Source organism: Dipteris shenzhenensis, chromosome 10, assembly GCF_047967505.1.
Source record: "Dipteris shenzhenensis isolate YYH24624 ecotype China chromosome 10, Dip_SZ_1.0, whole genome shotgun sequence".
In the NCBI taxonomy this organism is placed as follows: domain Eukaryota; kingdom Viridiplantae; phylum Streptophyta; class Polypodiopsida; order Gleicheniales; family Dipteridaceae; genus Dipteris; species Dipteris shenzhenensis.
This window is the reverse complement of record NC_141605.1, coordinates 24215162-24287250: the sequence shown is the minus strand read 5'-3', so window position 1 is coordinate 24287250 and position 72089 is coordinate 24215162. Positions and strand designations below refer to the sequence as shown.

The 72089-nt window shown below is 42.0% G+C and overlaps 2 protein-coding genes across 2 annotated transcripts; both read right to left on the bottom strand.

Annotated features, from left to right (window-relative positions):
- Window positions 1-47183: 47183 nt before the first annotated feature.
- LOC147897595 (uncharacterized) lies at window positions 47184-48530 on the bottom strand. Its single transcript, XM_087380057.1, has one exon. It carries the CDS (start codon window positions 48528-48530, stop codon window positions 47184-47186), a length of 1347 nt encoding a protein of 448 aa, XP_087236183.1.
- Window positions 48531-66989: 18459 nt separating this feature from the next.
- LOC147897594 (protein NRT1/ PTR FAMILY 6.2-like) lies at window positions 66990-69815 on the bottom strand. Its single transcript, XM_087380247.1, has 4 exons — window positions 69601-69815; window positions 69194-69411; window positions 68548-69110; window positions 66990-67909 (listed from the first exon to the last, which is right to left on the bottom strand). Exons 1-4 carry the CDS (start codon window positions 69758-69760, stop codon window positions 67051-67053), a joined length of 1800 nt encoding a protein of 599 aa, XP_087236373.1. The 5' UTR covers window positions 69761-69815; the 3' UTR covers window positions 66990-67050.
- Window positions 69816-72089: the final 2274 nt, after the last annotated feature.

Here is a 72089-nt window from a genome sequence, read left to right as displayed (position 1 = left end):
TGGCTACACCATGTAAATTTCCTCATGCAAATCCCCATGCAAGAAATTTGTCTTGACATCCATTTGCATAAGCTCCATATCCTCTGATGCCACTAGTCCAAGCATGCATCTAAGTGTGGTCATCTTCACAACCGGAGAGAATATCTCATCAAAGTCCACACCCTTCTCTTGCTTGAACCCTTTAGCAACCAAACGGGCCTTGTACCTAGGCACATCATCACCTGTGACCTTAATTTTGTAGACCCATTTACATGGCAATGCTTTCTTTCCATGTGGCAAAGAAACCAAGTCCCAAGTCTTATTCTTCATAAGTGAACTCATCTCTAATTAACACACTATTCAAAATTTTTGGACTTGTGTAAAGTCCAATTTGAGAAATGGACTAAAAAACAGTCCAAAAATTTTGAATATACTAGTAATGTTGTTTTTTGAACTAGATTTGCCAACTCAAAACAAAAGATTTAATGATTTTGAACTAGATTTGCCAACTCAAAACAAAAGATTTAATGATTAAGTACTAAGAACATCAATGCATAACCAAATCTCTTACATTTAAGGTGGTCTACATAAACATCTTCATAACTTCACAAAAATCTCTTACAAAGTGGTCTACATAAACATCTTCATAACTTCTTGTGAATTGAGCAACTATCACCTAAGAACATCAATACATGACCAATAATAGATGACCAATTCTCTTACAAAGTGGTCTACATAAACATCTTCATAATCACCTAAGAACATCAATAGATGACCAATAATAGATGACCAATTCTCTTAGAAAGGTGGTGTAAATAAACACCTTTATGTATAAGTGGTGTGCACACACCTTTATGACCATTTCTTTTAGAAAGGTGGTGTACATAAAGCCCTTAGAAAGGTAGTGTAGATAAATCCTTTTATGTGTAAGTAGTGTACATATACACCACACTTGGTATTAAAAAACACCGTTAAGTATAAAATGGCCCTCATAAACAATCTTTATACACAATAATGAGAGCAAAGAAATCAAAAAAGTAGTAAACTTTTTATTAGATATTAGCTTTACATAGAAGTTCAAAACTTGTGATTACAAAGCCGTTAGCCATCATGTTACTCAGTACCAATGTCCTCAATGCCAGGCCCTTGACTACCAGGGTCCTGACTAATAGGCTGCTCTAAGACTGGAGTCTCAGTAGCAAGGTCCTTAGTAGTTTGCTCTTCAGTTCCAAGCACCTGACTAGTAGGCTGCTCTAGAGTCTCATGACCAAGTTCTTGGTAAGTAGGGACCTGGCTACTAGGTTCATGACTAGTAGGCTGCTCTGGAGTCTGTAAGGTCATGGTTGAAGAACCATCTATGCCTCCTAGTAACTCCTCCTAGTCATGCTTTGCCTCGTCCATACCTTCTTTGAGTAAGGCTTCCTTGCTTGATCCACTTGCCTGTCCTTCACCCAAGATCGATCCACTTGCCTGTCCTTCATCCAAGATCAAGGGTGCCTTCCTCACTTTTAATTTTAAGGGAAGTGCTTCCACCTCTTTAGCCTTACCTTTACCTGTGACGTGCTATACTACTGTAACTTCTTGCTGTCGCGAACCTTCCCGTATGATGAGTGGAACCTCCTTGACTCTAGTTGACAATTGATCACCCTTATTCTTTGTGCAGATTTCTTCTTGCCGTAAGTCATCGGATGCAGAGCTTTCATCCTCATCATCACCTGAGCTAGAATCATCACCCTTAGACGCACTACCCTCTTCTTTGACATTTTCCTCCTCAAAGAAAGTAGTGCAACTGTAATATGTGTCAAAGAACTCAATTTGATGGGGGGTATCAATGACATTTACATTTCTACCTTGGCGTAGCAATTTCTCAGCAGCAAAACCCATTCGATACAATGCTACTTCCCACCCATCATCATTCAATAAATTCTTTGTCATCTCTAGTATCACATCAGGATCCATCGGCTTTCTGTAATCCACCATTGCTGCATCAAGCTTAACCTTATTGTCCTCAAAGTAATGAAGCTCGAGAGTCCTTAAAGGAGTTTGGATTAGATTACCACCACCCCTCGATAAGAAGCACATCAAGAAAGGCTGCAAGACTTGAATGGCAGTGCCTTCCAAGACAGTCATATGATTACGCAGGACTATACCATGGTATACTTTTGAAAGTAAATACCCAAATGAAGATGTCAAACTCGCATATAGGGCATCCCTTTGTGATTCTGTCATGAACAGGACCAACGCTGATCTTTTCTTATTTGCCATAGGACCTTCAACAATAAACCACACAAGTTCAACTATCCATGACACTGCAAGGTCTTGCAATTCATCTATGAAAAATACGCATGGCTTCTCCCAAGCATGACCGCTCATTGTTATGAATGCTCTGTATCAATGCCATTGATGTGTGCAAATTTTGTATCATTCTCTGATAGCAGGATATCATAAGAGAAGTTGAATGGAGAACCATCATCTAAACCACCAATTGCTCTACCTTGGGTACTGGACTGCAAGGCCTTTTTCTTGATGTCCATATATTCTGTCTCAACAACCTTTGGCATTTTAGCTCTTAGATCCTTTGTTGGTGTGGCATCTGCATCCATTGAAGCCAACCACTTTCTAGCCCATGTCTTATCAAGGAGTTGACCTAGGCTAAGTGCTTTCTTCTTATCCACATCAATTGACTTGCCAGCTAACTCATCATCAGATTTCAATAAAAATAATAGTGCCGAGAGAGAAGCCTCACTTTGAATCATTCGGGTGACCACTTCATCTAAGTTGCTATGCTTGCTCTTCTTTCCAAAGAAGCAGTCACCACTTAGGATCTTCTTGCATACTTCTTCTGTTATTGCATCTGGAACAAACCTTAAAGCTCTCCACCAAACAATAGACATCGGTTTCTTTATTTCTTTCCTCTGAGTTGCAATGTGCTCTGGTGCCTCAAAGGATATCTTTCCTGTTTCATATGCTTGGCAGACATCCACGATGCTCTGAAACCTTGAGTCCTCATGGAAGACAATGCAGGTAACATCCCTGTATCTTGCAACGGCGGTGTTCAAATCCTTTGCCTCAACCTTATTACCTGGTATGCCTTGCGTATTGCTTACAACACCTTTCAAGCATCTATAGAACCGAGTCCTCTTTGCCATGTACTCCGATGTAGGTCTCCTGCCCTTCATTGTTTGTGGCTTTCCACAGCCCATCCATAACTCCCTTGCCTTTATCAAGATCTCAGAAAGACAAGAGCTTTTTTTCAACCTAAATGGAGCAAAATTCAGCCTCTCTGATTCTAGAATGTACTTTGAGTCATCATTAAATATGCATATATGACAAATGACCCGTTGAAACTTTTCCATCCACTCAATCTGTGGCAAGTTTCCTTTTCTTCCCTCATCAAGGGCGATCCTGCAAGCTTCACAAAAGTGTTGCCCATCAATGGGCTCAAACCTGCATCTTTCTAAGAATCTATTCTTTGCCAGCATGTATCTCTTCTCGATGTCACTCCCATATCGGCTTTGGTACAAAGCCTCTCCACGAACAAAGTCACTCCTTCTAAAGTTCTCAAAAGCATCAAGAAAGTCCACGCGCTTTTGAAATGTGACATCAGGCAATGTAGGATCATCTTCTTGAAGTCTCTTAAATGCCATAGGATGAAGAGTGATATTAGTGGCAATGGGAGTTCTTGTTTTCCTTGTATCTTCATACAATTTGCGTGCAAATATCTTATCGAGCTTTCTTTGATTTGTGAACAATGAAGCTCGATCAATAAGCATTGTGGCCACGCTGAATTGTGAAAATCCCCAAATGTATCCCTCATCCTCTGGAGGATGTAAGTCCGCCACACTTATAGAAAAGTCTTCGAGACTTGTATCTTCTTCTTGCTGATCTTCCTCTTCATCGCTATCCAATTTTTCGCCTGGTTTTAAATAGCCTACACTTGAGCGATCTGCACATGGAGTAGGAGTTATTTTTGCTCTCTTTCTGGGAATAGCTATAGCACTTGAGTCTGCTCCACGATCACTCCTTCTTGTTCCTGTAGTTGCAGCAGTTGATGGCGTAGGTACAGTTGGAGATAATGTAGTTACACTTGCTGGAGTTACCGGAGTTACCGCCACAGATATTGACGGTACTTGAGGGTTATATGTTATAGATGGCATACTTAGTGCTGCTGAAGGTTCAACACCACCACTTGGAAATGCATCCCACATTTTATTCAATGCTTCTAAGGCATTAAGTAATTCTTGGGATCCCTCAATTGAATCTGGTAATGGCTTCAAGAAGTGCTTCGGAGTAACTCGTAACTTGTAAACCACCTCGTCATTCTTTCCTTGGCACACAATTTCTATCAAATTGTTTTCTTTAATATTGATGTTTGATACCATGCCACCATTTCTTATTGCCTCTGCAGAATATTTCGGGCTTGATATGTTCTCTGAAGTGATCACCAAAAAATACTTTGATTTGCGCTCCATAAAATACCAAGCATGTTCAAGGTATTTGAAAGACACCTTAGAACCAAAACTGGAAGCCATGGAAGCCATAGTTTTCTGAAAAACAATCAAAAATAAAAAATGAGAAATACAATGATTTTCAAACTCAAAATATTAAATAAATTTTTAATTAAATATTCTTTTAAGTTTTATTTATTTTTAATTTTTAAAATAAAATATTTTTTTTCCTTTTTAATTATTTTATTTTAATTAATTAGTTTATTTTTATATTTAAAATTTAATTTGATTTTTTGATTTTTTTTAAGTTTTATTTATTTTAACTTTTTTGATTTTGATGGGACAGGGCGCATGGAAAGCGCGAGGAAGGGGGAGCGAGAAGGGACAGGGCGGGAGGGGGCGAGGGCGGGGACGGGGAGGGGGCATGGGGCAAGGGGGAGGCAGAGGGGGCTCGGGCGGGGAGGGGGAGGCGGAGGGGCATTGCCGCCCCCGCAACAGGTGAGCCCCTCCCCCTCCCCACCCGCGCCCCCTCCCCCTTGCCCCACGCCCCCTTACCCTCCCCGCGCCGCCCCACCTCTCCCTTTGCTCTGGGGGGCGATGCCCCCCTCCCCACCCGCGCCCCCTTCCCCTTGCCCGCACCCGTCCTCTTTGCCCCACCACACCTGTTGCGGGCCATGCCCCCCTCCCCGCCCCTCGCCCGCCCCCTTGCCCTCCCCACGCCTCCTTTCCCGCCCCTCGCTCACCCCCTTACCCTCCCCGCACCGCGCCCGCCCCCTTGCCCTCCCCACGCCCCCCCTTCCCTCTGCCCACCCCCTTGCCCTCCCCACGCCCCCCCCTTCCCTTCCCCCTTGCCCCTCCCCTTGCCCTGTTGCGTGCGCAACAGGTGGGGGCGCACGCAACAGGTGAGGGGGGCGATGTCCCCCTCCCCGCCCCTCGCCCGCCCCCTTGCCCTCCCCACGCCCACCCCTTCCCTCCGCCCGCCCCCTTGCCCTCCCCACGCCCCCCCTTCCCTTCCCCCTTGCCCCTCCCCTTGCACCCGCCCCGCACCTATTGCGCACGCAACAGGTGGGGGGCTCCCCCACCTGTTGCGCACGCAACAGGTGCCCCCCCGCCCCTCGCCCGCCCCCTCGCCCTCCCTGCCCCCCGCCCCGCCCCCCGCCCCGCCCCTCGCCCTCCCCCTTGCCCTCCCCACCCCTCGCCCGCCCCATGCCCCCCCTTCCATCCGCCCGCCCCCTTGCTCTCCCCACGCCCCCCCTTCCCTTCCCCTTGCCCCTCCCCTTGCCCCCTGTTGCGTGCGCAACAGGTGAGGGGGACGATGCCCCCCTCCCCGCCCCCCTCGCCCGCCCCTCGCCTGCTTGCCCTCCCCACGCCCCCCCTCCCCTTGCCCCCTGTGCCCACGCCCCCCCCTTCCCTCCGCCCGCCCCCTTGCCCCTCCCCTCGCCCTCCCCTCGCCCGCCCCCCCTCCCCTCGCCCTTGCCCGCCCCCTCGCCCCCCCTCCCCCTTGCCCCTCCTCCCCTCGCCCGCCCCCCCTTCCCTCCACCCGCCCCCTCGCCCCCCCCCTTCGCCCCCTCGCCCCCGCCCCCTCGCCTGTTCCCTGCCCCTCCCCTCGCCCTCCCCTCGACCGCCCCCCCTCCCCTCGCCCTCGCCCGCCCCCTCGCCCCCCCTCCCCTTGCCCCTCCTCCCCTCGCCCTCCCCTCACCCGCCCCCCCCTTCCCTCTGCCCGCCCCCTCGCCCCCCCTTCCCTTGCCCCTCCCCTTGCCCCCTGTGCGGAGGGGCAAGGGAAGGGGGGGGCGAGGGGAGGGGCGAGGGGGCGGGCGGAGGGAAGGGGGGGGCTGTAAAGAATAAGGGAGAGAGATAGGAGACTCAAGTTCACCTTTATTCACAACACACAAGCGAGAGAGGACACAAGGTTGGAGGGTGAAGCCTTTCTTCACTTTTGCACACACAACAACAATACAATAGAAGAGGGAAATACCCTATATGTCAAAACCTAGAATACGTGGTTCATATGTGAACCCAAACCAAAACATACGTGGTAGTCTAACTACAGCACAAGTACAACTAACATAGGCGGTGACATAAATGATAGTCATCCAGGAGATATGTCGGGGATAGAGCTTGATATCTCAACACTCCCCCTCAAGCTCAAATCCATCTCACGTACACCAAGCAAGCTCCTAAATCTGCGAAGCTTCTCGGTACCCAATGCCTTCGTAAAAATATCAGCCACCTGCTCCTCAGTGCTGACATAGACAAGATCAATCTCACCAGCTAGAACCTTCTCTCTCACAAAGTGATAATGCACCTCAATGTGCTTCGTTCTAGCATGATAAACTGGGTTATTAGCAAGCATGATGCTGCTAATGTTGTCACAATGAATGACAACTACTGCATGAACTGACTGTCCCATATCTGCAAGTAGCTTCCGTAACCAAGCTACCTCACATGCAGCCATTGCTGCACCCCTGTACTCAGCCTCTGTGCTCGACAAGGCAACTGTTGGCTGCTTCTTGCTGCTCCAACTGATGGCAGCACTCCCAAGAGAAAACATAAAACCACTAGTAGATCTCCTGTTTGAGACACTACCAGCCCAGTCAGCATCTGTGTATCCATGTACCTGTAATGCACACCCAGCTTCATAAAACAGTCCATAATGCAATGTGGACTTCACATACCGCAGTATGCACCTAGCCGCATCCAAATGTGGCTTCCTCGGTGCCTGCATAAACTGACTCACCAGCCCCACAGCATAGCTCAAATGCATAGCTCAAATCTGGTCTGGTTATAGTCATGTAAATCAAGCTACCTACTATGCACCTGTACATAGTAATATCTTCAAGAAGCTCACCTGTCTCTGCATTGAGCTTCACATTTTGCTCCAATGGAACAGAAATAGGCTTACAGCCTGTCATCCCATATTTGGACAGCATGTCCAAACCGTATTGCCTTTGCAACAGCCATATCCCACTCGGGGATCTAATAACCTCAATGCCCAAGAAGTAACGCAGCTCTCCCAAATCCTTCATCTCAAATTTCTGCTTCAACAGCAGCTTCACTTCATTAATGTCTGCATCACTATCACCTGTAATAATCAAGTCATCAACATAGATGACTATAAGCACAATCCCTCTGTTTTTCCTTTTCACATAAAGTGAAAAATCTGAATTGGAAATCTGAAATCCAATAGTGACAAGATATTATCCTATCTTGTCTGACCATGCCCTCGGCGCCTGTTTTAAGCCATACAAGGCTTTGCGCAACCTGCATACAAAATCGGGGTGTGACTTATCCTCATAACCTTCTGGCTGCATCATATAAACCTCTTCCTGCAAATCACCATGCAAGAAGGCATTTTTCACATCCATCTGATGCAAAGACCATCCCTTTGCAGCAGCCATAGCAATTACTGCTCTCACAGTTGCCATCCTTGCAACTGCTGGGCTGAAAGTTTCCTCATTGTCAATTCCATATGTCTGTGCAAAACCTTTGGCAACCAATCTTGCCTTGTACCTGCTAACAGACCCATCATCATTGTGCTTTACTTTGTAAACCCACTTGCAGCCAATAGCCTTCTTATCATGAGGCAAAGGCATCGAATCCCAAGTGTGGTTTGCATCCAAGGCAGCCATCTCTTCATCCATAGCTGCTTCCCAATTTTTATGCCCTGCTGCATCCTCAAAACATGTGGGCTCTAGCTCCTCTAGAACCTTGACCATATAAGCATAGTGATGTGCTGTATACCCATCATATCTCAGCCTGTCAACTGGATACTTAATACGAGTGGACCTCCGTACAACTGGATCAATTGCAGGAGTCTTTAAATCATGCCTGCTTTTCCTTGCACCAGGTGTAACAACAGAAGGAATCCCAAGTTCCTCATCAAGGCTCATTTCAGAGCCGCTTGACTCTCCATCAACATGAGAGCTACCAACAAACACATCAAACACTGGAGTATGGTCCACTTTTTCTTTTCCCTTATGTGATACCTACACAACACTATCAGGACTGCCATGTGACGATTCACTAGATCTCAATCTCCCTGTCCATGCATTAGATCCACTAGTAGAGGACTCTCTGGGTCCACTCAAGGCTTGAGATTGCTGCTCTGCATTTATTGCAGCATTCCCATTTCCTGCATCTGCATCTCCTACCATAATAGTTGGTGCATACCAGCTGCTCATTTCATCAAAAACAACATCTCTGCTCACTTGCATTTTGCGAGTGGAAGGGTTATAACAGCGATACCCTTTCTGGTGCTGAGCATATCCAATAAAGATGCATTTTTCTGCCTTTGGATCCAGCTTGGTTCTCTTCTCATCAGGAACATGAACATACGCTATGCAACCAAATACCTTCAAGTGAGAAATATCTGGTTTTTGGCCTGTATACATTTCTTCAGGCGTCATGCCATGGACAGCTGCAGTGGGAGTTCTGTTCATAATATAAACAGCAGTTGCTACTGCTTCAGCCCAAAAATAATCAGGCATGTTTTTCTCATTTAGGATCGCCCGTCCTACTTCTGCAATATGCCTGTTCTTCCTTTCTGCAACCCCATTCTGCTGAGGGGTAGACCTGCATGAGTACTTCCTTTGAATTCCTTGTTCTTTCAGATATTCACAAAATTCTTCTAAAAAGTACTCTCCCCCTCCATCAGATCTTAGCACTTTAATATGCACACCTTTCTCTTTTTCAACCATGGCCTTAAAAGCCTTGAAATGGCTGAACACTTCACTTTTGTGCTTCATAAAATAAATCCACACCTTCCTAGTGTAGTCATCAATAAACGTCACATAATAATGGCATCCACCAATAGAAGCAGCTTTGGTTGTCCAAACATCTGAATGGACTTCCAAAGGTCTTCTGCTCACCTTAGCATTTTTGGGAAATGCATGTCTGGCCTGCTTACCCATTTGGCATGCTTCACATACCTTTTGCATTCCCTCAACTCTGAATTTAGGCAAACCTGCAACAATGTTTTTCGTTTGCATAGATTTCAGCCTTTGTATATTCACATGCCCAATGCGCTTGTGCCATATCTCAATATCTGCAATGACACCTCTCCCATGCGCAAACATAGCAGCTTTCACCTCAGGCATATCAACATCCAAGGTGAACATTTTTTGTTGCCTTTCGCAACCAAGCGGCACTTATTTTTCAAGTCCTCAACGAAGCATCCATCAGGATTAAATCTAACCTGCAGACCTTGCTCAACCATCTGGCCAACTGAAACCAGGTTCTTAGTGATTTTTGGAACATGAAGTACATCTGCCAAGTACTTCGTTTTGCCATCCTGCATAGCCAATGGCACTTTACCAACCTGCGTAATTGGGTGCGCAGTATCATCACCTGTTTCAACATAACCTGGCTTATCCAAATTTCTAACATCATGAAACCACTCACCATGACTGGTCATGTGGTTAGAGGCACCTGAATCAACATACCAAACATCATTGCAAGCTGCAGCATCTCCTGACATGGAGTTAACCATATGCTGCATCACAAAAAGGTGCTCATTTCTGTCGTCACCATGCCCACTTGATGATGCATAGTTGCTTTGCTGCAACTTCCCACTTTTAATGTCATTCTGCTTTTTATAGCATGTATACTCCTTGTGTCCAGGCTTTCCACAATAATAGCATTCTGTGCTGCTATTTACTTGCTGGTTCCTTTGCCATGAACCACGGCCTCTTTGGCTCCCCCTGCCTCTAGAACTACCACGTCCTCCTCCATAGGACTGGTTTTCCTGTTGTTGCTGCTGATTCTGATTTCCTGCACGGCCACCAAAACGGCCTCTTCCTCTACCCCTGCCTCTACCTGTATTCGAGTAGAAAGCAGTCTCTTGAGAAGTTGAGGTGGCTGAACCACCATTCCTTTGCTCTTCACTCAGCAAGAGAGCAATAAGTTCCTGAAAATCAGGAAATGTTTCACGGACTCCAATGGATGTCTGAAATTGTGCATAATCTTTCCCAAGACCATTCAAGGTCACGGACACTAAGTCCTCATCATCAACAGGTGCTCCAATGGAGGCAAGAGAATCTGCAAGGCCTTTCACCTTCAAGGAATACTCATTTATATTCAGATTTTTCCTTTGCACATTGTGCAACTCCTGCTTTAGCTGCATCTTTCGTGCTTTGGTATTTGTGCTATACAGCTTCACCAATGTATCCCATGCCTCCTTAGGCGTCTCTAGATCCTGTATATGCACAATCATAGAATCTGAAATGCTAACGGACAGCCAATACAGGCATTTTCTGGCTTTTTCATGCCATTCTTTAAAGGCCTTCAATTCAGCAGGAGTGGGAGCAGCACCCAAAATTGGTTCTGCAGTTTCACCACTGATGTAATCCCAAACTCCCTTTCCCATAAAGAAGTTTGTCATCCTGAACTTCCATGCTTGGAAGTTGTTCTTGTCAAGCTTCTCACTGACAATGGTAGACAGATTCTCAGACATTTTACAAATCACGAATTGCAACAGCAACCTGTAAACACAGCAAATGCCTCAGAAGGGCAAATAGCAAAACTTCTGCAAAGAGCCTCACAGGGGCAGATCTGCAACACTGACGAAAGTGGTATTTCACCACACAGTCACTTCCTAGTGACGATTTTGCATCAACAGGCAATAGGCATGAATCTGCAACTCCCAATATCTCTGCACATAGGCATACGATGCAATCTCTGTGGCACCTTTCCACCGACTGGCCGCGCGCAGTGGTTGCACAGCAAAAACAGGGCCTTTTTCTGAGTGCCTGCGAAGGACTTCCGCCTTCAAAACGGGCCTCGAAACGGCCTCAAATCAAAAAAATAAAGTCACCGAGGGCATCGCCCACTCCCGCAGCATATACTGCACTCTCGCCACACCGCGAAGGGCCTCTCAATCTGAAGCAGTGCACTCCTGCACTTCTGGCTGTGCTACCTGCAAAGATTTGCTCCCAAACTCGAAGTAGGAAAGCAACACTGGTCCTCTTACCAGGACACCACAAACTTGGCTTTCTTTCTTGAGCTCCTTACCACGAACAAGGCTCTGATACCATGTAAAGAATAAGAAAGAGAGATAGGAGACTCAAGTTCACCTTTATTCACAACACACAAGCGAGAGAGGACACAAGGTTGGAGGGTGAACACTTTTGCACACAACAACAATACAATAGAAGAGGGAAATACCCTATATGTCAAAACCTAGAATACGTGGTTCATATGTGAACCCAAACCAAAACATACGTGGTAGTCTAACTACAGCACAAGTACAACTAACATAGGCGGTGACATAAATGATAGTCATCCAGGAGATATGTCGGGGATAGAGCTTGATATCTCAACAGGGGCATGGGGGGGCGGGCGAGGGGAGGGCGAGGGGAGGAGGGCGAGGGCAAGGGGGCGGGCGAGGGGCGGGGAGGGGGGCATCGCCCCCCTCACCTGTTGCGTGGGCAACATGTGGGGGGATCCGGGAGGGGCTGGCAGCGAGGCGAGTCAAAAACGGAGCGGAGAGGCTGACGAGAGGGGGCCTAAGTTCTAACTTAGGTAAATTAATTAACTATGTGTTATTAGTCAAGATAGAGATCATAGCAATACATGGTGGATTATGGCCTGTTATGATGTTTTAAGGAGTTTTTTGGGATACATGATTGCCTCCTTGTAAGTCATGTAAGTCATTCTAGCAAAACAACAAATGAAATGGTGTTTATGATGGGAAGGTAGCTCACTTTTTTTTTCTCTCCAACCATGTTGTAGTTTGATTACAAGAGTGCGAGCTGGTGAGGGGTGCGATGCCCCCCTCCCCGCCCCCTTGCCCTCCCCGCCCCCCTTGCCCTCCCCACACCCCCCCCTTCCCTCTGCCCTCCCCACGCCCCCCCCTCCCCTCCCCACGCCCCCCCCTTCCCTTCCCCTTGTCCCCCCCCGCGCCCGCCCCCTGCCCCTGCGCCCGCCCCCCGCCCCCTTCCGTCGACGAAAGGGGGCGGGGGGCGGGCGCAGGGGCAGGGGGCGGCGGGCGCGGGGGGGGACAAGGGGAAGGGAAGGGGGGGGCGTGGGGAGGGGGGAGCGACGACAGGGAGGGGGAAAGGGGCAGCGACAGGGGGCGGGCGCGGGGGGCAAGGGGAAAGGAAAGGGGGCAGGAGGAGGGAAGGGGGCGGGGGCAGGCAAGGGGGAGGGGACGGCAACACAGGGCGGGGGACAAGGGGAGGGGAAGGGGAACGGGGCGGGACGGGCAGAGGAAAGGGAGCAGGGCAAGGGGGAGGGGAAGGCAGCAGGACAGGGAGGGAAAGGAGAGGAGGGAAAGGGGCCTTGGGGAGGGAGGAGAGGGGAAGGGGGAAGGGAAGGGAAGGGAAGGGAGGGAAGAAGCGGGAGGAGAGGGAAAGGGAGGGGAAGGGGAGGGGAGAGAGGAAGTTGGAGAAGAGGGAGGGAGGGAGTACCTGAGTGGAGAGGTGGTGGAGCTCCAGGAAAGTTGTGAGAGAGAATAAGAGAGTTGTGAGACAGAATGAGGAGAAGTAGAGTTTTATAGGAAATGGATAGCTTTTAGGTCAAGTCAGCTTTTTTTAGTTCTTTTACATTCACTATAAGTAGAACATTCTTCATTCTCTCTTTCATTCAAAGATCATTCGTTTACACTCCACGCTTCTCTCCTCTCATCAACCTGTTGCAGAATTCGCAAAAATTTTCAAAATGTTGCAAGAGGTGAGTTCATTTCTAACCTATTGTGTACGCAAGAACTTCTAAGAATCAAGTTTTTATAAATTTGAATTTTTTTTCAAATCCGATCTTTTTCTCAAAAACTTGTGTGTACGCAACAACTTAAAAAACCATTTTAGCATTAAATCTTTTTTTCCACAAATTTTCCTCTTTAACTCAAACTCTCACAACCCCTCCCTACCTATTGCGTACGCAACAACTTCAAAACAAAATTTAACACTCAAACCCTACCTATTGCGTACGCAACAACTTCAAAACAAAATTTAATCATAAATCTCTCAAAAAAACTCATCAATCAAAAAAAACAATCTATTACAAATTTCTCTCTCAACCTCAAAGCCACTCAAACCTCCCTATCTATTGCGTACGCAACAACTTCAAAACAAAATTTAATCATAAATCTCTCCAAAAGACTCCTTTTTTTTTTAAAAAAATCTATTATACATTTCTCTCTCAACCTCAAAACCACTCAAACCTCCCTACCTATTGCGTATGCAACAACTTCAAAACAAAATTTTATCATAAATCTCTCAAAAAAACTCCTTTTTAAAAAAAAACAATCTATTACACATTTCTCTCTCAACCTCAAAACCACTAAAACCTCCCTACCTATTGTGTACGCAACAACTTCAAAACAAAATTTTATCACAAATCCTCCAAAAAACTCTTCTCATGACACTTTATTACAAATATCTCTATCAACCTCAAAACCACTCAAATGTCCCTACCTATTGTGTACGCAACAACTTCAAAACAAAATTTAATCATAAATCTTTTCAAAAAACTCTTCTCACTACACTTTATTAATATAAGAAATCCATTTATAATATTTTTACTCCATAATATAATAAATTTTTATTAACTAATGTTAAAATATAATTTTGCTAAAAATATATATTATTAATCTATAAATTAATATAATTATTATATAAATAAATATATAAATACATTAATTTAAGAAAAAAGTTGAAAGGAGGTCTTCTAGCATATGTGCTTTATATAATACTTACTCTTAAAACAATGAAGAATTAGTGAATATATTGCTCTTCTATACATTATTAACTTAAAAACTAATAAATATAAATTAATTATTATATAAATTTAAATAAATATATAAATAATTAATATTATACATTAATAACATTTAAAATTATGTAGATTATATACTAATAATCTTTCAATTTTAAAAAGTAGTCAATAAAAGAATTAAATTAATTTTAAAAATAAAAAAATATTAAAATTTACACACTTACTTTTAGCATGTATGCTTTTATTCCATGTGTATAATACTTGTTAGTTAGTCGAAAAATGAAAAATTAGATAATGTATTTGTAAGGTAGGTATTTAAAACCATAGAATCTAGAAGACTACAGTATCATTGCATCCATATCATTTTTTTACTTTAGTAACCATCAGATATCCATGATTCCATGTGTATAATACTTGTTAGTTAGTCGAAGAATGCAAAATTAGATAATGTATTTGTAAGGTAGGTATTTAAAACCATAGAATCTAGAAGACTACAATATCATTGCATCCATATCATTTTTTTACTTTAGTAACCATCAGATATCCATGATTCCATGTGTATAATACTTGTTAGTTAGTCGAAGAATGCAAAATTAGATAATGTATTTGTAAGGTAGGTATTTAAAACCATAGAATCTAGAAGACTATAGTATCATTGCATCCATATCATTTTTTTACTTTAGCAACCACCAGATATCCATGGTATCCATGATATGGAATACATATTTCTTAGAATGTCCATGATATGGAATACATATTTCTTCGAATATTTCTTATCACATACTTTTTCATTTCTTCTCATACACCATGCAGCATGAATGTAAGAAAATATGAATCGGTGTGCTTTTAGCCTATGTACTTGTTCCTAATCAGTAGGATACTTTGACTAGGTAGGCTTGTAACTACTTAAAGTAAAGCCTTTGCAAAGGATCGTACCTTCTGATACACCATGTAGCATGAATGTAAAAAAATATGAATCGGTGTGCTTTTAGCCTATGTGCTTGTCCCTAATCAGTAGGATACTTTGACTAGGTAGACTTATAGTTACTTAAATTAAAGCCTTTGCAATGTATTGTACCTATAAACAAAACACTTTGGAAAGCATATAACATATAGTCTATATATATCTAAACTAAATACTTTAGAATGCATATTTTATATAGTCTATATATCTTAAATCTTACACCCTAAATCTTAAATCCTAAAGTTCCCTAAATCTTAGGTTATATAATCTAAGCTCTTAAACTTATATAATAGTTATAATCCCTAAACCTTAAATCCTAATCCCTATAACTTAAATTCTAAAACCTAATTTTCAATTCTAAACCCTAGATTCTACACTCCAAGCTCATGATCTTATATACTAAACCTTAAAACCTAAATCCTAAACCCTAAAACAATAATCATAAACCCTAAAAGCTAAACCCTAAACCCTATATTTTTAACCCTAAACCCTAAAAATATAATCATAAACACTAAACCCTAAACACTAAATCTTAAATCCTAAGCCCTAAATCCTTAACCCTAAATACTAAACCCTAAACCCTAACCCTAAAATACAATCAAAATTTTATGATTTTTCTCGATTTGTGCAACATGTTGGATATACCCCCCAACCTGTTGCTTGAGCAACAGGTTGGGGGGTATATCCAACATGTTGCACAAATCAAGAAAATTCTCGATTTGTGCAACATGTTGGATATACTCCTCAACCTGTTGCTTGAGCAACAGGTTGGTATAATATACTCCTCAACCAGTTGCTTGAGCAACAGGTTGGGGGATATACCCCCAACCTGTTGCTCAAGCATATACACTCCTCAACCAGTTGCTTGAGCAACAGGTTGGGGGATATACCCCCAACCTGTTGCTCAAGCATATACCCCCAACCTGTTGCTCAAGCAACAGGTTGAGGAGTATATCCAACATGTTGCACAAATCGAGAATTTTCTTGATTTGTGCAACAGATTGGATATTATACCCCCAACCTGTTCTTGATTGCACAAATCAAGAAAATTCTCGATTTGTGCAACATGTTGGATATACTCCTCAACCTGTTGCTTGAGCAATAGGTTGGGGGTATATCCAACCTGTTGCACAAATCAAGAAAATTCTCGATTTGTGCAACATGTTGGATATACCCCCAAGGTTGGGGGTATATCCAACATGTTGCACAAATCGCCTTGGGGGTATATCCAACATGTTGCACAAATTGAGAATTTTCTTGATTTGTGCAATCAAGCAACAGGTTGGGGGTATATCCAATCTGTTGCACAAATCAAGAAAATTCTCAATTTGTGCAACAGGTTGGGGGTATATCCAACCTGTTGGACAAATCTAGAATTTTTGAGCAACAATAGAATTTTTGAGCAACAGGTTGGGGGTATATCCAACCTGTTGCACAAATCTAGAAAATTCTAGATTTGTGCAACATGTTGGATATACCCCCAACCTGTTGCTCAAGTAACATGTTGGGAGATATATCCAACAACAGGTTTCCAACCTGTTGCTTGGGGGATATATCCAACAACAGGCCTCCAGGTTGGGGGGTATATCCAACCTGTTGCACAAATCGAGAATTTTCTTGATTTGTGTAACAAATTGGATATACCACCCAACTTGTTGCTCAAGCAACAGGTTGGGGGATATATCCAACAATAGGCCTCCAACCTGTTGCTTGGGGGATATATCCAACTACTGCTCAACCTTGCACAAATCAAGATTTTTCAGTTGTAGGTTGGATATATTCCCCAATTGTATATCAAATTGTTGCACAAACAAGAAAAATTCTTGATTTGTGCAATAAGTTGGATATATCCCCCAACCTCTTGCTTGATATATCCAACCGGTTGCTCAAGCAACACGTTGGGGGATATATCCAACCTATTGCACAAATTAAAAAAATTCATTAAATTTTGGTTGTATTTTGGGGTTAAGGTTTAGGGTTTAAGATTTAAGATTTAGGGTTTAGGATTTAAGATTTAGGGTTTAGGATTTAGAGTTTAGGGTTTAAGGTTTAGGATTTATTGTTTAGGAGTTTAGGATTTAGGGTTTAGGAATTAAATGTTTAAAGTTTAGGATTTACGGTGGTTAAGATGTTTTGGTATTAATTATTTAAAGTTTAGGATGTAGGGTTTAGGTTAATGCCTTCTCTGCTAGTTTTGATATAGAAGTTATTAAGTAATAATAAGCTCAATGATTATTTATTAAATGTTCATTTTGAGTTGCTAATCTACTTTTATACATAAAATAGGTATTCACCCTAACAGAGGGTATGGATGTGGTGTTATATAAGAAGAATGAAGTGGTGGCTTTTGGACGAATTCATAGTCTTGATCCTATGAATGTGTGTCATTTTCAACGTTGTGGTGAGAGAAGATGTGTAGTGATAATCACCAACGTTGTAAATCCTGAAGTACATTTAAAATATCCACATGGAGACTTTGAAACATTGGGAGATATCTTACAATAATGTGACATATTTGATATGCAAGCACACAGAACACTCTGGGACCAAGACGAAATTGTTCCAAAGACATACTTTCAAGATATCAAGAAAACTTATATCCAGGGGGAAAAAGTACAGATGTTATCTTGCTCCGGAGAAGTTTTAGCAATTGGCAACTTTAAGGGCTATGCTCAGAGTTTTCTCTGTATAGTGGAGATAATTAAGTTGACTAGTGCAAGTGTCATTCAAAATGCAATGGATAGTACTTCACAATTAGACGTCCATAATACTACGTCTCAACTACAAGTTCATAGTACTTGTAAATGGGGGTTAGCTTTCTTGAAATCAAGTTTGCCCAAGACAGTTTCCTTCAATGTCATGGAAGACACAACAGAATATTATCAGAAGAAAAAGACTATAACACAAATGGGATCCAAATTGATAAGAAGCTATAGTAGTAATCAAGAGTATCATAGTGGCATGCTCACAGGTATCGAGGACATTATAGTAACAGATGTTGATGTAGAAAAGGTTTCTTGTGTTGCAAGTGACTCAAATATACTCACCGGTATAGAAGACTTGTCTTGTGTTGCAAGTGACTCTAACAGGCTCACTGGTATAGAAGACTTGTCATGTGTTGCAAGTGACTCGAACAAGCTCACTGGTATAGAAGATTTATCCTGTGTTGCAAGTGACTCGAACAGGCTCACTGGTATAGAAGACTTGTCTTCTTGTGCTGCAAGTGACTCAAACATGCTTATTGATATAAAAGACAGAAGATGTTTTGAGAATAATAAGATGGGACCACAAAGAAAAATACACACAAAGATCAATGGGATAAGTGATGCAATAACAAGAATTGATGATATTAGTGACAATGATCATGATGTTACCACTCGAATACAAGGCAAAAGGGGCAGAGAATCTGAGACTTGTCATGTTGTTCGTAATATTGTTGCTAGCATGCCAAAGAATATAGATGGGAGAATCTTGAGTTACGAAGGAGAAACAGTTCAACCACAAAATTCAAGAGGCATTGGCAACAAATTGACATCAATGAACATGTCGACCAGATTGCCATTTCCAAGATATTATAAGGTATCAAATAATTCTCAAGCCTACACAGCATTTGATTATAAAGATGAAGATTCAAGGGAAATGGATTCAAGGTTTGATGGTCTTACAACTAGAAAACGCAAGACACTATTTACAAAAAGAAAGTATGTGAGTGTGAAGAGGCGAAGAATCATGGCATCAATTCCAGAACCAAAGAGACATGTGATGCTATCCGAGGAGAATATGGAAAGGATGCTTATGCGAGTTTGTTGCAAGAGACTTTGCATTAGAAAAGTTGGGAAAGATGATTGTGCAGCCATACGCCTTGGTATTTGGAGTAAGACAGCGCCTAATAGACATAACTATCTTCTTCAAGAGTTTTCATGCTTTCTTCATCAAGGCACTAATCAAGATTTGAGCACAGGACACTGTAAACCTAGATTGTAACCCATGGTTAATGGGAGACCCATTTGCAATCGAGGATATCAATGGTTAACTGGACTATCACATGGCACATACTGGACCATCTGGGCAGAGGTGAAAGAAAAAGTTATTCATACAATTCATGGAAATACCTACAAGCTTAAATGCCATGGAAGCACTATAAATGCAACCGTAACATTAAAGCAAGTTCTCGAAGACCATGCATTACCGCAGCCTCATCTTCAACAAACAATGCTAGATGGACGTGTCGAATGCCAACAACATCTTCCTTTGGGAATGACAAAGAAGGTCGTCCTAGAAACTGTCAATAAAACTTTACAAGACAGAGACGAGAGCATGATTTCACGATCAACCTTGTACAAAATTTGGCGTAGAGATTTTTGCCATGTCAAGACACCATCAAAGCAAAGGATGTCAAAATGTAAGACATGTGATGAATTAAAAAATGCCATTGAACATAGTAAATGTGAGCAGCAGCGAGGAAGATATATTAAATGGCGATCAATCCATTTACGTCATGTGCAGGATGCTCGAAAGTTGTATGCTTCTTGGAGAGAGGAAGCTATTTCACATGTCGATAAGTCCATGTGCATCACCATTAATGGCATGGACCAGAATACAACCACTTTGCCATGATATAGACGTATCCCACCGGCATTGGAGGGCAAACGTGGACTAAAAACACACTTGTGTGGAGTATTAGTACATGGATACCGAATCTTTTGTGATGTATGGATTGATAGTTTGCATGACCATGATAGTAACCAGGTTGTTAGATCAATCATGAAAGCAATAAGAAAGGTCAGAGATGCTCGCGGATGTTTGCCTAACACATTGCGAATACAAGCTGATAATTGTTGGAGAGAGAACAAGAATAAATATATATTTTCTTTATGCTCTATGTTGGTTGGTTTGAAAATATTTGAAGAAGTGGAAGTTGGCTTTCTTCTTGTCGGCCATACACATGAAGACATAGATCAAATCTTCAGTGTTATCTCTGGTGAGTTGAAGGCAATGGATGTTTTGAAAATGGAGGATATGCTATTTCGAATTGTGAAAAAAATTGGAGGTTCTCGCAAGGAAGAATCAGAAGTGGCTATCTTAGAGAGGATGGTAGAGTGGAGAGCATTCATAGAGCCACATTTACAAACAGGAGATGATGCCCTAATAGGACACACAAATCCACACTACTTTCGGTTTCACATGCATAACAATATTCCAGTGATGCAATGGAAGCACTACTCAGTAGATGGAGATCATTTATGGAGTGAGTCATATGCTTTATTACAACGAATAATTCCATTGGAGGAAACTAGATTTGTTCTTGCAAAAAACAAATCACTTGACATAGATGAAATGAAAGGCTTGAAAGCCTTCATTAAACATCTTCAAAGTATGATGCAGAAATATCCTGAGCAATCAACTAAGAATTTGGAGACAATTAAATCAACTGAAGCACTTATCCAATCTTTAGAAAGACAAGAAAACTGAGCATTGAATACTCTGAATCCTTTTGGCCAGAACAAGCTAGGTCACCAAGTTTTCCTTTGGATATAAATATGTTAGTAGATATGGAGGAAGCAGAGGAATGCCTTTTACCTCGAAAATATTGTGGCAGGAAGGGAGACAAACCCTTAACAGAGTTTATACCATGTAATGAGATTGAAGAGGGTCTATTTGTTGCAGTTTGCCGGGTTCAGAGTTGGATGACCAAGGTGGCCCAATTTGGGTTGCAAAGGTTACTAAGATAGAAAGGGATGACAAGGGAACTCCTATAACATTTACAGCTTTATGGTATGAACCAAAGCCATTAAAAAATCTCCCGAGAAGATATACAATAAAACAACTCTATGAGGGATGCTTGCAAAAGAAACGTGAATGGGTTCCAAATAATGAGGGATTAACAGAGGTGGAAGTCAGTAGCATTATTCATTGCTGGAAATCGAGGACACGAAGTTTTAAAAAGAAGCATGGATACAATGTTGAAAAATGTATCACAATCCCTGATCCAAGTCGTGTCCATATTAAACATCATTTGGCAAGACTTGACCCATCAAGCTCAAATACATTACATGAATCTGATGACTCTAAACGACATTCAGATGCATAAGATAATGTTTTGTATGCTTTTTTCCATACAAATGGTGTATCTATACACCACCAATAAGATAATTTATTAAGATAATTTATTGTATGGTTTGTTTTTAAAAAAAGGGAGTATCTATACACCACTTATGTATTGAATTCAACAAACTCTTTTTTTTCAAAAAAATGATGTATCTATACACCACTCATACACCACTTATATGTTGAATTCAACAAACTCTTTTCATATGGTGTCATATTTCCACTTCATAGTGTTAAAATTGAACTTGAGTTAGGAGACTACTATTATTATTATTATAGTTATTGGATGGGGGCACCATGCATGAGTTTGGGAATTATAGCTTCAGTGAGCCATTTTTTTTAAAATTAGAGGTTACCACTTGAATTTTTACTAGCTTAATAAGGCCATATTTGTATATAAGTGACCCATTTAGTGCTCAAAAAAACCCAATTTTTTAGCTCACTAAGTGAAGTTGAGTGGAGAGGATATGCTCCAAAAAAAAGTCCAAACCAAGAGAGAAAGTCCAAAAATTTTGAATAGTATGTTGATTGCATAGCATACTCCCACTTGCATTGATCCTCGTGCATCATAGCCCCTTTGCAGCAAGAAGGCTCCCCGTAATCAGTAAGCATCACATAGTCTACCCCTGGAACAAACCTATCAGGTGGTCTAGACACTCTAGAAGATCTTCTCAAGGGCATTTCAGCTTGCTGTCCCACCTGCATATCAGCCACATTTGGCTCATCATTTCCACCAATAGATGATCCATCATCTACCCTTGATTGTATACCTATGGGAGTACTTAGTGGTACCATTTCTTGCACATTTGGTGCATGGACAGCTTGCTATCTATCAACATATGCAGGTGGATTCACATCTTGGAAAGTGATTCTCCTCATTTCCACATCCCTCATGGGTGCCTTATGCATCTTCTTCTCATTGAAGACCACATCACGGCTGCGTATGATCTTCTTTGCTTCTGGATCCCAGAGACGATAGCCCATCTCTCCACTTTCACCATAACCCAGAAAGATGCATTTCCTAGACTTAGGATCTAGCTTCTTTCGAAGCTCTTTTGGCACATGTGCATATGCCTCACACCCAAATATACACAAATGAGAGTAAGAGGGCTTCTTGCCACTCCATGTGTCTTCTGGAATACCACCATCCAATCTCTTACTAGGTGATCTATTGATCACATGCACTACAGTCTTCATTGCCTCAGCCCGAAAACCACAAGAAAGACTTGCATTGGAAAGCATGCATTGCAACCTTTCTTGAATGGTACGATTCATCTTTTCTGCAACTGGATTTTGCTCTGGAGTATGAGGGGATGTGATCTCCCTCTTAATCCCATGTGTATCATAGAAATGTTGAAAGTCATGAGAGAGATACTCTCCACCATTGTCAGTCCATAGGCATTTAAGCGTTCTACCTGACTGATTCTCAACCAAGGCCAGCCATTTCTGAAATACTTGGAACACATCACTCTTCCGAGCTATAGCATAAGCCCACACTTTCCTAGTTGCATCATCAATGAATGTCACATAGTATTCAGCCCCGCCTAATGACTGTGTAGGCATGGGACCACATACGTCTGAATGCACCAAATCAAGCTTTTCAAACTCAGTGCTCACAAAATTCAAAATCGGAGAAACTCAAATGCGGTACATAACCCAAACGACATAAGAGTTTCATTCCATTCTGGCTCATGTGCCCCAACCTGCAATGCCACAAAGAAGTGCTTGGCTGCTTGGTTATTGCAACAACATGATCAAATACCCGTGATACATGTAAGGGATACAAAGTCCCACACTTGGCACCCCTGGCCAAAACCATAGAGCCCTTCTGAATTTTCCAACTCTGAAAGCCAAAAGTGGTGTGAAAACCAGCATCATCTAACTGACCCATTGAAATAAGACTCTTGGTCAGCTTAGGCACATGTCTCACATGTTTCAAAACAAATGCAAACCCATTTGCAAAAGAAAACTTTATGTCACCTGCTCCCACTATGTCACATGCATAGTCATTTCCAAGATGCACACAATCTGTCTTTCCGCTGTCATAAGTGAAGAACCATTCCCTATGGGGAGTAACATGGAATGAAGCACCAGAATTCAAAATCCAATCTTGGGAATATGCATCATCTGAAGTGGTAATCAACTCTGCAGATAAACTAGACATGAAGAGAACGTCATTGTCACTATCATGTGTGACTGCATTGATCTCCTCAATCTTCACTTTTCCTTTGTCCTCCCTTGGACTCTCTTCCTTTTGATTTGCACCCCAATTTGCATTCTTTTTCTTATCCTTTTGCTCTCTTTTCATCTTGTAGCAATCCTTTTTCATATGGCCCTTCTTGCCACAGTGGTAACACTCAATGTTCCATGCCCTGGATTTGCTACGCGAGACTTCCCTCTTTCTTGGGACTTCCCCTTGAACTGTGATCTGCCCCTTTGCACATTTAAGGCTGCATCCTGCTTGTTGCCATCCATAGACTTCCGTCTAATCTCCTCGGCCAACAAGCTACCCACAACATCATCAAATTTCAGTACTCCACCAGGTGCAGAGTTACTAACAGCTGTACGGAAGGTATCCCATGAGGATGGCAATGAACATAAGAGAAATATTGCCTTCGTCTCCGCATCAAAGTTCATTTTCTGAGCCTGAAGCTGGCTGAAAATAATATTGAATTCATTCAAGTGAGAAGCAATGGAGACCCCTTCCTTCATCTGCAGCTCAAACAACCTCTTCATGAGGTAAACTTTATTAGAGGCAGTTTCCTTCTCATAAGTGGCACACAGTTTCTTCCACAAATCTTCTGTAGTCTGCTCATTTACTACTGTGAAATAAACTGACTCTGCAAGATGAAGTCTAATAGTAGACTTTGCTAATGCATCCAACTCATTCCAATCATCGTCAGACATATTTGTAGGCTTAGCTTCAATCCCTGCCTAATCTGCTTCTTTTGAATAAGCACATCCCTTATTTGTTCTTTCCACAAAGAAAAGTTTGTCCCATCAAACTTTTTAATGTTGAAAAACTCCTTTTCAGACATGGAAGAGGATGCCATCATGCAAATAAAGCAAAATCCCAAGTGCTAGTGCCTCAAGAGAGAATCACACCCAATACCAGGTGCACCCAAATATGTATGCCACAATAGATTGAAATATCACCAAAACTCATGTCTCAAAGCATCAAAAGATGCATCTGACTCATGTGCATATACTATGCATCCATATGAGCAAATCTGGCCCAAAAGAAAATGCCAATAAGTGCCAAATGACTCAAGCATAAACACCGTCCACTGGCATATGCATCAATAATATCTCATCCAAGAGAGCATAGCACTATCAGTGCATCACCTGCAATATGTCAAAGCTGTCCCTCAGCATAAAATAGCATCCATGTATAAAGCGTCCATAAAAATAGCATCCCACAAGGCAATTTGGGCCTATCAATGCATCCAATAAGGACCGCAATGCGCCTAAATGGCCTATAAATCATCCACTGCAACCCAATGCACACCACGAATGAGCGCACACTACTCAAACTGCAACCAGAGTGATCTGCATAAGGTATGCTCAAGAAATCATGGTCCCACAGTAATGACCGCTACTAAAAAATAGAACCTGAGATGCCTCAAAACATGGGCGCCATTGCATAATCGAACTCAGCAAGAAAATCTACAAATATCTCTTCTTCCAGAACTCCAAAATCCCAACCGATGAGTGAGAAATGGGAGTCAACAGTTATCCACTGCCATGTGGCATAAATCTAAGGTTTCAAAACCTTAGAATGAAAAATGCATAACAGAGAGACGAAATCGAATACACAGAGATCTATAACTCTGAAAATCCTCCACCGAATTGCGCAAGAACTGATAGGTAGGGATTTCTGGGCGTTGGAACGCAATGGGACAGACGGTTTTGGAAACCGTGGTCTCAATCACTAGGTCCAACACACGGACTGAAAAACGTTTTTGGAAATAGAGATGTTTGTAAACTCCACCAGAGTGCGAATGATGAGCAACATAGAAGTTTTAGGACCTCCTGAGTCCACCGAAACTAACAGATCTGCAAATGGTTACTCCAAACTTGAGTTCCAACACCCGGGCAAAAAACGTAGAAACTGACACAGTGAGTCAGAAATCCAATGAAATGATCCCAGATTCAAGAATGAAGGTGTTTCCAAGCTCCTGAAGTGAAGTGGACACCAAAAGTAAGCAATAGTTGCCTCTACAAGTCAATATGGAGTCTCTGTCATCGAACGGAACATGGAAAAGCTCAAAAAACGACTTTTTTCTTTGAAAACACTTAACAGGCTCTCAAAACCACTTTGCAAAACCAAAGTGACTTTTCCAAAGGTTCCTTCAAGGTCTCTACACACTCAGATGCGAGTAAAGTCACCCACAAAGCTTCCCACATAGCTTCTCCTTCCTCCCACAGAGCTGCTGAGCTTCCAAGCATTCACGCACACTCAGCTAGATCACCCGAGCTCTGATACCAGTTGAGAGTGCTCGCAACAGAAGCAAGAACGGAAGAAGGAGAGAGAGAGAGAGAGAGAGACAGAGAGCCACAAGTTTTGGTGGGTGCAAAACCACCCTAATCTTCTTTTTCATTCATTTATATATGTGTTTGAGTATTGTACATAACTGGGGTAAAAGAACAGTGACCTTTAACCCCCACATGGTGCTGGTAGACCAGATGTTTGAAGAACATCCATTACCTCATCTTCTATACATGAGGTAGGATCTCACATCACTTTGTAGCATGTATCTTCATCGGCACCATTTGGTACTAGTGCAAACATTGACTCATCACATGTGATTGGAGTGACTGTTGCCTGACCGTTTCTCCTTCCACGGTATGTTCCATGTATTCATTTTCATGCGATAGAAAACTTTAGGTGCATTAAGGTGGATTTAGACTTATAGCATGTGCACATGATATCTATGTAGGCACTGGCACCATCTAGTAGTGGCGCAGATATTCGCTCATCACATGTGACTGTAGTGCCTGCTGCTCCTATCATGGTATGTTCCACTTATTTGTTTTCATGTTTCATATTTGATCTCATGGCCAATACTTAGGTCCCCTACTGCACCCTTTTGGGTCACTTCCCCCACTTTTCACTTAAAGGTATAAATAAAATATATATTATTTATTTCACACACACATACACATGAAGAATTTTTATTTGAACATTAAAATGACTTTAATGAAAGTCAAGTCCTAAAATTGAAGAAATGCAATTTTGGAGAAGCTTGTTTTTAAAGAAGAGGTGTGTGTATGATGATAATGTTTGTATGTTTGCTTAGGAGTGTGTAAGTTTTTTTGTGCATTGTGGATGATTGCATGTGTGTCTATATGTAGGCCAATGCAAGTGGATGTATGCATCTATATGTCCATGTGCACTCCAATATGATTGTGTACTCATGTACATGTGTGCTTGTGTCCCTATAAGTGTCTGTATATGTTCATGTGATGTATGTGCACCTTTGAATGCACATGGCTAGAATATCTGCACCCACGCACATAAGTGTGTCAATTCCATCGATCTTGCACCATGTCTCTATCTGTATAAACATACATATATACACACATACGTACATACATACGTATGTACATTTGCATGTATGTATAAATGTACATACATGTGTGTGTGCACGTGCACGTGTGCGGGTATGGCTAGAGGCTTGAAGGTGGTAGCTTGTTGCACAAAGGCCACATGTGTCATTTCATGGCAATAACTCACCACATGCCCACTCCACACACATGGTTGTCAAGCTTGTGTCTTAGCCTCTCTTGTTACATGTGGAATCGTTTGAGCCTATCTTCTAGAGCCCTCACAATGTGCCACATATTTGAAATTAAAGCATAAACCCACCCTATTGCCTTGTTGCGCACAAGAGTGTGTGTGTGTGTGTGTGTTTGTGTGCGCGTATGTTTACTCTCTCTCCCTCTCTCTCTCTCTCTCTCTCTCTCTCTCTCTCTCTCTTTCTCTCTCTCTCTCTCTTTCTCTCTCTCTCTTTAAACATGAAATGTATAAATATAAATAAATATCATATATATAATATTCTCTCTCTCTCTCTCTCTCTCTCGCCTCCAAAAAGTGATAAAAATTAAATGAAAAGCATTTAAAAAAGGATTAATTTAAAAGGCAATTTATATATGTGTATATATATATAAATTAAACATGAAATGCAAATATTGTATACATAATACAAAGTCTCTCTCTCTCTCTCTCTCTCTCTCTCTCTCTCTCTCTCTCTCTCTCTCTCTCTCTCTCTCACCTTCAAAAAGAAATAAAAATTAAATGAAAAGCATTTGACAAAGGATTATTAAAAGGTTTTAAAAATGTTGTGTGTGTGTGTGTGTGTGTGTGTGTGTGTGAATATATAAACTAAGCACAAAATTTTGAAAAAAAAAAAAATCATTTAAAGCGCTGGCATCGCACGTCAGTAACTCGCCTCGTGGCTATCTAACAAACAATGTGCATCCATGTGGACTGACACGTGCGTACCTCACAACCCCTCATCTAGACTATGCTTCCCCTTCTACTGTTGATAAAACAACAAAAGAGGTCAATCACTGTGCTCTATCTATTGTGTTGCCAACCATGCTCTTCTGCGTTGCCATCCACTCTACCAGTGTCTAGCCAATCCTTCATCTCGACTGTTCCAATCTGCGTGATTGTTCTTTGCTATAAACACTCTCCACTCCACTCCGTCACTCGTTAGCCATGAAGACCAGTCACCATGACACAAATCTATTCTCACATCTCTGGTCAATCCCATTGCTAAAGTTCCCAACTCATATCTGCTTGTTGTCTACAGTCATGACTTGCCGCCTCTGAGTCCTCACTCATGTTAGTAGATGGCTTCTCTCTTCTGCCTTTCTCCTACACAGTGATGCCCAAGTGTCTCTGCTATGGTGTGTCAAGATGGAAAGGGCACCATAACAACACATGGCAAATCTCCTAGCTCTCCCTCCACTCCACCTCTTATTGCTAAAGATATTTTTGTCCAACCATAGAAGGAGACAATACAAAAGAGAGGCTTAGAGTCCCACAAATACATGGTCCTTTGACCTTAACAAAATGTTGTACTACTATCTTGCTGTCACCTCCAGATCCCTAATAGTGCATGCTCCACTGAGCTTATGTCGACTCTCTATCAGTGATCCCTTCTACCTTGCTATCCAGGTAGCCAGCCTAGGTGGGCAACACCTTGAGCTAAGACTACAGCCCTTGTACGTCTCCTTCAGCTCCTATGTATAGGCCCAAGGATGGACCTATTAATGCTGCTCCTTGCTATTGCATTGCCGCTCCTTCCTACTCCTGGATTGCTACTCCAAGTGATGCCTTATGAGCACTAGAAGGGGCCCTTTTATAAGGCCCAAAACCAACCGACCCAGTAGCCCCCCTTATTGGTCGACTTGCCTACTGGGCTGAGCCAGTAGAGCTCTATTTAAGGCCCCATGGCCAACCCTTTTATTGCTGCTCCCGACCACCTGGGTGCCTTGCATATCTGCCCTATCCCAAGGCCCAAACCATGGTCCAATGCAAGCCCTAAGGGTTTGCCAGACACCTATAGATCTGCACCATAGCTGCACCTCCTTCCTGCCGCCTTTTGCCAGGCCACGTGGATCTCTGTATAGTCTGCTCCAAGCATCCGTAGCAAGCTGTACACATGCTGACAACATCGTGGTCTTTCTCAATCTCTTTACGCAGCCTGTTGTTGTCCATCTTGGTGCCAGGTACTCATTTCTTGTGTTGCACACATGGCTACACATGTGCTGCCCATGTGGTAGTCCCCTTGCTCTGCTGTGAGGTGCTTGCCCATGTGGCAACCCCCTCTCTTTCTTTTTCCCTCGGGGCATGCTGCCCACAAAGGCATCCAATCAAATGCTCATGTGGTAGCCCTGGCCCTAGGTCCACCTCCCCCACGCTCTCCTCATTTGGGAACTTACAGATGGGGAGGTGACCTGCCCATTGCCAACATAAATGTATTCCCAATAGGGCTGAATACAACTCAAAGAATAAGTACTATATGGAGGGATGAACCCTCACTGTAGATAAGCAGAAGAGGGATGCTTTGATGCAGACCCTAATGCTGCTACTGCTGTCCAAAATGAAGGGGCCTGGAAGATGTCCTATAGACACCAAGGATGAACCAGATTCGTTGCTCCTAATCCTAGCCTGACCTTAGCTACAAAATACTACTGTTGGCTGCACTCTTCAACCCTGGAAGTGAATGATGAAAGAGGCCAAGGTGGCTACCTTTTATAGGCTCCCTTGGGCCTTAGAAATGACTGACCAAGGCAGGCAACTCCTTGGCCAAATCTGTCCTGAGCAAGCTAGTCGGGCTGCATCTGCTCCAATCACCATCTGCCACATTGTTGATGTGGCTATTGTGCACTAATGTGGTGCTGTCTGTATGATTGTGTGTCATTGACTACTTATGTGACAGCCGACTTGGCTACCTATGTGGCAGCTAATGTGGTTGCTTGCATGGCAATGTGTGCTGGCTGTAGCCAGCATGGCCACGAGCTCTGCAGATGCTTCCATCACTATTTGTCTCTCTCCTTTCCTCACTACTTCCATCACTCTCTCCTTCTCTCTTTCTCTCTACATCTCCCACTCTTTCAAGGCACACCCACAGATCACTGCATCCAAAGGGCCACCCTCATGCATGCATTCGAAATAGGCTGAGAGAGAGAGAGAGAGAGAGAGAGAGAGAGAGAGAGAGAGAGAGAGAGAGGCGCTTTCAATGCATTCCAAGAGAGAGAAATTTCGCGAAGGCAGCTCCTTAAGCATACGTAATATTTTGCAGACAGCTCTCTCTCGCAACTACCACAGGCTTTAGAGATGCAAGCATAGGTCATTGCATTTGGAGGGATGCCTTCATGCTGAATGCTTTCAAAACAATCTAGTGCTTGCTTACCTTGACCTTGTCAATGCATTTCAAGAGAGAACATTCTGAGCTGGAAGCTCCTCAAGCACACTATTAGCATACATGTCCAAAAGATCATTGCCAAAAGACCATGGGCTTGGTCCTATTGTGTTGTTCCTATGAGATCGATGCATTCCAAGACAGCAATATTGTTGACATGACCACTTCGATTTAAGCTGATTAATTTGTAGACTGATTATGAAAATATCTTACATGGACATGTGAAATAGGTGGATATCTCAAAAAGAGATCTCTATATCAAGCATCGAGAAGGCTAGGGTGGAATCCATCGAAGCCGTATGCTTGCTTGAGAAGCACTTTCCCTTGAGCATTATGACAACTCAAGTCCACTTGCTTGTGCACATAGTTGATGAGGTGGCTATAGCAGGTACCGTTCATAGTCGATGGATGTTTTTTCTCGAGCAGTTTATGAACACTTTAAAGGGATTTGTAAGACAAAGAGCAAGACTAGAAGCAAGCATGGCAGAGGGATGGCTTGTGCAAGAGTCATTAGTATATACCACAGAGTTTCTTGCATCCACGGATCCCGATATGCCGCAAGCTTGGCATAACAAGAATGATGATCGCATCGTTGGCGAGGTTTCCCAAGGAAAACAGATTGAAAGAAAGATGAGCGAAGAGCAAATGGAGAGATTCAATAAGTTTTGTATCCTCAATAGCCATGAGATGCAGAAGTGGATTGAGAGATATGAAGTGGCCAAAGCAGAAAGAATAAATGCAAGGACGAGATTCAAAGTAATGTACAGGCGACCACAACCATAGACATGGGATCTGGCTCTTCTCCCTACTCACATGTCACTTGATTGGCTACAATAGGCTCTACATAAAGCCGAACGTGATGGAGAGACAATAAACGAGCGCGAGCGAGAGTTATCATCTGGATGTATGGTGCATGTAAGTTTCTTACCTCTTGACGTAATTAAGTAATTATTTGTGGCAATATATGCTATAAAATAGATGCATCTTCATTATTTTAATGATGCTCTTTTACAGTACAAAAAGTACAATGCATTATGGTCATATGGATGACATTTTCACGTGGAACGCATCAATTCAAAGAGAGTCACGTATGATTATGGAGTCATGGCTAACTTCACACAAGATAGCCAAGCAAGTGCTTCAGATATCAATCTTCTCTCCTCACAGTTGGATTATTGTGGAACCATACACGACATCTATGAAATTGATTTCAGACGATTTAGTATTTTCATTCTTGATGTAAAATGGTTTAGAACTATTTACAACAGTCCCCATGCGATAGTGAGAAAAGATAGTAGCGGTCTCTTTGCAATAGACTCCACCAAACATTGGACCGATGAAAGTGATACTTTTGTTCTTCCCGAGCACTTTGAGCAGGTGCAAACTAATGATTTAATTAATCGAATCTTTCGTTTTCAAAGTCCATTAATACATGTACTTGAGCATAATTTCATATATATAATTGACGACATTTGGCACCCATCTTCAATATAGGTGGTTTTTCATCCGGATCGTTTTGATCCAAGATGGTGGTACGTGATCCAAGTTGCACCACGAAGTAAGCAAATTTTTGAAGATCAAGATGTGGATATGGAGATGCCACTACCAATGCCAGATCCAATTGATGAATCTAGCGAAGAAGATGTAGATCACCATATGAGCCAAGAGGAAGATGCGCATAATGACATCGCATGGGAGGAAGATGGAGATCACAGGAAGAAGACAACAATCATCAAGAATCACCACACTTTATTGAAGAAGATGATCAAATACTTTTAGGTGAACGTACGATGCTAGAGTATGATGATGATATAGGAGATCAACTCGGTATAGAGTTGGAGATAGACTTGTTTGGCGCCTTAGACTTGGCTCAAGATGAAACAGTTGATGTAAATGCTCTTAATTGATTTTTCTCATCTCAAACTTGGACATGAATATATGAGCTTCAAAGGCTTGATGTACATGCTCTCATTTTTTTATTCTCTATGAGCTCAAACATGTATGAAAATTTAAAAAATTTTGTCATTGAAAAAAACTAAGTTTTAAGGCCTATATTAAAAAAAAACCTCTTTGGAAAAACGTCGCTATAAAATAGTATATCAATGTCGCTATATAGCGACACTTAAAAGTTGCTATATAGTGACCTTTATAATAGTCGCTATATAGCGACTTTTAGCAAGAGTCGCTATATAGCGATGCTTTACGAAACCCGCTTTTCATACTAACGATTAACGCTAAGCGAGCGCTAAACGTCGGTACGTAAACATCGCAATAGGATACGTGTGTAGTAGTGTAGGTAGAAGGAGAGGGTGGGGAGAATTCAATACTTGATCAAGACGTTCAGTGCCAAATAAACTTACAATCCTTTGTTGATAGTATATCTTTCGACCAAAAAGAATTACAACTTGAAGCTCAAAATGTGGCACAAAGGGTTGATTAGGTACAAAGGGATTCCTTGGTCGAAACATCACCAACCATAGCCGAACCCTAGAAACCTTTGTAGTGATGTCGAGAAGAAATCATTCAAGATGAGCTTATCCACAGGAATCAACAAGAAAATGTGCAAAATCTCACCCCAAGCTTGTGGATCATCCCACCCTTGGAAGAATGTCACCCTTTTAATTACCTCTGATGTAGCAAGTAGCTCGATCACCACACAATGAGTAGAATTGGAGTCAAAGCCCTTCCAGTGTATCACTAGTTCTTCACCTTGAACCATCCACGGTATATCATCCCACCCGTCATCTTCTCGAGCAATGCCTTGTACAATCAGTTGTTGAAGATCGACATAAAGATCAAGAAAGAGATCTCACCAATTGGTAGCCATAATGAGCGGAGGACCAAGCATCAAATCCTTGAACCCATTGAGAAGTGACATAAATATCCACCCTCCTCGTGTGACATGCGCACTTGAAAAAAATTCAGAATTTGCAATCTAGTATGAGATATGGATGGAGCACATGAAGTGAAGTACTTTTGCTTTTTACAGCACGAGGAAACTCTCTACGGTTAGAGAGTTATAGTTCACTTTAATCACTTTCTATTTGGTGACCCATTGGTAAGTCTTCCTTTTGTGAATGGGGAGGACTTGGATTCAATCCCGACTCCTTAATAAGAGGAGAGGAGAGGAGAAGAGAAGGGAAGAGAAAGAGAAGAAGAAGAAGACTAAGACTAAGAGTGTAGAGGAGCGTGAGGTCCATTACAGGAAAAAAAAATTTAAAGCCCACAGAGTCCACGACTAGAAGGTGCATTTCAAGGCACTGAAATGCACAGCACAGGAGACGCAGCACGTGTTCACATAGAGACTGCATCCAGAATGTTGCGCGGGCGCATTCGCGTAGAGACCGCGTCGCAGGATCCAGAGGACGTGCAACTGTGCCTACAACCAGAAGATGCGTAGGAGCTGCAAACAGAAGACACGCAGAGTGAAGGCACAGAAGCGGAGAAGTTTTGCAACCGCAGAGATGGGAAACTGCAAGTAGATGTCACCGATTGGAAGTGCAGAAACAGAGAACCACGCACAGTAGATGTCGCAGAATCGCACACAGTCGTAGGAATGATAGATGTCGATGGACGGATTGTATGCCACAAGCCATGGAGACTTCGTATCCTAGCAGCCACACCATTACTATTAACTAGAAAAGAAATCAAGGCATGAGGCTTGATGCTAAGCATGGCGATGCTCGAGGGCCATAAAGGAAAAGGGAACGTGAGGGGAGAAGCGTTAACATGGGTCGGGAAAAGGGATTAAGAGGGGTGGGAATGAAGAGGGGGACTATGGCACAAGGGGGAAGGGAGAGGGGGAAGAGGAGCATGTACATGATGGGAGGTAGAATGTAGAGATGAAGACATCAAGGGAAGAGAGTCATGCTTTATTTGAAAGGAAGGATGGGGGGGGGGGGGAAATCAAAGTACTAGCTAGGTGGCTTTACAAGAATGAGCATGTCCCATCAAGGAATAGCCCCCTCTTCCCAATTTTACAATACGTTCAAACTAGGAGGACAAGTGGAGGGTTGGCACAAGGAGTCTTGCCACCTGATCCTACTTTCCCCATTATTTAACTTGCACCTTGGACTATCTACACCCCCCCCACATGGGTCTATCCTACATGGAGGGAATAATCCAATATAATATCGATCTCCACCTATTTTATATTACTTCTCCCATGGTCCTTGGGCCATGTCTCACTAAATGCAAGCATGGGACCACCTAGGTAGAGGGGTGGCACATGGAGGAACCATGCCACATTAACATTTTATAATATTACTGCCATGGATTATGTACAACACACCTTATGGGTCCTCTTACCTGGAAGGGTGGCACATGGTCATGCCCTGCCACCTCAACCCTAGGCCCTATGCAAACCATATTGTATTATACTATCGCCATGCATACAAGCATACACACATATTTATGCCTTTTACCTTGGTCAAATTTATCCATAACAGTGTGTGTGTGTGTGTGTGTGTGATTCCACATTGTGTCTGTGTCTGTGTCTGTGTCTGTGCCTGTGCCTGTGCCTGTGCCTGTGCATGTGGCTGTATGTGTATATTATATGTATATGTATGTATGTATGTATGTATGTATATATGTTCTTATAGATATTTATATAAATTTGGATTACATAGGCAAAAGCCATTTGTGTCTATATTCGTTATTTTTATTACATATTTTGTGAGACCAAAATTATTGTATGATACAAAATTGATCGTGTGTATATAAAATTGATTGTATCCATAGAAAAGTATCCCTAGCTACTTCCTAGCCCTCTAATCATCCTCATTGTCGTCGTCTAAGTGCTCATTACCTCCATAGCCACTACTACCCTCATCATCGTGATCGCCCTCTCCCTGTGCTATGCCTCATGCAATGCTTCATCCATATCTTTGGGTTGTTCAAGAATCACACATATTAGAGGTCAGTACATCATGTAGTTGTTTGATTTAAGCATTTGATGAAAAAGAAAATGTTTATTTTTCATGGTGTACTTCCTCCCATCGTCAATCCTCTTGAACAACATTTCCATACCATGTCAGTACACATAATTGTATTCATCATTCACACAACCTTCCCATTTCTATAGAATTAAATTTACAAGTTCAGAGATCATTAGATCAAATGACAAACATACCAAACGGAAGAAAAAATTAGTGAACTTAGAAATTATTTAAGGGAAGTTATCTCTTCCTCCCAAGCCCTAAGTTGCATTAATTCGTCTATTTTTCTTAATTCAAAAAACATATAAATTCAAGTTTTTCTTCATGTAAAACAAATTGGATGTTCTATCCTAATTTATTCGTACAAATGAACCTATATCATATGAATAAACCACTTTCATATGAATAAAATAGTATTTGTAAGTTCATACATCGATCATAAAAAAGCACATTTTCTTTTTTTTCTCTTTCTTATTCAGACTAATGCAGAGCTACCTACCTACCTACTTGCCACCTACCTACCTGCCTGCTTGCATGTCTGCATAGGTAAAGTTTTAAAGTTTTCATTTTTTCCCCTCAATCTGGAGCTCATCCCTTTGATGAAAGTTATATGATGCAGTCTAAGTTTCATGTTTAGATATGCTTGCATTGAAATGCACTGAAACACATGCAGGTCCACAAACATTGGTTTTAGATCATCATGGGGATCTTAGACATTGATGATCAAAACTGGACCAAAATTGGTAGGTCTCTAAATCATGATGGTATAAATATTCATGCTAGGTGGTATTGCATTTGGATTGGCACAAGGCCTTGTTTTAGGTTGCATCTATAATTTTTTACCTCACCTAGGCTAATTAATTTTCAATAAGATAAGGAGAAACCCATGGCTCCATGCATTGTAATGCACCAAGACTTGGTGTGACTCTAGGCCACTATGGGCCCAAGCACCATGTCAAATCTTGGGCCATAATAGGTATGTGCTTGCACAATTTTTAGGAAAACCCTAATGGCATCCACTAGGACACGTGTGTTAACATTGCATGGGTAATTTGGGCATGGATTGTTGAAATGGGATCAAAATTGGTAGGACTCTAAACAATGATATTACAAAGATCATGGTAGGTGTTGTTCCATTTCAAGGAGCACAAGTCCTTATTTTAGGGTGCATATGTCTCTTTTTATTGCACCCTAAGTTAATAAATTTTCAATAGGGTAAGGCCAAATCTATGGCTCTATGTCTTGAGCTCCCTCCCTTCATATCCTCTATTGGTCTATAGTCCTCTCCATATTTTATTCAACCCCTTTCTCTCCATCCCCTAATTGAGCCGCCCCCTAATCCAATACACTTCCATTCCCTCTCACCCCTCTCTTTTTCCTCTTCATCCTCTCCTTTCCTTATCCAACCCTTACATCCTCTATCTCCCATTCCCTTCTTTCTCATGTACCAAGAACCCCTTTTCTTCTATGCCTATTTACTTAGTCTTGTCCCTTCTCTTTTCTTCTCCATCTCCATTCAGAAATGCATGGCAATTGGCCAATGTGCCTTTGCATGATGGATGGCAAGCAGCCCATTGAAGCGAAGGGGGAAGAAAGAGACCCTCAGATACCACCTCAAGGTAGTAGTAAGGAGAAGATGCATATACTCACATGTTTAGATCGCATAAAGCATAGTACCTCTTGCATGAATTTGCCAAGCAAAGTGAGCAGAGCTCATATACACAACTTGCCTCCATGTCTATCTCTCAAAATACTTTAGGGGTAGGGACATATATCAGTATTCACATTGGTATCTACATAAGTATGTTGTGTAGATTGGCACATCTATTGGTATTTACATTGCTATGTTATATCTATTGACACATCTATCGGTATTACATTGCTATGTTATATCTATTGGCACATCTATCGGAGTGTTATCTCAATTGGAACATCTATTGATATTTCCAATTGTTAACTACCAACATATCCATCAATATATTGGATACTATTTGAAATGCAAATACTGATGTAACACATTTAACAGCAACCTCACTCACAACAATTTTGAAAAACGAGTAGGCAGATCTAAATCGGAGGGAGTCAGTCCACAAATATAGTCCTCCACCTAGGCAGATCACAAGTTCATCACCACCCTTGTCCTAAAAATCCACACATCACCGACCTTAGCCCTACTTGATTCAAATAGTTCATTCTCATCCATTAGTTCCACATTAGTGAAAGCACACAATTTCAACACACAGCATGCACCACCGATCGAGGTTTTCTTTGGAGACCATATCCAAGCTTATAAGTCCAACACAATCGCCATAGTTCTGTTCATTTTAGATTACACCACATACACACACCCACTTTACATATTACCACAAAAATTGTTCTCATTAACCATGTGATTGGCTAGACATGTACAGAGCACAAATAGATTTCCCATCATAGAAAGTCACATTGAACAACCAAACAATCATTCAATGGTCTAAATTCCTGTTACACTTGCAAAATGCATAACTTATCTCACCACCACCAAAGTTCCCCCTAGCACCTAAGCTCAGTAAGCCAAATCCCTCATAGCCAAATGCCTTGATGTCATAGCATATCCACAAACTCAATCATGAACCACTACTCCAATTTTGCATTCCATCAGGAACAAGAGACAGCACCCCATTAGAATGGCATTGAGGCATCGGTCACCCAAAGAAACCAAAGCAATCAACAAAGTTGTAAAAGATACGTTACATAAGAAAGTGATCAAACCATCCAAGAGCCCTCGGGCATGTGATCCTCATCCTCGGGGGGGTCACTATGTATAAACCCTCTATATCACATGCGTTCAAGGCCTATATTTAAAATCCCTTATCTGTAAATTTTTTCATTAATAAAATGTACCCCTTTTCTATACAAATCTGTAAATTTTTTCCAAAACTATTTTAAATAGTCCCTTATGTATGTTTATTTCTGTAAATTTTAGGAATAAAAAATATCCTTCTGTTGAACTCACGTGATAGGGTTACATATGATGAGTGACCCCCCCGAGTCCTCATCAATCAAAGAAAGCTTCAGGAGACCTACATTTCGGCATTGATTTCTCTCCATGGAGCGCAGTCACCCGAACACAATGTATATCCTCTTCCCCAATCTGAATCAAAGATCTACTGGGCCAACTGGGCAACTTGACTTACTTCACATCACTATATCCAGTAGCAGGTTACTGGTGGTAGATACCATTCATTCCGAAGGACACTCATAAAATCAACTTTGAGAACACCAAGAGGCCTCTACAAAATCATAGTAATGTTGTTTGGGAACTTAGTAGATGCAGGAAGCACTTTCCAATGAATGGTAAATTTCATTTTCCATCACAACAACACAAAGCAACTATAGACGCGCTTGGTAGACACGCAAAATAGCGGGCGCGTCTATAGGCATTGCTTTAGTAGAGAAATTACGGGCGCATCTAAAAGCTCGTCTATTTGCGCGTAAATCACCGCGTCTATTTGCGCGTCTGACCTGAGAAAATACGGGCCCGTCTAACATCCCGTTTATTAGTGCGTCTATTTGTGCGTGTATTTGCGCGTTTATTTGCGCGTTTACACTGAGAATCACACGCGCATTTAGATGCGTAAATAGACGCACTCTAGAGAATACAGAAAGTGAGATTTTGGTGTACATCATTGCTTTCCAAACATTGCCCATGATTACCAAAGCACATAATTTTTTGCAAGCCCACATATACAAGAATTAAGTGAGATGAGGAGAATGAGACAATATGTAAAATAGTTTTGCCAATATCAATTGTGGGGCTACGGTTCAATCTCATCCTCAATGAGATCAACCCTTGCCAAACTATCTACTTCAAAATCCAAACAAGTGTTTAGATCTACAAATACATTCAACCCACTACTACTTGTGCACTCATGTGCTCATCGAAATCAGCATCTCCAATGGTAGGCTTGTCCTCACGGGTAATGGCCTCAATATCTATATCTCCTATCTCATGATCATCCTCCTCTCTTGTATCACGGTCATCATCACGTCCATGGCCATGATCATCCTCCATACGCTCCATATTAGTAAATGTACTATACATCACTTTGGAACGTGACATAATAGGTATGACATGCCACCATCTATTATTATCCACCATTGGTTGATAGACAACCTAATTCAAACACAAATACAATCATGTTACTTTTCTTGCATCAAATATTTAAAAGCGAGTATTTTTATGTGTGTGCACAGTACCTGTTCACATTGTTGCGGTAGTACTAGTGTGTCCTTCCTACTTTGCCAAAACTTTGTGGAGTCAATAGTTACAAAGCCACTTGCATGGCGTTTGATTGTTGCATTAGGGCCTCTTTCCACCACATCCTTAAAGCACTTTACATCCAAAACATACACAAAGAAGCGTCGAAAGTCAAGCATAATGATATCTTGGATTATGCCACAATAATCATCCATGGCTCCATTGGCTCCCTCAAAGCTAGCAATGACGCCGCAATCTTGTGTGTTTCTCTTATCATCAATCCGTTGTGTTTGAAAATGCTTGCCCTCACACCATATAGCATTGAACATAGTGCACTACACCAAGAAAAAATCAATTAAATAAGCAATCTAAATTATAAAAAGCTCCTAACTTATGCATAACATTCTATATACCGACCTTGCTCATGCATCCCCTAGCATACTCCCATTCTTCCATTGTGATATGCATCCCCTCGTATTTCTCTGCTTTCTCCATTTCATCAAGTAGCCAATCCACATGAATATCCTTTGGAAGTGCTCTTAGATGCTGAGGGTATGGCACACGAGATCCGTGGTGTGTACGAAAGAGGGCCCTTTCTTCTTGTCTTCTTGCCTTTGCATCCTCGTATCTTGTCACCCATCTTTTCATCACATCACTATTAAGCACGCAAAAGAGGTTGATACTATTATGCAACTCCGTGTCTATTACTTTGTTGCGTCCTTTTCCTTGAGGCACAATAGAGGTCATCCTTAGGTCTTCATCATCTCTCCATAGTCGTGGGAGAGAGCTATCCACATCAACAAGAAACTCAGAAATATATACAAGTGACTCTTGTACCAACCAACCCTCGGCCATGCTACCTTCGGGTCTTGCATTTTGTCGCACGAAGCCCTTCAAGGTCTTCATGAAGCGCTCGAGGAAGAACAACCATCGTGCATGTATAGTACCGCATATAGCAATCTCATCCACCAAATATACTATGAGATGTAGTTGGCTTGTGAGAATAGAACGTGGAAATGTCTCCTCCACTAAACAAACCGCCTCCACTGACATAACTCGAGCATTCTCAAGCGTGGTGGGATCTATTTCCTTTGAGCTCACATACCTCACAAGCTCGCCCATCTTGTAAATACAATCTTTCACGTCCTTCGATGCACTACGTGAAATGCTAGTAGGTAGTATGAACTGAACCCGCGAGGAGGTGGTTGATTAGTTGCTTATAGCTATTCACTCACAAATTTGAAAGGAAAAAGATATTATGCATATAAAATACTTACTTGGAGCATCTTGTGCCAATCATGAGATTTCAAGCCATATAATTGCTCTACACCTCTTTTCTTGCTCTTTGTAAAGGCTCCCTTCAAACACCTCATGCATCCAGTGGGAGTACGAATTGTAGTAATAGCGCGCTTCACCGTCGCCATCTCTAGCTTTGATAACATCCACGGTGCACGAGGTAAAAAAACACGCCCATTTGGTCTCTCTTGAGGCCAAGCTTCACGCATCCTCCCTATGGTACGTAGATCCTCCCTTATGCCTGCCAAATCTCGTGTCCCATTCAAATGCTCCCAAATGGTAGATGCCACATTCTTGAAGATATGCATGGGATCAAGCAGGTGATTGATCTTGAGGTGGGACCAATATGGTAAACGATAAAAGATGGAGTATCTAAACAAAATAAAGTGTTAGCGTGCAATCTTTACTTTCAACCAATATAGCCAATCTTTACTTCCAGCCAATAGTTACAAACCCTTACCGGCTCATGCCAAGTGGTGGAGGAGTCGTGGAACCATCCCAAATTCTCATCCAATCTCCCGCGGTGAGTGATTGTGGGAGGACTTCATTCCAAGGGGCAACATATATAGGATGATCAGGTGGGAGAAATCGATGGTGATTCTCATAGATGACCTTATTCAATGCGTCTGCCCGTGAGGCAACTAGCGAAGGACCACAAACAGGACATGCATGGTAACCCGATGTAGTGAGACCTGAACAATAGATGCAATTAAGAGTGGAAGGTGGGTTTAGGTTGCCACATCCTTTGCCTATTCATAATTTAAAAATGCAATGCTTACCTCAACACTCGCCATAGCCTGGGAAGTCATGCATCGTCCACATCAAGACTGCTTTGCAGTTGAAGTCTCATGACGAGGGAGGCCTGCTCACATCATGCACCTCGATACCTCTCCAAAGTATCTCTAGCTCATCAATCAAAGGCTCCAAATAAACATCAGGGTTTTTGACTTTATGTTTCCCTGGAATTAGAAGGGACAGCATGACATGTCCTTTCCTAATAGCCATAGAGGGTGGAAGATTGTAATTCACCAATACCACTGCCATACACTATAAGACGTGCTTTTGAGACCAAATGGGTTCACACCGTCCATACCCAATCCAAGTCTCAAGCTCCTAGGTTCTTCCTTGAAGCTTGGCCATGTGTCTTCAATATGCTTCCACGCAGGAGAGTCCGCGGGAGTTCTCCTTGCCATCGGTTGATCGATGGGAGGAATGCCATGACATGAGCTCTGCAATAGATTTGCACTTGAACATATGTTGGATGCGAGGGATTATGGGAAAATGTCGCAATACCTTACGAGGCACGTCCAAGGTTTTGAGATCTGCTCTATATCTTGCCTCTCCACAAGTAGGACACTCTCTTGCATCCTTATGTAGTCCACGAAACAAAACGCAATCGTTGACACATGCATGGATGCGTTTGTAATCTAATCCTCCAAGAGAGGTCACATGTTGCCTTGCCATATCTCTTGAGGTCGGTAGTTTATTCTCCCTTGGAAGCATTTTACACAATAGCCTGCACGTGAAGACCATAAATGAGGAAAAGCATTCGAGTAATTGACCACGCGCATAATTCACCATGTTTGCAAAATCGACTTTAAAGCTTACTTGAGTAATGCATTCAAACTTGCATTGCTCCATCCATAGATGGTTTGCAAGTTTAGTAACTCAAGGGAGGCACGTAGAATAGAGAATGTGCACCCCTCAAACAGTGGAGTCGATGCTGCGGTAAAAAGATCATCCTGCTCCATGCTATTATCCCTCCCTTGATGGACATATAAATCCTGCACCATATCATCAAACACCTCCTCCTCCACGGCTTCATGAGGTAATGGTGGAGGGCTACTATCACCATCACTCCATGCATCGGTAACGGTCCCTCCTGAAGATCCCACCTCATATCGCCGACGCTTCGCCTCCTCACGACGGGCATAGGGTAACATATGCGGGTGTGGCACTGCATCCTGTATCAAATTAAAACGGGATCATAACTCAAACATATGAACACCCATAGGTATCTCAATCAACCTTAACTTACAAACCCTTACCCTGTTTATGGTCACATCCCATTCTCCATACTTTGAGATAGGATTGAGTGTAATCCTGCGTGCACGATACATGTTTCCTCGACATCGATCACACAGACATTTGATTTTTTGCTCCAACCACATTTCGCGATGGTGGATACGGAGTTATTCATCCTCATTGGAGCTACTTGTTGAAGATGGAGACATCCTACAAACAAACAACCCACCAAATTTGCTCTTCTTCAAATGTTTAATTTAAACTCTGTGTTGCGTCTATCGCCGCGTCTATAGTCGCGTCTAACATCGCGTCTAACGGCGCGTCTAAACGCGCGTCTACTCTGTGTATTTAGACACGCTAGTAGATGCGACTATAGACGCGGCTTTTAAACCTGCTTTTCGACGCGCCGCTCGCTTTGCTTTTCTTCATATTACTTAAACTTCGCGCGGCTTCCTTCCTTCTTTATTAGCAGATCCATAGTTTCGAAGCTTAAGAGAGAGCCTCCCATACTTACTTCCAAGCTTTCACTCAAGAGAAAGGGACCGTACCTACACTTACTTCTAAGCTTAAAGGAGAGGAGGACGAACAAGGAGAAGAAGCAAGTTTGAAAAAGAAAGAAGAACCTTCCATACCTTTATCCAAGTAAGTCTTTTTGCAGTTGATCTTGTTTAGAAGTTTGCTCTCTCCAGTTTTGTACTTTCTCGTATCCAAGAAGCGCATGATCTCGTATGAGTGTCACGTTTTTGTGTCGGGCGCAATGTCCTTTTCGACTTTTTAGAAATCTCGCCTGTCGGAGCGCGTCTATAGGCGCGTCTCAGGGCACGTCTAAAAGCGCATCTACAGGCGCGTCTAACCGCGCGTCTGGCTTGTTGCAGACACACACAGACACGTCTATAGACGCTCTATTAGATGCTCTATTAGACGCTCTGTTAGACGCTCTGCTAGACGCTCTGTTAGACGTTCTGTTAAACGCTCTGTTAGACGCTCTGTTAAACGCTTTGTTAGACGCTCTGTTAGATGATCTGTTAGACGGCCATGTGGCGGTGAGGAGGATGATGATTCAGATGATTTAGACGTGCCTCTGGGTGATGGTACGATTTAATATGACATCACTCAAACAGGAGGCATCTTGATGGATGCGCGGGGGAAGGACATCATGGCCTTCATGCGCTCTGTAATTGCTAACAATTACAGAGATTGCTTTATCCACTACAAAGACCACCCAAAGAGGTTGGCTGATGAGACCCTCGCTACTGTTCGCGCTCTAGGTATCCTAACCCCCCGAATCGCCAGTTCACAGATAAATGGGGGAAGTCAAAGATTGTTACGATACTTAGCAATAAAAGATCTTCGCTTAAGAGGCAGGCACTAGCGGATCTTGCCAGGCTTAAGGCAGGTCAACCATCAAGGGGCCCGCCCCACACCGCTCACAAGCGTGAGTGGAAGAAGGCAATGAAGTCAGCGAGGAAGGACCCCAGTCTGCAGCACGTGAAGGCACGGAGGATCCAGATGGAGGAATATGGAAGCGCGCATTTTGAAGCAAGGGGTGTTGAATCATGGGAGGCCCAATTTGTAAGTATCGATCTCAAATTATATTGCTTATGTAGTTTATTAGGAGGTTGGTTGTTTCTTTGTACTAATCCCTCCACAAAGTGTGTCGCGGTCATGCAGCTTGAGATTGTGGGCAAATACCCTACTCCAGTGGAGATAGCCTACCACCGCCACCATCGCAGAGGAGATACATGGAGGCACTTCTATGATGACGGGTTGATTACTAAGGAGCAGTATACCCGAGCTACTGGAGCGGCCCCCCAGGTATTTGAAAGTAATTAAATAATGCCAAAATTATAAGTAAAGATTTGATTTTTCATACATTGATATATGTTGTCCCTTGTTTACAGGCCCATGCACAAGACGACGAGGAAGATGAGGAAGGAGGCGCAGAAGGGAGCGCAGAAGGGAGCGTGGAAGGCAGCGAGGATTAGTCGTAGAAGTAGTGCTAGCTACTCTTTTTTGTACTTAAAGCCACTGGCTTGGCTTCGTGCCTCTTGTATATAGACTCCTCTTATTTTTTGTACTTGAAGCCACATGACGTGGCTTAGCTTCCTTATTTTTTGTACTTGAAGCCACATGACGTGGCTTAGCTTCGTGCTATATGTATATACAAGCACTTTTTGAGCTTTCAATTTTATTGCGTTTTGGAGTTGTAATATTTTATTTGGAATTGTAATTAAAATGCGGTTGGCTGTAAGAATTGAATTACACAATGTGGATATGGGATTCTTGTAACTATATAGCATACACAACATACACAGTATTCTGTAAAAAAAAAAAAAAATTTTAAAAGCGCGTCTATCCGTGCGTTTAAAAACGCGTTTATATTCGCGTCTGTCTGTTCGACTTACGTCTATATGTGCGTCTATAAACGCGTTTATAAGCGCGTCTATTTATGCGTCTAACTGCGCGTCTATACGCGCGAGTCTGATATATAGACGCGCAATTAGACGCGGGTCTCCAAACGCGCAAATAGACGCGCCCGTAAGTTTTTTATTTAGTTCATGAAACGCGTCTGTGCGCGCGTCTATGGGTGCTTTGTCTTGTTGTGCATGAATTGATTGGAAAAAAAATTCTCATGGTTTACATTGACGAATTCTCATCCACAAAAAGTTCATGTGAAGGACTCATGCATGTGCTGAAACAAGTCATGGAGATTCTCATGAACTACAACTTAAAATTGCAACTCAAAAAATGTAACTTGGGAAAATTTGAAGGTCAAATTCTTGGGATACATTGTATCCTTAGACGGCATCAACATCGACCCAATGAAAGTTAAAGCTTTAGACAACTATCCAAATCCACAATCAACCAAACAACTGCAATGGTTCCTCGGTATGATCACTAAAGAAAAAACACACAAACCCTATATTACTCTGATGGATTTTAGCCGTACAAGAGTACACGTTTGCAGTAAAGTACTTCCCAAGTTGTGACAATCACATAGTCGATGCACTGTCTAGAGAACATCAAGTCCAAAGCACTCAAACAATATTCGAACCAATCAAACCTCAGCCTATAAGTTTAACAATCTTACCCGCAATTCAAAAACCCTGAAAGCAATCATTTTAGCACTCCTCAACCCACTTTGAGCCCAATACACAGTCTAGTAGGAATTATATGAGAGGATTCTCATGGGGCTAGTGCACACGAGGCACACACACGAGGCTATACAATCAGAGTGACAAGCTTTATTGCTTTGCAAAAATAACCGACTTGTGTTGAATCAAATGGAAGAAGTACTCTTCCAAGACCCACTTCAATGCCATGGTGGCAAACATGTGTCTTGCAATAGGTCCAGTGTGGTGGTTAATATGGGCCATCAAGCTACTAGACTTGTCCCATCATGGATTGCATGAAAACACATACCTTGCAATAGGACTCCACACGCGTTGACTTGGGTTGCTAGACTAATTAACGTGTGCCACCGTGGATTTGCCCCCCCATAGAAACTCTTGGTTGATGTAGTAGTATCTATGCTGAAAGCACAAAAGCTCGCAGCTACATTTAAAAATGATCGTAAGAAATGTGTGGACATTTGTTGGATTCTACATTGCAAAATTGCTAGCAACAGTCGATAACAAGATAAAACCTAGACCAAATGTCGTCAATATTTCACTTGTGCTCTATCAATAGTTCACTTTTAATCTCTGCTAGTAGGTTCACATGTATCCCTCAAAAGGGTTTCTAAAACTTCCCAATCCCTATTATAACATGCTACATTCATTTGTAACAAGCGCGCTATTATGTCCTACCAGATCATACCAATTCTTTTGCGCTATAATCCCGAAAAAAACAGAAGTAAACATTCCGTGTGAAAAAGAGGTGGAACACATCATTTTTCAAACGAGGCTCACTCCATTCAGCCAACAATCAGCCATCGTCAACTTTTCTATATGATTGTAAGACAAAGGAGTGGGCAACGGATAGCAATCCACGTATTTGTATGTGTGAGAGTTCAAATCCAATTTGAATCAGCATATCACAAAGTGCGAAGAGAGGTTTATGGCTACTTAAGAAAGGAGGTTTACACTTTCTGATTTCTTACATGCCTAGCTCTCAAAGCAATCTTATGATGAAAAGTGAACATATCCACATGGAGAATGAGTCAAGTATCTTACATCCCTTTCAGAATGATTTTATGATGAAAAGTAACAAAATTCACATGGAGAATGTGAATAAAAAAGTACATGGAAATTTGCAAAAGTGAGAACAGGAACAATTTCCTGTTTCCTAGATTGTCAATTGAAAGAGCAATCTCTGCTTCCTAGATTGTCTATTGAAAGGGATAAGATTCTGAGGAGAAATAGACCAGCACAAGGCCTGAAGAAGTAAGGACTAATTGGCTAATAAGAGCTCTAGACCCGCTATAGAGAGAGTATGTACAGAGTAGCGTTGGGGAGCAGTGAATGCATATGACTAGAATTACAATAGACTATACTCAGCTGAGATGAGAAGCCGAGGGCAAAATATTCAATTCTGCGTTCAAATGTTGTTCTGCTCTCCCTGTTTGTCTTCATCATCATCTTCTTCTTGTTCTTGTTCTTCTCCTTTTTGACCTTGCAATTGAGCAGCTTGTTGTTGGCTATGGTGATTACAGATATCAGGTGATGCAGCTATGGCGTCTGTTGCGACCTGCTTATTCCTGGGCTCGTCCATGCATCCCTCGGCCAGCCACGTCTGCCCACCATGTACTACTGCACCACCATCACCATCACCACCACCAACTCCTCCTCCATATGTTGTTAACCATGCCCCACTATCGCCACTACCTGCTGCTACAGCCTCCTCCTTTGGGGTGATCAAGAAGAAATCCGAGTGTAGTGGTGGAAGCACTTCGGTCAGGTTGGACGCAGGAGTGGCTGGCTGCAGAGAGCGAGTTCTAGCCGTGAGAGGCGGGGTGCAGGAGGCGGCGGCGACGGAGGTGCTGCTGCTGGTGTATCCAAGAGAAGATGGCCATAAGCTGGGCAAGCTACTCGCAGAAGCATAATCTTGTGCTGCGTACTGCAGGAATCCTCCTTCCTGATCTGCGCTTGGAAACACCAGGCTATTCAGCTGATCAACTGCCTCCCCACCCAGCATCTTCGTCGGCCCTGTCCCTGCAGAGAAGGGATCCTCGTAGCCTGACCCAGTGATCTCCTCCATATTTTGCCATGGTAGATTGAAGCTGCTGAAATCAGATTGTTGCTGCATCAAATTTGGCACCACCTGGGTCGACCTCCTTATTGGCAACGCCTGAAGCTGATCTAACCCTCCTAGAGGAAGTAAAGCCGGCCCAGCTAAAGAGTTCATGCTCTGATCCAATCCCTGTTTCAGAAGAGAGATTGTAGCCGGATGCCCATCGAACACTTGGAACGGGAAATTCATCGTCATCTGTAGATACCTTGCCCTCTCCATTATTATATCATGAAACGCCTCTAGCCTCTGCGCATGTTGCTTTAACTCCATCAAATCCATGCCCTCGGTGCTGCTTTCCCACCAGAAACCCCGTCCTGCTACGTGCTGCTGCAGCATATGGCAACGCTCTTTCTCTGCTTCATGCTCCTGCAGCAGCTGATTGTATTCGCATTCCAAGCGCCGGATGTGCTCGATCTTCTGAGAATCTACCGACACTGGACGCTTGAGCGTCTTGTCTATAACGTAATCTATACAAGGATGACCGAATGAGAAAGCCTTGCCTGCTTGGGAGAACACAATGATGCCAACCTCCGAGCCGCAAAGTATCGATAACTCGCTGGCCTTCTTGATGAGTCCTACTCTGCGTTTCGAGAAGCATACCTGCCTGGCACTGGGATTTTCGATCTTCTTTATCTCGATCTTTGCGCGACCCATTTGCACCTGAGATCAGTTCCGATGACAGTAAATTTCAGACGACATGTGAAGCACTCCCCTGTCATGAACCACCTTCTCTTCAGAATGAAAACCTTAAGAATAGATTTTCGAGTCGGTGGCTTGATTGTTTCGATGGAGCGTTGATATTCTTGCACCGCGAACGCGAAGAGTTATCTGCCTGCCCTCCATCACAACAGCTAACAGGCTCCAGCTCCCAGTATAAGAAGTCTCGAGAGCAGTAACTGGTTCTCGCGCGTGCTTAAGACAGGCGTCCTAAAAGGGAGGCACCCGATCAGGCTATCCCGACGCGGTTTTAATTAGAAACAAACTGTAGCGGCGGCATAGGTCCCGTCGTTGAGGGCACCACTGCACGCGAAACGTAAAGCCTTTCTTTGATCGGTGGATCTGAGTGATGACTCGATCCAGCTACTGTCAACACTTGTCGCCCAGAGCGCGGCCGCCGTAAAGTAAGAGTTGATTTAGCGAGACCTATTCCACCTGCAGACGCAATCTCTGACGCGTTGAAAATATTCTCAGTTTCCCGCAGCCTTCTTGCACAAGAAAACTACAGCATGGAAGCTGCTGTCAACACGTTGAATTCCAACTTGCATCCTTCGTGTTGACGATCTGAGACCACAGTTTGCATGTATGGCCAGCTCATATTTGCGATGAAATAGCACGAATTTAGGATCATATCTGTTCAGCATTGAGCAGAAATCAGGATCGTTCCCGTAATCGGATTAGTGTGTGAATTAGTGTGCGATCAGTTGTACAAGATTGTTCGATGTATTCGCGGGTCAGGAGCGGTATGTATTTTGTCCGCAGATCAGAGGTGATCGGATAACTGCAACACCAGAATCATGAAGATCCACCTTGGCTATGCAAACAAAGTTCGTTTGCTCCTGATCCAAATCTACGTCTGATTTTCTATGGGAACAAGACACATCTTCGATGAAGTCATGTTTTAAAACCGTTGTCATCCACAGTAATGTAGCAATCTACATAAGTGCAAGCCGAAGAGCTTCGACTTTAACGATTGTCCTTCAGGAACCGTGGAACATTTTTTGCTCCTGATCAATATCTCTTCTGCAGATTGTTTCAACGTCGGCAACCAACGTAATCAGCTTACGACCTGGACGATTCTCCTCCGCTTCAAAATCATGAACAAGCGTTCTTATGTTCTCCTCATGCACTTATCCATGAAGCTTCAGCCTTCATGCATGTATGGCAAAAAATAAATCCTGCATCATCTCTTTCTTGTCTCTCCAAATGAGAAAGAGCTTATCGCAAACCTTCAAATCATTATTAGCCTGCCCCCAATGGTTAGTGACCCTTTGGTTTTGAAAGGGAAAAATACGGAATTTCGTTATTTTTTTGATTCGTTGGGGTGGGCGGTGTCAGCGGCTTCTAGTCCCGCAACAATCTCTACGGCGTCTTCTCATTCAGCTCTCGCTCCATTTACGCACTAGAGTCTCCACCTTTCTAATTTCCAGTATCCACCTCCCCAATTTGTGTTCCTTTTGTTCATCCTTAGTAGTCACAATCTTTCCACTCGCTACTTTCAAACCATCGCACGAGGAGAATATGTGGACCTCCAAGTCTCTAGCTACACAAGTGGAAGAGCTCACACAATGCTGGAAATTGAACGTCTCAAGAGACTTGCAATACTCTTTGTTGTATAGAATGTGCCTAGTCACTTTTAGGGTTGCAAATTTGAGAGTTACATCAAAATCAAGTTTAAATGTCAAAACTTTAATTTAGCATGGTGTATAAAACCGAGAGGAACCAAGACAAACAAAAATCTGTCTGAGTACTCATTTGGTTCAAGGATAGTTTGTTGCAAAGCATATAGACTCGCGCATCCTCTTGGCAATGAAAAGTTGAGAAGGTTATAGGCTCACCTTTATAAAGACCCCTGTATTTGTACAGCAAGACAAATGAGAGTGTTGATAGGAGATTGATTGTACACAAATGCAACAAGCCCGGAGTGCTTTTTGTATTGTGAAGTTTGGAATAAAGTTTTCCCACTTTTTGTGTTTCTCCTTCTCTTATTATTGCATGCATGCATCAATTCCAACATATGGTATCAGAGCAGTTCGACTTGTAGGGAGAGTGTTGCAAGGATTCTCTAAGTAGTCAAGAGTAGGTCTCATGCATTTGAGAAATCGGTATCTTCATGTGAAGAAAACAATTCTCAAGTCGTCGCCACGTTTTGAGGTTATCAAAGTTCTTAGACATCTCAAGAGACCTCAGAGCAATCATAGGAGGAAGGTTCCTGCAATCGACATACTTGCTGATCTGAGTGGACAATTATTGTTGCAATAATGGATGCGTGGTTGAAGACCACCAAGTCTGGTCTTCCAAATACCTCAGTGGTAAAGTTTGATGATATAAAATTTCCCTCTTGGCAATTGTTTGTTCGCAATACTATTCATGGAGAAGGGCTTGTAGGGGGTTGTGTCTAGCTTAGAGAAGAAGCCCGCAAACAATCAAGGGCTCGAAAAAATTCAAGCCTAGGATCTAAATAATGAAAATGCGTTAGGTCTGCTAGGTCAAGTACTTAGGATTATTTCCTTCATGATCATGTTGATATTGTCAAGACTGCTACTCAAAATTGGAGCATGCTTGAGATGCTATTCGGATCTAGAGTATGAAATTCGAAGATAATGTTGAAGCAAGAATTGTTTGCATTGCAAATGGGTGATGAAGATTCTCTAGCTATTCATATGAATAGAATGCACGCCATTATGAAGCAATAGCAAGCACTCAACATACATATCGAGGATGATGATGCTAAGGCTATTTTACCGACAAGTCTTCCATCAAGGTATTTGGAGTTCGTCACAATTCTGAGGCTCAGTTCAAATTCACTCACCTTTCATGATATTGTAGCTATGCTACTGAGTGATGAAAGACATGAAAAAATGATTCAATAAGGCGCAAGAGATCAAGATTTTCTCAGTACAATACAAGGCCAAAGGTAAGAAAAAGGGCTTTACATGCAACTACTATGGATGAGAAGGACACACTGAGAAAAATTGTTACAAGAAAGCTTTTGATCTGAAGTAAGGGATGAGCAAACAAGCGTGTCTAGTAGAAGAAAATGAAGCAAGTACATCTGCAACGCATGTCATCAATTTGGAGCATGAAAATAGTTTTACTTTTTGATTGAGAGTAGTACTTTTGCTATAGGTGGCAATTGTTTATAGTAGCTCATAGTATTCTGTGTTTTACCCCTTCTTGATTTATGGGGGGTATGTTACCTTTTGTGATGATTAGTGTGATCAGTAAACCTCTAAGGGGTTGTGGGCTTTGCTAAGGTTGAGAGGATGGAGGAGTTGTGCCATGTGGTAGAATCTAAAAGGACCTTCTACGCAGTTCCACAAGAAGGTGACAATCACCTTTTCTGAGGCATATGCAAGCATGGAAGGGTTGTGAGTCCTTAAGCTCTCAAGAGAGTTGACCATCACATGACTCTAGGGGCGGCTAAGGTGTCACACCTCTTCTTGCTACTGGATGGAAGCACTGGCATAGGTCTCTGCCTCTTGATGACTACATGCAGATCCTCCACGGCTTCTATATCAATAGCAACCTTGGAGCTATCGTTATTTAGCATGTGTGTGATGAGCTCAGAGTGCTAGAAGCTCATAGTTTTCTCTTGTGATAGGAGATTGATTGTACACAGATGCAACAAGCCCCATAAGGATGAGCATCAGTTAGAGTGAGTGGAGTGCCTTTTGTATTGTGAAGTTTGGAATAAAGTATTGCCACCTTTTGCATTTCTCCTTCTCTGATTATTGCATGCATGCATCAATTCCAACAATTTCCTTGCTCAAGTTCAGGCCTTCATCGAAGCAATGAATGAAGAAGAACCTATGCAAGCTGAGAATGAGGGCAAAGCTAGAAGGTTGGGATCACAAAGCCCCTCTTGCCCAAAAAAAGGACAGAAATATATTATTCAAGAGACGAACCCCAGGACTAAATCTTTGACCCCTCCAACCAACGATCCATTAGGAGTGCCCCTGGCCTTTTTCTCTCCTAGTAGCTTTCGTTTGGCACCACCTGCTACACCTTTACCTACATCTCCTAAAGTTATTAAGCCTCAAGCTCACTACAAAACACCTATCTCCTACCTATCCAGTGCATCATACAAAGTTTGGCTTGAAACTTAGAAGTCCTTGAACCCAACCTCCGAGCCATCTTGGAACTGGGGGGGGATTGGAGCAGTCAATCAGCCTTCTACATCAGCTATTACACAAGATCTTGGTCGGCCAAGGGAAAAGATAATCTTAGGCTCCCTCGTATTCTGAGCACAGGTCTTGTTAAGATGGTCTCTAATCTTGATATGCTGGCACCGAACAAGGAGGAAAGGAGGAGGAAGAGTAATCTTGTTTTGTTAAGGGTGACGATTTTGTTTTTACCTAGTGATCATGGTGATGTAGCTCCATATCTTTTGATATAATATAAACCCACATTTTTTAAAACAAAAAGGAAAAATTTTCTAAAATCTATATGGATGTATGTTCTAATGTCTAAATATTTCATGAATATTAGACACAAATGTACGATAGAAAATTTTGCTTATATCAAAAGATGATAAATTGTCATGTTTTCTTGCAAACAAAGTAGGGATTACTTTTATTTACACTTGCAAACAAAGTAGGAAATGTACTTTTATTTACACTAAGATTAGGAGCCAAATCACCATTATTGTCTCCAAATAGATCAAAGAAAAAATCAGATTTGTAAAGTAGTGAATTGATTTCATACCTTTATGTTTTATGGTCTTGTAATCTAAATATTAGAACATTTACAAATTAAAATCTAAAAACTAAAGACCCCTATTACATCTTAATGGTCGTAAACTCATCAAGAACTTAGTTCTTATTTTGGTGTTAGGAAATGAAAGAACACATGACGTTTGCATCTAGCATGATGGATTACATGTCCATACATAATTATTACCCAAGTTCCATAACCAATTTTGCTTTCATGGATAATTAATTTTATTAATGGTTGAAAAACGGAGTATATTGCCCCAAATTGTATGACCTATGGTGGTTTCATCAAGTATGATTACTCAAAGCATCAAGAAAAAATTGATATAAATATCCTGATTGTGTCCTCTTTTAAAACTTTTTGTCTTTGGAATGCTCACATGCACACTCCACTTTACACATTAAAGATGGTACGTACATAAGCATAAAGGAGGATCTCAAGTGGCATGGCACCTATACTTGTCTTGAAAAATGTTTGATACACCATAATAAAAAATTTGGTGGAAAATGAAACAAAACGAAAAACTCATTGAAGAGCTACTATAAAACATCATACATAATTTGCTCTCTTTGGAATGCTTCAAATGCATGCTCAACTCCTGCTCAACTATACACATGAAAGATTGTACTTCAGCATTAAGGAGGATCTCAAATGGCATAATACCTTGTATTTGCCTGGAAAAATGTTTGATTCACCACAATATAAAATCACTACTACACACGCATCCTATTGCGACGTTTACGTACCGACGATTAGCGCCCGCTTAGCGTTAATCGTCGGTATAAAAATCAGGTGTCGTAAATCGTCGCTATATAGCGACTTTTACTAAGCGTCGCTATATAGTGACGTTAGTAAAAGTCGCTATATAGCGACACTGAGACACTAAATTATAGCGACGTTTTACAGAGAGGTTTTTTTTTTTTTTAGCCTTAAAATTTATTTTCTTCCAATGACAAAATTTTTTAAATTTTCATACATGTTTGAGCTCATAGAGAATTAAAAAATGAGAGCATGTACATCAAGCCTTTGAAGCTCATATATTCATGTCCAAGTTTGAGATGAGAAAAATCAAATTAAATAAGAGCATTTACATCAACTGTTTCATCTTGAGCCAAGTCTAAGGTGCCAAGCAAGTCTATCTCCAACTCTATACCGAGTTGATCTCCTATATCATCATCGTACTCTAGCATCGTACGTTCACCTAAAAGTATTTGATCATCTTCTTCAATTAAGCTTAAGTGTGGTGATTGATCTTGACGATTGTTGTCTTCCTCGTCAATATCGTGATCTCCATCCTCCTCTCGTGCGATGTCATTATGCGCATCTTCCTCTTGCCTCATATGGTGATCTACATCTTCTTCGCTAGATTCATCAATTGGATCCGGCATTGGTAGTGGCATCTCCATATCCACATCTCGATCTTCAAAAATCTGCTTACTTCGTGGTGCAACTTGGATCACGTACCACCATCTTGGATCAGAACGATCCGGATGAAAAACCACCTATATTGAAGATGAAAAATCACGTGCCAAATGTCGTCAATTATATATATATCAATGGACTTAAAAAACGAAAGCTTCGACTAATTAAATCATTAGTATGCACCTCCTCACAGTGCTCGGGAAGAACAAAAGTATCACTTTCATCGGTCCAATGTTTGGTGGAGTCTATTGCAAAGAGACCGCTACCATCTTTTCTCACAGTTGCATGGGGACCGTTGTAAGTAGTTCTAAACCATTTTACATCAAGAATGAAAATAGTAAATCGTCTGAAATCAATTTCATAGATGTCGCGTATGGTTCCACAATAATCCAACTGTGAGGAGAGAAGATTGGTATCCGAAGCACTTGCTCGGCTATCTTGTGTGAAGTTAGCCATGACTCCACAATCATACGTGACTCTCTTTGAATCGATGCGTTCTACGCGAAAATGTCGTCCATATGACCATAATGCACTGTACTTTTTGTACTGTAAAAGAGCATCATTAAAACAATGAAGATGCACCTATTTTATAGCATATATTGCCACAAATAATTACTTAATTACATCAAGAGATAAGAAACTTACATGCACCATACATCCAGATGATAACTCCCGCTCGCGCTCGTTTATTGTCTCTCCATCACGTTCGGCTTTACGTATAGCTAGTTGTAGCCAATCAAGTGACATGTGAGTAGGGAGAAGAGCCAGATCTCGTGGATGTGGTTGTGATCGCCTGTACATTACTCTGAATCTCGTCCTTGCATTTATTCTTTCTGCTTTGGCCACTTCATATCTCTCAATCCACTTCTGCATCTCAGGGCTATTGAGGATACAAAACTTATTGAATTTCTCCATTTGCTCTTCGCTCATCTTTCTTTCAATCCCTTTTCCTTGGGGGACCTCGCCAATGATGCGATCATCATCCTTGTTGTGCCAAGCTTGTGGCATATCAGGATCCGTGGATGCAAGAAACTCTGTGATATATACTAATGACTCTTGCACAAGCCATCCCTCTGCCATGCTTGCTTCTGGTCTTGCTCTTTGTCTTACAAACCCCTTTAAAGTTTTCATAAACCGCTCGAGAAAAAACATCCATCGATTATGAACGGTACCTGCTATAGCCACCTCATCAACTATGTGCACAAGCAAGTGGACTTGAGTTGTCATAATGCTTGAGGGAAAGTGCTTCTCAAGCAAGCATACGGCTTCGATGGATTCCACCCTAGCCTTCTCGATGCTCGATATAGAGATCTCTTTTTGAGACATCCACCTATTTCACATGTCCATGCATATGTAAGATATTTGAGATATCCACCTATTTCACATGTCCATGAAGAAAATACATAATGCGAATTGATAGTAAGCATACCTCACAATACCACAGATCTTGAATATAGCATTTCTAACATCTTCTTGTAAGCACCCTTTTATTGTAATTGGAAGGATGAACTATCAAAGCAACAATGAAATCATGTCAACAATATAACATAATAATAATTACGCTAATGCATCACTATTATCGGTACACTAATTCTACTTAAAATACCTGTAAGACCTTGTGCCAATCATGGGACTTGAGGCCACTAAGCTTATTGTCCTTTGAAAATGCTCCTTTCAAGCAACGCATGTACCCTGTCGGTGTTTGAAAAGAGGCAATGTCTGCCTTGATCGCTGCCTCCTCCCTCGTAGAGAGGATCCACGTTGCTTTCGGGAGGACAACTTTTCCTGAAGCATGCACTTGGGGCCACAAACGAGACATCCTATTCATAGCACGCAAGTCTTCTCGCACTCCTCTCGAGTCCTTGGAACCAACCAAGTGTGCCCAAATGGTAGCCCCCACATTCTTAAAGATATGCATGGGATCCAAGAGATGATTGATTTGTAACTGACCCCAATAAGGAAGCTCGTGAAAGATCGATAGCCTCTTCATACCAGGAGGAGGTTCCTCTCCATTCTCCCTCCAAGCTTGAATCCAATCACTTGCTTTCAAATATGATGGTGGTGGATCAAGCTGACCTCCACGTGCGAGATGGTCGAGCGGAAGGTATCGATCATGACCTTCATAAACATTTTTCCTCATGTGTTTGGAGTAGCGTGCAAGCGATTTCAGAGCGGGTCCACAAACAAGACAAGCATGGTACCCACTTGTAACAAGCCCTGCACGCGTGCATGAATATGTTAGTACAAGACATGCGTGCAAAAGAGAGTAAAAAAAGCATAATCCCTCATTGTACATGTAAAGGCATAACCACGTACCTGCGCACTCTCCATATCCTGGGTAGTCATGCACGGTCCACATCAAGATACCCCTGACTAAAATATCATTGGTATGCCTAGGAGCTCTGGAAATATCAAAGACCTGCACTCCTCTCCATAATATCTGTAACTCCTCTATCAAAGGTGCCATGTACACGTCCATGTTTTTTGCCTTGTACTTTCCTGGCACAAGTAGTGCAAGCATGAGGTGTCCCTTTTTTATTGTTAGCCATGGTGGGATATTGTAATTCACCACGACTATGGGCCATGTCGACCAAGATGTCGAGCGTAACCCGAAAGGATTCACGCCGTCCATGGCTAGCCCAAGATGTAAGTTGCGTGGCTCTCTCGCAAAGTCCGGCCACTGATTATCTATGTGCTTCCAAGCTGCACAATCTGCGGGAATCCTCAATGTGTGATCAGTGGACCGATGAGATGCATGCCATGTCATCAACTCCGCTATGGATTTGCATCGAAACATGTTGTGTATTCTTGCAATGATGGGAAAGTGTCTTAAGACCTTTACCAGTATCCTCTCACCCTGCAAGTCATCTCTATATCGTTGTTCCCCACACTTTGGACAACTAGCCAAATCTCCATGCTCACGACGAAAGAGAATACAATCATTACGGCAAGCATGGATGGTATCATAATCCATACCCACCATTGTTAGCATCTTTTTCGCTTCATCTCTTGATGCGGGCATGGTATTTGGTGCAGGCAACATCTTTTGGAGCAACCTATGACAAAGACACTATCCAAATGATGATTCTCAAAACAAACAATATCCAAATAATGAGTCAATCAAATTAATGCAAGGGCTAACCTCATTAAGGCCGAGACACTTGTATCCGACCACCCATACTGTACTTGTAGATTCAAGATTGAGAGACAAGCACGTAGTTTAGACATCCTAGCACCCTCGTACAATTGTGTTGATTGCAACTCTCGCATTTTCACCTCAGACTCTGACATCACGTGTACCTGGGATGTAGTGCCCCTAAAAATGGAATCCATCATGTCGACCATACCCTCGTCGTCATCTGGGAGACTATAGTCTTGTTGAAAGTGAGAAGGTATATGTGTACCCTCGTCACCCTCGTCATCCTGTCATAAGCTCATTCGTGTAAATAGAAGATCTTCTAATTCCGGGTATACAATAAGATTGCGAACTTAAATAGCTTTGACTTACCGATGATCCATCAACATGTGCAACACCAACGGGGGGTACTGGTTCCGGCTCCTCCCCATACATCCGCAAGTGGCGCATGATAATACGACGTTGATGTCGTACTTCTCGCTTGCAATGAGTGCAATGACAATATAACCTCTCCGTAAGCCACTTCGTGCTCCCGGGCGTTGGCGCATCATCGGATGAGCTTCCACTCGTCCCTTCCATCTACACTTATAAAACCAAAACATAAGCATGAAGAGGAGATGTACACAATTATGAGCATAGCATGTTTAATTTGAGCTTCTCTTGAGGCTATATAAAAAGAATGACATCGCTATATAGTAAGGATTGAAACAAAAAATCCTATATAGTAAGGCTATGTAGTAAGAGGAGATATTGACAATTATAGGCATAGCATGTTTGAGCTTCACAAGAGGCCACATTAAAAAATAAACAGTAAGCGTCGCTATATAGCGACGCTCTGTTCCGTCGCTATATAGCGACGATTTTAATTTAAAACGTCGCTATATAGCGACGCTTTAAATTAAAAACGTCGCTATATAGCGACGAATAAGCGTCGCTATATAGCGACGCTGTGGGTTAAAACCCGAAATGCCGAAACCCGCGGCGTTTTGCTCAAAGCTTTCCTAATCTCTCAAGTAAGCTCCCCAAAATCTCCTCCCACCTATTTTCACTGACCTCCCATCTATTCCAAGCAACCTCCTACCCTATTTCCCACTCCTCACCCTTCTCCTACCTCTTGTGCACCCTCTCTCTCCTTTTTCCCTCTTTGGTTTCCAGAAAGAAAGTTCTTCAAAAAGTGAGTTTCTTTCAACAATGTAGGTTGTTTGTTTGTTAGCCTTGGTTTTGTGAGTGTTTCTACTTGTATTGCTAAAGTTTTAAACTAGTTTTCATGCTTGATTAGAAAGGATTCAAACAAAAAACGAAATTTCAAGAAAGAAAGAAAGAAACTCACCTCTTCTTCCTGTATTTCTCTTCCTTCTCTTCCTTCTCTTCTCCTCAATCTCCTCCTTTCCTTGTCTCCTCAATCTTCTCTTTCCTTGTCTCCTTTCAAGAAGTTGCTTTTGTGATCTCCTCTTTCCACTAACATCTTATTTGAAAAAATGGGTTGTTTTCTCTCTTTTGTAGGGCCAGTCCACTACACCGAGCGGGACATACTCTCTCTTTTGTGGGCCCAGTCCACTACACCGAGCGGGACATACTTTTAGAGGTAAGTGCTTCCTCTTCTTTCCATTTAAGCTTTTTGTTATTTGCATTGGCCTGCAGCTAGCGCCTTAAGCGCTAGCTGCAGTGATGGGCGTAGGAACCCTCTCTTCCCCCTTCTCTTTTTCTCATTTTTCCCCCTTCTCTTTTTTCCCTCTTCTCTTATTCTCTCTTTCCCCCTTCTCTCTTCCCCCTCTCTCTTTTCCCTTCTCTCTTTCCTTTCCCCCTTATTCTCTATTTCCGCATCCCTCTTATTCTCTTATGCTTATGCTTCTCTCATTCCCCCTTCTCTATTTCCCCCTTCTCTCATTCGAATAAGCTCTTTTTCCGCAAGAGCTTATGCAGAAATAGAGAATGAGAGAAGCATATGCTTCTCTCATTCTCTTTTTCCGCATAAGCTCCTTCTCTTTTTCCGCATGAGCATAAGCATAAGCTCATGCTTATGCTCATTCATGAGCATGAGCTTATGCGTAAGTTTCCGCATAAGCTCCTTCTCTCATTCCGCATAAGCTCCTTCTCTATTTTCGCATGAGCATAAGCATGAGCTTATGCTTATGCTTATGCTTAAGCATAAGCTCATGCTTATGCTCATTCATGAGCATGAGCTTATGCGTAAGTTTCTGCATAAGCTTATGCGGAAATAGAGAATGAGAGAAGCTTATGCTTCTCTCATTCTCTTTTTCTGCATAAGCTCCTTCTCTCATTCCGCATAAGCTCCTTCTCTATTTCCGCATGAGCATAAGCATGAGCTTATGCTCATTCATGAGCATGAGCTTATGCGTAAGTTTCCGATTAAGCTTATGCGGAAATAGAGAATGAGAGAAGCTTATGCTTCTCTCATTCTCTTTTTCTGCATAAGCTCCTTCTCTCATTCCGCATAAGCTCCTTCTCTATTTCCGCATGAGCATAAGCATGAGCTTATGCTTATGCTTATGCATAAGCATAAGCTCATGCTTATGCTCATTCATGAGCATGAGCTTATGCGTAAGTTTCCGCAAGAGCTTATGCGGAAATAGAGAATGAGAGAAGCATATGCTTCTCTCATTCTCTTTTTCCGCATAAGCTCCTTCTCTCATTCCGCATAAGCTCCTTCTCTATTTCCGCATGAGCATAAGCATGAGCTTATGCTTATGCTTATGCATAAGCATAAGCATAAGCATAAGCATAAGCTCATGCTTATGCTCATGCATGAGCATGAGCTTATGCGCAAGTTTCCGCAAGAGCTTATGCGCAAGTTTCCGCAAGTTTCCGCATGAGCTCCTTCTCTTTTTCCGCATAAGCTCCTTCTCTTTTTCCGCATGAGCATAAGCATGAGCTTATGCTTATACTTATGCATAAGCATAAGCATAAGCATAAGCATAAGCTCATGCTTATGCTCATTCATGAGCATGAGCTTATGCGTAAGTTTTCGCATAAGCTCCTTCTCTCATTCCGCATAAGCTCCTTCTCTATTTTCGCATGAGCATAAGCATGAGCTTATGCTCATTCATGAGCATGAGCTTATGCGTAAGTTTCCGCATAAGCTCCTTCTCTATTTCCGCATGAGCATAAGCATGAGCTTATGCTTATGCTTAAGCATAAGCATAAGCTCTATTTCCGCATGAGCATAAGCATGAGCTTATGCTTATGCTTAAGCATAAGCATAAGCTCATGCTTATGCTTATGCTCATTCATGAGCATGAGCTTATGCGTAAGTTTCCGCATAAGCTCCTTCTCTCATTCCGCATAAGCTCCTTCACTATTTTCGCATGAGCATAAGCATGAGCTTATGCTTATGCTTATGCTTAAGCATAAGCATAAGCATAAGCTCATGCTTATGCTCATTCATGAGCATGAGCTTATGCGTAAGTTTCCGCATAAGCTTATGCGGAAATAGAGATTGAGAGAAGCTTATGCTTCTCTCATTCTCTTTTTCCGCATAAGCTCCTTCTCTCATTCCGCATAAGCTCCTTCTCTATTTCCGCATGAGCATAAGCATGAGCTTATGCTCATTCATGAGCATGAGCTTATGCGTAAGTTTCCGATTAAGCTTATGCGGAAATAGAGAATGAGAGAAGCTTATGCTTCTCTCATTCTCTTTTTCCGCATAAGCTCCTTCTCTCATTCCGCATAAGCTCCTTCTCTATTTCCGCATGAGCATAAGCATGAGCTTATGCTCATGCTTATGCTCATGCATGAGCATGAGCTTATGCTCATGCTTATGCTCATGCATGAGCATGAGCTTATGCGCAAGTTTCCGCATAAGCTTATGCGCAAGTTTCCGCAAGTTTCCGCATGAGCTCCTTCTCTTTTTTCGCATAAGCTCCTTCTCTTTTTCCGCATGAGCATAAGCATGAGCTTATGCTTAAGTTTCCGCATGAGCTCATGCTTATGCGTGAACTTATGCGGAAATAGAGAATGAGAGAAGCATAAGCTCATTCTCTATTTCTGCATAAGCTCATTCTCTATTTCCCACTCTATTTCCCCCTTCTCTCATTTCCCCCTTCTCTCATTCTCTATTTTCCCTCATCTCTTTCCCTTTCTCTCATTCTCTATTTCCTCATTCTCATTCTTTTCTTTCCTTTACATCTTCTTTCCCTCTTATCTTTCCCTCTTCTTTCCCTCTTTCCTTTCCCTCTTCTTTCCTTTCCCTCTTCTTTCTTCTTGCCTATGCCTATGCCTAAGAGAATGCTCATGTTTGTTTATTTGTTTTCTGTTTTCGTGTTTGTGTCTATGTTAGACATGGGATCACGTCGCTCATCGGACGAGTACGGACAGCCTCGCAGGAGGAGAGCTCACGATCTATATGCTCCAGAGGACTTTGATTCCTCTCAAGCGGCTACCCCGAGGACTACCCCTGGTCCGACTCCTCTCGGTCCTAGCACTGTGACTACCCCTGGTCCGACCCCTCTTCCACGTAGCACTGCGACTACCCCTCAGGGGACTCCTTTGCTAGCCGCGCATGGCTTTGTTGGGACTCCCGACGAGTTTGTAGCACAGATGAGCGATGAGGAGGCAGCGAGATTCTTCTCTCTGCTCTCTCAGAGGACCTCCACAATTCCTTCCCCTACACCGACGGGTGGACGTACAGCCCAGCCATCCCCTCGCGCCCCTTCGACCGCGGGATCATCACCTGCGCATGCCTCTCGCAAGGGAAGGAAGAGTAGGATGGGCGGCTCATGTTGTGCTGACTCAGGAGATGTAGACGAGTCAGCACACTCACGCTCCTTTAGGTCTCCACTTGGTCCGGAGACACAGTATCAGTCAGATCCCTTTCCCTCTCCTACTCCCACAGCTACTCCTCGATCCCGAAGCGGTCGCGCAGCTTCCACTCCTTCAGACTCTGCTACCGTCAGTCCCCCTTACTCATCAGGGGATCTCTCCTATCAAATCACATCTGCCGGAGAGATAATAGAAGACAAAAAGGGCAAAGCAGTGATGGCCGCCATGAGGCGGTTGATGAGTCATCACTTCAAGAGCGGCATAAATATCGATTGGTGGTATCAAGATGCCCAAAAGAAGCAGGCGGTGATCGATGAGTTAAAACAAAGATATCCTAATCCGCCAAATGTGGAGTTTAATAACAGTTATATGCTCGAGCGCATGGGTTTGGTCCTAAAGCATCGCAGATCAACCATGCGTACTTCCATTACAAAGGGGTTGGCTAAACCCAACTGGGCAGACAAAGCTGATTGGAAGTACTTCAAGAAGCAACATAGGGACCATCCTGAAATGTTCGAGGGTCAGAGGAGGGCTACGAAGAGACGGCTGGATGTCGTAGGTACTTCGCACTTTGGTGCAGGCGGACGGTATGCGTTCGAGGCAACCGTGGTAAGTTTACTTCTTTCCATTTAATGTATTGTTCTATTTGTTTTACTTACATATTACATGCACTTTAGCTAACTCTCACTCTCGTAAATTGGATCCACAGCAAGCTACGATGGATCGTCTTCCTACGGATGCAGAGACACGGCACGCATTTCGGATAGGAACCAAGCCGTGGTTCATTGAGCAAGAGGCAATGGGAGCGACAGTCGATTGGGCTGAGGTGGCTGCTCGCATGGTATAAGTTTACTCCTACTTGTAATCTCACTTTTTAATTTAAGTTCCAATCTAATTTTCGATTTATATGGTTCACTCTCAGGGTCAAAGCTCAAGCGTCCCATCATCAGAGACGAGCGATCAACAGGGGCAAGGATCGGACGCAGGTGTCGATGATGAGGGAGAAGACGCAGGTGTCGGGGACGAGGGAGAAGATGCAGGTGCCGAGGACCAGGGAACAACCCAACAAGACGATTCGGATTCGGATTCGGATTAGTAGTGGTAGTAGCATTTTGTATATCCGCTCGTTAGAGCAATTTTGTATCGCCCTTTCACAGGGTAATTTTGTTTCAAACACAGTTGTATATGTATATGCATTTCTTCCTCATCGTTCACAAGAACAATTTTGTATCACCCTGCAAGCAAGGGAAATTTTGTTATAAAAAACTTTCTTTTGTAATTACAAAAAAAAAAAAAGGGTTAGTGGGGCTAAACAGGGCCAAAAGGAAGCCCTGTTTAGCCCCACTAACCCTTTTTTTTAACTTCTGTTAATCGTCGCTATATAGCGACGTTTACCAGTGTCGCTATATAGCGACGATTAACAGAGTCGCTATGTAGCGACGTTTGCATCGTCGCTATATAGCGACGTTTTCATCGTCGCTATATAGCGACGATTAACAGCGTCGCTATATAGCGACGGTTTATAGCGACGCTCCTTTTCCGACGATTTTAACGACTTTTATAGCGACCTTTGCGCCCGTGAAAAAAAAAATTTTAATGTAAAAAGCGTCGGTATTTCCATTGGAAAATGGCCTATGCCTTGTAGTGAATTTGGTACAAGATTAAACAAGATGAAATACTCATTGAACAGCTACTATAAAGCATCATACACATTTTGGATCCAATTGCTACTATAATGAACCCACTTTCGACCCTCTTGAAATACCTATAGACTCCTATGATGCACTTTTGACTTTAAAGACCATACCACCTTTATATAGATGATGCATGAGCTATATAGATACTCACAAAGCTTAGCTTATAGAGACTCGATGCATGTTCACATTAGATGAATGACGGTCAAGGTTGTTCGATTGTTTCTGTCATTATTTCTTGTTAAATTAAATGTGGCCATGGCATTCTACACCTTTTGGGCATCTAGTAGGCTTTCATCTTAAATGATTTATAAGACGTATCCTTTTATATTGCACCTGATCTTATTCCCCTTACACCAAAATATTCTTTAATTCTTTATTTGGCATGTTTTTATTTCATTTTTACTAGCAATCTTGACCTACAAACGTGTTCAAATTCACACTTAAAATTTTACAAATTTTGCTACCAATAGCATACTAGTCAAAAGTTTTGGATATAGCCATGTAAGCTTCATGACTTATAGCTTGCAACACCACAAACTGTTTGAAGAAGAGGACTTTCATGCCTTTAGTGATTCTTGCAAGATGAGTGCAAGGTTCTATTGGCTAAGTATGATGATGAAGGCCTGTGATTGAGTAGCCATATGTATCCGCTATGTGGTAGATATGCCATATGTATCCGCTATGTGGTAGATATGCCAATTTCTAGGGCACAAGAAATATTTTTCTCTCATTTTTGGGTTTCTATGACCTCTTGATATTCTTACAGCAATGAAGGTGATGGTTCTGAGCTGAAGCCTTTGAAGATATATTTTCTTGGAAGTATACTTTGTTATGCAACTTCAGACACTCTCTAGAAACATTGTTTTCTTATTTTGGTACTCTATAGAAAGAAGCCCAAAAGCTTGTGCACTCATGAACAATGACCCATATATATTTTAGAGGAAGTATTATGATTTTTACACTATTTTTCATATACTTATGCCTAGTATGATGCAATCTAGTTTAGTTTTTTGTGACAATTTGTCAAAAAATGGCTATAAATTGCATTTTAGAGCCATATCTTTGCCCAAAAATCCTTGCATGCACCAAAATTCTGCCAAATTTGCAAATTTCTCCCAAAAAAGTACATTGTCAGTTATAAAATCCAATATATTCATATAGCCCAAAGACCATATGGATATTACCTCACAATATATAGTCTCAAGTGTAGTGCTCTTGCCCACTAGACCACTTTATTGATTCCTCAGAATCTCCTTAAATTGGCACGTCAATTTATTGACGGCTTTCTTTTGGTCTACTAAGACATCTTTGCTTTTTCTCAATCAATGTTTCCTTGTCACCATGTATTGTTTACCATAAAATCTAATAGAAAAATGTTGTTGGGATGCAATACAAATGGTATTGAACCCTTGACCCTGGTGTATTTGTGATATTGTTACAAGGACTGTATGGATGACAAGGTAGATGGTGGTGTAATAGTTGTTGATGCATTGCAAAACCTCCCCTTTTAATTCATCCTCCAATTTATCTAAGAAGGTGCATTCAATAAGCTAGTTTTTAAGCACTGATTTCAACACTGTTGAGTGCAAGTAGGCTGAATTAGCACCCAATTATGGCCAAAATGGCATTAGTTTTTGTATATTCCACATGAACAAGGGTTGTGAATTCCAAAAAATTACCAAACCAATTGAGGAGCAATTGAGTGATGGATAAAGATGAGACCCAACAGGACATCATGGAATAAGCTTTTGTCACATTTTGCCACCATTTCTCCCAAATTACTCAAACCCAATAAAAATCACTACGGTATGAAGGCTCCTAGAATTCATACATTTTTTCATTTGATCTTGCATACTATAGGTCTATAGTAATCTATAAGTAGCTCATAGAAGACTACATATGATCCCAATAATGCACCCACCCTCACAAAGGAGTTTTGAAATATTACACGTACAAATATTACACATTCAAATGTGGAAATTAGTGCTATTGATTTGAAGGTTTTACGAGAAGTTAAGTTGAAAACCACAAAAAAATTTATTAACAGCTACACATGGGATGGGTGATTTGTTCTCCAAGGTAGGGCAAAAGGATTTAACAATAAATTTAGAAGAACAAAATCCATGGTGTTTGATGGTGTAAGAATATGCCTTTCAAAAAAAATCACTATAAGAGACAACAAGAAGATACTGACAACATATAGAAGGTAGTTTTACTTATTAAATGCTAGCTAGCTTGATTTATAAAACCCATCTAAAAAAAACTTCATCATTGAAAGAAAAAAATGGATTACATATAAGAACCCATTTTTAATTTTAGTTTGCTTAATTTTAAGTTTTTAACTAATTCCAATACATCCCACGATTTAATGTTGATCCAAAATGATTTTGTTGATTTGGAAGGTTGTGTATAAATATAATTGAAGTATATCTTAGTCCACCTTGATTCATGTCCTATTCATTTTCCCAAAAATAACATTTATACCAAAAATGTATAGTTCTAGGCGAGAATATAATGCTTGTATTGTCATCCTAAGTAGACATTCAGGTAAGCAATAACCATTTCCATTTTCTTGGCATACATAATTAAGTGTATTCAATGAAATGTTTTTGAAATTACAAATTCTTAATGTGTATATTCCTCCTCAAGTCCCACAAAAGTCTTTTATCTCAACACTATTTTGCAAGATGCAGCAAGCTTGTCTTTCTCATGGTACATCAACCTTGTTTATACTCTTGGATATGATGTGGTTACTATGATACCAATGAGAGCATAGTAGATATCCTAAGAAACTAATGAAGTTGGAGATAGCAAGGAACCAATAAAAGTAATCAAGCCGCCCATTGTTAAGGTTATTTGCTAGCCATCCATGATGAGACCCATGACTTGTCCACCTATTTATAGCATCCACTAAAGCACTACTCAAGAAAAATCCAAGAGAAATAGTACTAAGGCAAAGGCCTGTGCCCATGCTCCTCATACCATGAGGTGATTCTCTATAGAAAAATTCCAACTGCCCAGTATATGCACAGGCCTCTCCAATACCTACAAGCACATATTGTGGGGCTAGACAAAAAATGCTCATAGGAAGTACCAAAGTAGTGCTACTAACAGTCCCATGTGTATGGGCTATATTAAGCCTCTTCTTCTCCACCACTGCTGCTACAACCATTGCAATTAATGAGAATACTAACCCCATACCAATACGTTGAAGTGTTGATATGCCTTGCTCACATTTAGTCACTCTCTTTGCAAATGGCACGAGTACTCGATTGTAGAATGGAATTGTTAGTAGAATGCCCAATTGCATAAACACAACTAATGATGCTGGGGGAACTTGGAACTTTTCCCCAAGTGTTCTATTCAAAGTTGCAGCTTGCTCGATGGAGAATGTCACCATTTGTGCATTAGCTGTCCAAAAGACTATAGTACTGGCAAGAATGGGGAGTAAACGCATTACCATCTTTACTTCTTCTACGCTTTTAAGAGAAGATATCCTCCAAGGATTTTTAGCCAAAGCAAATATGTCAATTTCCTCGTGCATGACAGCAGCTTTGTCAAGGAACCTGAAAATTTCATGAATACTAGGCATGAGAGTCAAATAGATGCATTTACATACATTTAGGAGATCCTTTTTAACACCATATTTAAAATTATTTATATTGTGATTTTGAATTTTCAATGGAAGGATTTGATCTATTAACAATAGAGAAAAACCCAAGGATACCCACACAATGCACTCAAATACCACTATTTCATTCTATTTTTTGCCTTTACCCTTTCCCACTCTGAACAAAGGCAAAACTAGTAGAGAAGTACCCAAGAGTAAAGTAAGGGGGCAATATAGGGTGCTAGAAGCACTATTCCTTTCTCTTTTTACCTTGGCTGATCGTGACAAGCAAGAGGTAGACAAAGCTTGAAACAAAGTGTGCACAAAAAGAAAAGGCAATGCATTGCAACGGAAAAGCCATATGGGTCACTAAAGGACCTATTAGAACTGCACTCGTAGAACTTGAGTCTTTAAGGGTGACCTTAGCTAACCAAAACGTCCTTATTAGTGACCACACAGTGCAAATAGAACGAAGACTAAGAAACTACTAATAGAATGACCACACAGTGCTAATAGAACGAGGACTAATTGATTCATGCACTACTCAGAAACTAAAAAGAGAAAATAAGATTGATAGTGAGTACAAATACTTACAAGAATTGATTTGTATGGGAGATTGAGTCGATGGGCTTGGATAGATCAGATTGATTATCTTGGTAGAGATAGCTGAGATCAGGAGGCAGCTGCAGATTTCTGTTCCTCCACGAGGCTACCATCACTTGAGCGATTTGAGTGAGAGGACTTCCCCTGGGTGGTTCCAATCTGTAGATTTTAGTCCCCCCCACGAAAATTCCCAACGCCACGACCATGCAGCCTGCACACACACCATATCCCACCCCCCTCCCCACGTTATCTTGCACGTACACCAGCACCGTAACCGCTAGGAGTGCCCCCATTGCTACCGCGATGCAGAACCAGTTGAAATATGACTGCATCTGTTGCCTCTCCTTCTCGTCTCTCTCGTCGAACTGGTCTGCCCCTAGCCCTGATACGCTCGACTTGATCCCGCCCGTGCCGAACGCTGCTAGATAAAGAGATAGGTACAAGACCGCCAGCTGCTGCGGGCTTGCGGGAGCGCAGGATTGACTGCCAGGCGGGTCGCAAGAAGGTGGCCTGAAAACGCTTAGTGATGATGAAAGCGTGAGCAGAAGGATTCCCTGCAAGGAAACGCCACCGATGATATTTGTTTCCCAGTCTCTAAGCAACTCTTGACGGTTTAAATTTCGGATGATTTGCTTACCAACACGTGGATGCAAGACACGACAACTATTGTAGAGTAACGACCAAGGTAAGTATCAGCGATGAAGCCGCCCAACAGACAAGTGAGGTATGAAGTTCCCAAGAAATTGGTGACTATATTCGCAGATTGTGGGATGGGTAAGTGCATGTCGTTATGCAAGTAGGTAACCAGATTTAAGCCTATCCCGCACGTTGCCAATCTTTCGCATACCTCCATACCTGGCCATTGCAGTGAACGAAAATTGGAGTTAACGCTGATTCCAGAACAAACAAATAGTACATAGTGCAATGTCATTTGCCAGTGCCCACGAGAGTTCTAAGCGCCATACATGGTTTTCTTCCTTTTCAAGCATTAACTCTATACATTCCGTAGGCTGTGCGTACTAATGGTGCGACTAGAGGACTTACTGAGAATTAACATGGCTGCTCTCCATCCGCCCGTCTCCTTCTCGATCACTGGATATAATTCAGTTGTGCCATTAGATGCAGGAGTCCCTACAAGCTCCTTAGCATCCGTTCCTTTACCTTCGACAAGCTGCAAGCTGGAATGCTGGTTGGAAACTTCCATGCTGATCTCTTACCAGTGAAAGCTCCACCGCACCTCAAAATTCTCGTCACACGCAACTGGGCCGCCCTTCCCTTCGCCTGTCTGATCACATATTTATACACACACAGGGATAGAAAAACACATGGACAAACACACAGGGACGCAAGCTACGTGTATAAAAGCCTCTGCAAGCTGTTATCAACTGGATCTGGATGCGCATCGTAGAGATTTGCATCGCCGCAGAGAGAGCACCACGACGAGCTGTAACCGTGTCCACTTTAGATATCAGAAGATGAGGCATGGAGGTCATGTACAAGGGATGTGACAGGAAGGTGAAGCGTGAAAATCGAGATGAGCATGGGTTTGGAGCTAGGGAGAGATTGTAGCGAGATTGTGCAGGAGAATGATAATGGCTACGAGGCATCACAGCTGCCTAATTTGCTTGCGGTTCGCATCCTCCCAGAGTTGTGAATGGCTGCGAGTGGAAAGAGCACCACAGCCGAAATCATAATATGTATCCCTCAAATATATACTTTTCATTCACAAAAGAAGCTCTATACACGTTTATAAACAAGGTTTTTCCTCAAAGCTTAGCCTCTCCCTTTCTATAACCAAGATATTTTCTAAAAGTGAAAATCCCCTTTTGCCTCTGGCCGGTGGTTCGCATGACTAGACATTGCCCTTGGCCCCATTGCGACCGCACTACCCTCCCCGAAAGGACTTCTCCCCACCTTGTCCTCGTCCACAAGTTTTTCACTCACAACTCATGCACTCCCCAAAACTAATGTGATATCACTCTCACAATCACTTGCTCTTCTTCTTCCTTAGCATCCTCATCCATCGATTATGAATGTTATGACATGTACATCTTCCTTATCTTCATTAACCTCAATTCATAATTTATCTTTTACAAACCTTTTTTTTAACTTTATAAATTGCAATGCAACCCTTTTAAAGATTATTTTTCTTTTAAATTATGTGCATGCTTTATGTGTGTTTAAGTACAAGATTGAGAGAGAGAGGGGGGGGGAGGGGGCAAGGGGGCAATTACACATGCACGCACATACGTGTTTTTGATTCCTTGATTCTTTAACTTTAATCTTCCATCTCCAAAAGTCCCACATTGAGATACATGTTTTTAATTCCTTGATTCTTTCACTTAAATCTTCCATCTCCTAAAGTCCCATAATATTGAGAATTTTGTACTTCTCAATATCTATTCTAGTACATGCCTCTATACAACAAAGATAAATGTCACATACCAAAGGTACACATCTACCAACTACACATCCTTTTTGGGAATATAAACAAGCTAGGCACACTTTCGTAAAAAGACAAAGCATCCTCCTTGTATCCCTTCATAAATGAGGATAAGAGTCATTGATACCCTCTTCAAAAATGAGCTTTAGCTATCATCAATCATTACCATCTCAAGAAAGGGTGAGTCCTGGTAGCCCTATGCCCTTAGAGTCCTCAATTGCACATTCATAGTTTAAAACACTCTTGTATATAGCCACATTGTAGGATAGAATTTTATCCTTCTATAGCTACTACATTTTACAAAACTCAAAACATGGGATTGAAATCTAGGTACTAAAAGGTATGGTATGCATCTTACTATTCAATTAGGCTTAATCTAATGACTCATGAGTATAATATATAAATGAACTCATTACATTTGTGGGTGGTTGTAACAATGATTCCTAATACAATTATCCTATACCATTGAGACTCTATATCACATTTATTATTAAATTCATCCATTTAGACCACTTGTTGTGATCTCTTCTTTACACATATCTAGCAATACTTTTGCTACTCCAATCATATGGAAGCTGGATTAGTGCATAGCTTCTTTTGGTCCCACTCTTTTCAACCTCCCTTTTAGACCTCTCTTGTTGGATTGTGGGTCATTAAACATAATCTTTAGTAATGATGATAAGCATCACTAGACTTAAAACATAAGTTATGGCACATTTGCCAATGGAAGAAAAAGTATTATGTTTTAAGTCTAGTGATGCTTATCATCTAGACTTAAAACACAAGTTCTAGCACCTTTTTTACCTCTTTCCATATATGTATCCCTTTAAAATTATATGTTAGAAACACTTCTATTTTTACCTTACTTTGTTTTAAGCTCAAAGTCAACATTCTAGTCCACTAACAACTCTAATTACAATGTTTTAATGGAAACTCCCTACTTGTCCTTTAACAATTTTTTGGTTTAGGATAACAAGAATGAGCAGCCAAATACTAGTGTAAAACTCATTACATCAAGGAATCGACATTCAAGTAAGCCTTCATGGATTCTCAACAATATTATTCCAATCACTAGCTAAATATTGATGTA

Excerpts from the sequence above, each read along its gene's own strand:
- LOC147897595 (XM_087380057.1), bottom strand. The coding sequence starts at position 48,530 with ATGGGTCGCGCAAAGATCGAGATAAAGAAGATCGAAAATCCCAGTGCC.
- LOC147897594 (XM_087380247.1), bottom strand. The coding sequence starts at position 69,760 with ATGGAAGTTTCCAACCAGCATTCCAGCTTGCAGCTTGTCGAAGGTAAA. Across the intron at positions 69,412-69,600 it reads AGCAGCCATGTTAATTCTCA|GTATGGAGGTATGCGAAAGA; the intron begins GTAAGTCCTCTA and ends TGCAATGGCCAG. Across the intron at positions 69,111-69,193 it reads TGTCTTGCATCCACGTGTTG|GGAATCCTTCTGCTCACGCT; the intron begins GTAAGCAAATCA and ends GTTTCCTTGCAG.